The sequence below is a fragment of the Suncus etruscus genome, chromosome 4 (genome assembly GCF_024139225.1).
Source record: "Suncus etruscus isolate mSunEtr1 chromosome 4, mSunEtr1.pri.cur, whole genome shotgun sequence".
Taxonomy (NCBI): domain Eukaryota; kingdom Metazoa; phylum Chordata; class Mammalia; order Eulipotyphla; family Soricidae; genus Suncus; species Suncus etruscus.
The window spans coordinates 104,600,646-104,670,849 of NC_064851.1; the positions used below are offsets into that span (position 1 = coordinate 104,600,646).

The following is a 70,204-nucleotide window of genomic DNA, read 5'->3' on the forward strand; positions in this document are numbered from 1 at the left end:
TGCATATATCTTATTTTGCAATGAAGAAATAAAACAGATACAAATACAATAGGTGGCCTGCGGGCCATAGTTTAAGGACCACTGGTGCATAGAGGCTCGCTGCCCTTTGTGTCGAGATTTCCTGCAAGAACCTGTGACCCTAAAATGTGGCCACAACTGCTGTGCCTCTTGCCTGCAGCAGCGCTGGGAGCACCTGCAGGACAACTTGCCTTGCCCAGTGTGCCTGCAACCCTGCATGCATCGTCATCCCCCAGAGGAACACGCAGCGGGGATACATGATTGAACTGGTCCAGCAGCTAACCAACAAGAATTTGAAAGTCGCAGAGCTGGTGGAAGAGGAGGAAGAAGAGGAGGGAGAAGAAGAGGAGAGCAGAGGGCGCTGTGAGAGGCACCAGCAGGTCCTGAGCCTGTTCTGCAAGGATGACCTGGAGCTCCTATGTACCCAGTGAGGTGACTCCCCTGACCACCAGGCCCATGTCCTGACACCCATTGCAGAAGCTGCTGCTCATCACAGGCAGAGGCTCAAGAGCTGCCTGGGAAGGCTGGGGAAGCAGCTGAAGGAGGCAGAAACGATCTTCGAAAACCGGGTGTGGGAGGTACAAGGATGGAGAGAGAAGGTAGAAGAATGGAGGCGTGATTTAGTCTATGAGTCTGAGCACTTGATGTGTTTCTTGAAAATAGAGGAAAATGTTCTTCAGAACAGGCTATCGAGACAAATGGCAGGATTTTCCAAGAAGATCATTGATGGCCAAACCCAGCTGTCAGATGTTGGCTCCAATCTCAAGTCGCTACTGAGAGACATCCTTGGTCTGCAGCTGCAGACGGACCTGACGCTGCTGAGGGGCGCTGGACATATGCTCAGACAGTGGCGCCAATGGGGAGGCCTGGAGCTCACCCCAACCTTTCCCTACCAATATGTAGAGCCGGCTCTCCTGTTGCCTGTTACTGGCCTGCACAACCTCAAGGACCTGCACCTGGCCTGGAGGCAGCGCCAGAGTCTGGGGTTCCCTGAGGCCCCTTCCTGGGAGCACAAAAGGGAGAGTCCCTCTCTGCCCCCCAGCTACATCGGCTTGGACAACATGAGGGCCAAGTTCCAGGTGCACCTGACGCTGGACTCCGAGACTGCTCACCCGGAACTCTTGATTTCCCACCAGACTACCTCCAACTACTGCCAGGAGGGCGCCCAGCCCAGCCCTGGCATGCGTCCCCGTGCCTTCACCTCCCACGTAGCTGTCCTGGGGGTCCCGGGTTTCGGGGGTGGTCGGCACTTCTGGCAGGTGCAGATCCGCGGCTTGGGGGTGTGGTGTCTGGGCGTGTGCACCGAGGCCTTCTCCAGGGACACTCGGGCCGCGCAGACCCCGCGCAATGGCTGCTGGCAGGTGCCCCTGACCGTGTCCCTGAGCCTGCCCCACCTCCCACAGGGCAAAGCAGCTGTCGCCTGCTTCAGGGTCTTCCTGGACTACGAGTTGGGGGAGATTTCCTTCTACAACATGAGCAAGAAGACCCACGTACACACACTACTGGGACATTCACGGAGAGACTTGTGCCTTATTTTTCGGTCAGAGCTTTTTCCTTCTCTTTGTCCTTGAGTGTCCTGTGGGAATAATGTTGAAGCGCTTGGGAACTTGTGGTTGGGTCTTATGATGTAGCATGTGCTGATAATAAAGAGACTTAATTCCATTTTGATGTCTGATTGTCAGTAATTAGACCAAGGAAATTGTCTTTCTAATTGTTTCCCAATACTTACTGTGCCTATGCAAAAACAAACAAAATAAAACGTGCCACATCAGCCTCCTCTTTTTCTTTTTTCTTTCTTTTTCTTTTTTTCTTTTAAATTTTATATATTTTGTTTTGGGGCCACACCTGGCAGCACTCAGGAATTACTGCTGGTTCTGCAACTGGCTGTAGAAAATCACTCCAGGTAGGTTCGGGGTACCATATGGGATGCCGGGGTTCAAACAGGGTCCGTCCCTACCCTTGTGCTATCACTTCAGCCCTACATTTATAATTATGGCTTCTAGACACGGGGTATCACCCGCTTTTTTTAAACAGAACCATAGAACATGAATCATCTTGCTCTGCCTCAGATTTCTTTATTTCTTCATATAGTTAATTTCTGCGAGTCTGGCATGATGACACGCTTGGAGCCAGCTCGGCCACCTTGTCCTCAGCACGTGCAGCTCTGTTTAGTCTGGGACACAGGCTCTCGGGGAGCAGGACTTCAAATATGGTCAGCCTAGGTTTGATCTCCACCACCCCATATAGTTTTTGAGCCCACCAGGAGTGACTCCAAGGCTGGCATGGAGGGATTCTAGGGACCCTTCTCATGTGACCTCAAAAGACCTGATCTGCCTCATATTTCTTTGTCTTCTATCAAAATTGATTTAAAAAAAATGTGGATGGTACCAGGGTCCAAGTGGTTTCATGAGCATTGAGTGGAAATAAAAAAAAATGATCAGATCTAAATACCCAATCCAAATTCAACAACAATAGAATCAAGAGACCCAAACTACAACAAGCTATACACAAAAGAGGCCTTTACATTAGCAGTCCAGGGGGGCTAAGGGTGGAGGAATGGGATACATGCTGGGAACAGGGGCAGAGGGAGGTCAGCACTAGTGGTGGAAAGGCCCTAATTCACTGTCACTATGAACCTTAAATATAACTGTGAAAGACTGGAATTTACATTGGTCTCCATGAAAAGAAAAGAAAACATGTAATGTGAGGGCAGGCTAGTCTCATAGGTGGATATGTAAGAGTCAGTCCATCCAGTGCCATCAGTGAGAACCACCTGAGTGTCTGGAGAGCACTCAGTCTTTGAGGGTGATTTGAGCCTGTGCCACTCATTTGGGACACATATAGGCTTAGGCAAGTGGCAGCTTTGTGGATGAAGCATGAAAAAAAAAAAGGGTGTGACTGTGGGAATTCTCAAGAATTCCATTAAAAGTGTGCATAGGCTTTTCTGCCCAAGAAGAAGCCACCGAACACAATTTCCCTGGGCCCAAACCCGAAGAGCCATTATAAAAGACTGCTGCCTGGCTCCCTGTTTGCTTTTCTGCCCAAGACAGCCAAGAAGACGCCATTGAACTTAAACTCCAGGACCCAAACCTGGTAAGGGCCCCTCCAATAAGGTGGAGCCACAGGAGCACAAAAGCTCCCCTTAGCTCCGTGCAGCCCGCATCTTCTAACCCACAAACCCATAAACCCAACACAGCACATAGTAAAAACCACTACACACATGTTGCAATGGAGAAACAATGCATGACAACACCACACATAGAGAATGAAGATGACCTGAAAAGCCTCTCAGATAAGGAGTCTAGAGTACTAATATGGAGATTGCTCAAAGAACTCAATGCAAGAATAGATCGATCTGAACAGACCATAGTGAGAGAGCTCACAACTGAAATAAGAGGTCTGAAAAATCAGTGGATGAAATGAACACCTCAATGAAAACCCTCTCCAAAGAAGTAACAGCAGCAGGATCAGTGAGCCAGAGGATAAGATGTAGAACAACTTCATACAGCAGAAGAGATTGGAAAAGAACCTTAAAGCAAATGATCAGACAATGAATTAACTACTCAAAAAATGTGAGCAGTTGAAAATGGAAGTCTGTGATAAACTCAACAGAAGCAACATAGGAATCATTGGAGTCCCAGAGACTCAGGAAGAGAATATTAAGAAGAGTTGGAGAACATGTGAGAAGAGGAAGAGGAAGAAGAATCAAAAGAAGAGGAAAAACAGGGAAGGAAGAATAAAAAGAAAAAAGAAGAGGAAGAAAAGAGGAAGGAAAGAAGAGGAGGGTGGAAGAGGAAGAAGAAAAGGAGGAAGAAGTGGAACAGGAAAAGAAAAGGAGGAAGTGGAAGAGGAAGAAGAGGACAAAGAGAAGGAAAAGAAGAGAAGAAAAGAGGAAGAAGGGGGAAGTAAAAGAGGAAGAAGAAAATAAAAAGGAGAAAGAAAAAGAAGAGAAAGAAATAGAAGAGAAGGAAGAAGAATGGAAGAAGAGGAGAAAGAAGACCAAGAGAAAGAAGAAAAAGAATGGAGGGGAAAAAAGAAAATGAGTTGAAGATATATTAAATGTATTTTATTTTATTTTTAGTTTTTCAGTCACACCCGGCAGAGCTCAGGGGCTATTCCTGTTTCTACACCCCGAAATCGCATCTGGCAGGCTCAGAAGACCATATGTGATACTGGGATTTGAATCAACATCCTTCTGCATGCAAGACAAATGCCCTACCTCCAAGCTATCTCTCCAGCTTCTAAAGATTCATTTTTAATTTCTTTTCTTTTCTTTCTTTCTTTCTTTCTTTCTTTCTTTCTTTCTTTCTTTCTTTCTTTCTTTCTTTCTTTCTTTCTTTCTTTCTTTCTTTCTTTCTTTCTTTCTTTCTTTCTTTCTTTCTTTCTTTCTTTCTTTCTTTCTTTCTTTCTCTCTCTTTCTTTCTTTCTTTCTTTCTTTTTTTTTTTGGTTTTTGGTTTTGGGGTCACACCAGCAGCGCTCAGGGGCTACTCCTGACTCTATGCTCAGAAATCGCTCCCGGCAGGCTCGGGGGACCATATGGGATGCCGTGATTTGAACCACCTTACCTCCATGCTATCTCTCCGGCCCCATAATTTCTTTTCTTATAATAGTGTCTTTATTTAAGCATCATGATTATGAACATGTCTGTAGTTGGGTAAAAATAAAAAAAGAACAAAATTGTGCATAGTCTTCTAAGTACTGTTTAGGCAGCTCACCTATGCTGCATGGAATCTACCTAAACTTCAGTTCTTTAATAAACCAAGAAAGTATTGAGTTCATCAGATGGGGCCGTGTTTGGGTTCTAGAAATGTAGTGAGTAGGGTTACAGAAAATGGTAGTTTCTGATGCTAAAATTTTTTTCATTTTTATTTTGTTTTGTTTTGGGGCCACACCTACTGGTGCTCATAGATTCTTCCCAGCTCTCAACTCAGAAAAATCACTCCTGGCAGGCTCAAAGAGCTCTATAGGATGCTGGGAATCAAACCTGGGTCAGCTACATATAGAAAAACACCCTCCTGATATGCTATCTCTCTATCCCTAAAATGCTTTTTTTTTATTTGAAATGAATAAGGCAAATAAGGTGAACATACATTCACAACTCAGTTATGATGTCACAACACAACAAAAGAGGATGAGGGGGATCACGCCTCACTTTGTGAGGCTGCAGGGCAGAGGAAGATGAGTACATACCCTAAAGAGATAAGAGGCAAGGCCACTGTTGGGTGTTGTAGAGAAGACCAGGATGGGGAGGAGTAAAGAGTGGGAGGGCTTTTTACAGGGACATGCTCATGGGACACTTCCCAAAACTCCATTGGGAGCATCTGTCTTTCCTCACATCTTCCCCAGATGTGTGGTCTATAGTGAAAAGAGGGTGGGAAGAAAAATCCCAAGTAGTCAGACATCTGTCAAGACTCTTATTCTATTCCCAGCACTCAGTATTGTGGTAATAGGTATTCTCTTAATCAAGCACACTGAGACAATCTACGGTGGGCAAACAAAGAGGGTTTTTATTTACACTACTTAGTCAGACTAGGTAAGTTCCCTAGACCAAGATTGGGGTCCAAGATTCTGTTTTAATAGAACAACACTGCAAGGGCATTATTACTTCATGCTCAAGCTGTGTGTGGACCATACCTCATGGGCCGTTATCAATATGGCAAGTAAGGTTCATTCATAGGGCAGGCCAGAGGGACCACCTTTCAACCTTCCCATCCACAAGCAAAAGCATCTCTCTCCTTTTGTTTATTTTGGGGCCACATCTGGTGGCATTCAGGGGTTATTCCTGACTCTATGCTCAGAAATCACTCCTGGCAGGGACAGAGGATCATATGGGATACTGGGGATTGAAGTTGGGTTCGTCCCAGGTCACCATGTGCAAGGGAAATGCATTACTGTTGTGCTATCTTTCCAGCCCTAGCATCTCTTTTAAATAAATTACTTAATATAAACACCTTGGTTAAAAGGTTGTTCATAAAACAATTCGGTGAGTTTTTGTTTGTTTTCACACTTGCAAAGTTGTTTGTGCTGAGTTTCAGTCATCCAATGTTCAACATCCTTCTTCAGTGCATGTTACAAATCTAAAAGAACCTCAACAATAAAGGCACTACATTTCTAACCAAACAGCTACTCGGGAAACAGAACATCAGCAAAGCATCCCACACCCGTCTCTGACAATGCTCATGGAGAGTGACTTGGAGGAGCATCTAGTAGCGAAATAGGGCAGATGGCTCCCCAGTAACAAGGCAGTGATTGTTTGGAAGTGAGATCTGTTTCTCAGCTAGTAAAAGGTGATTTCTTCTAACTCATAATCCAGGAAAATGCTGAATTGGAGATTGAGAGTAGGCAAGAGGGAAAACGTCTTACTCATGAGTGAGCACCATGTTACAGGAAAGTTTCTGGAGAACAAGTCTTGCACATACCTAAGGACCATCTACCCAAGCCATCTATTGCCAGAAGCATCTACTGTCATCAAATCCCTCAGCACCCAGGACAGCGACATGAGCTCTGTGTGTGTTGGCAAGAGCATCAGGGCCCCCAGGCTGGTTCTCCTGGCAGTAGAGAACCATTCTCTGGTCCTAGGAGACAAACACCTGGATGTGCTGACTTGGGATGCTAGTAGGTTTGGAGGAGCTCCTTGCTTTGGTACTGGGCCCAATGCAGCTGCGCATTCTGACTTCCTTTAGGGGGGCTGATCAGCCTGACTGAGAGCAGGGTGAAGGTGCTCAGGCTGGTCTTGAGGAGGGAGCCGAGCCCAGGCAGCTCTTTCATGCTTCAGATCTCCTTGTGGAAAACAGCCCTCAATAGCCAGTTGGCTCGTAACCAAGGCATCCTGCTCTGATCCAGGACATGCTTCAGTCCTTGGAAATAGCTGCACAGTTCCTTCATCTGACTTTCCACCTTCTCTCTCCATCCTTTTCCCTCGCACACCTGCCTTTCAAAAATCATTTCTGCTTCCTCCAGCTGCTTCCCCAGATGCCCCGGGCAGCTCTTGAGCCTCTGCCGGTGATGAACATCAGCTCCTGTGATGGCTTGTGGTCAGAAAGTGGGCCTAGTGGTCAGGGGAGGTATCGCACTGACCACACAGCAGCTCCAGGTAGTCCTTGCAGAACAAGCTCAGGACATGCTGGTGCCTCTCACAGTGGCCTTTGCTCTCTCCATCTTCTTCTTCCTTTTTCTCCTCCTTTCCTATTCACTTCTTTTGAGACATTCAGCCTTTTGCTGGGAAGCTGCTGGACCAGGTCAATCATGTACCCCAGCTGTGTGTTCTTCTGGGATGCCCTTGCTTGCAGGGGTGCAGGCACACAGGGCAGGTAGGACATCATGCACGTGCTCTCAGCGCTGCTGCAGGCATGAGCCACAGCACTTGTGGCCACAACCCAGGATCATGGGTTCCTGCAACAAAATCCTGGCACAGTGGGCAGTGGGCTTCTGCATGAAGCTCAGCTAGGGAGGCCACCAGAGCCATATCTGTGCCTGGTGCCAGGTGTAGGGACAGAGTCATGCCTGGAAATAGACATGTAATTAACTTACACACTTGAAACTACTCTAAAAAAAAGTCCTGCATGCATGGGGCCAGAGACATGGCACAGAATGGTATGGCATCGGCCTTGCTGGTGTTAGCCAAGGAAGGACCACGGTTCGATCCCCCAGCATCCCATATGATTCCCCAAGCAAAGAGCGATTTTTGAGCACATAGCCAGGAGTAACCCCTGAGCATCACCGGGTGTGGTCCCCCCAAAAATGTCCTGCATATCATTTAATACATACAATTTTGTAATTATTAGAACAAACAATTCCACACAACTGGCTGGAATAAACAGATACATATTAAGAAAAGACTCTCAACACTTAAGCTATAGTTGTGGAAATACACCCTTCTGAGAAGCTTAACTTGGGAGTCATTTTGGAAAGCAGCGCATCATTTTTTTTTAATTTTTATTGTGACCAAAGTGCATTACAAATCTTTCACTGCATCATTTATGGTACATAGTGACAATGAATGAGAGGCATTCCCACCACCAGTGCTGTCCTCCTTCTGCCCCTGTTCCCAGTATGCATCCCATATCTCCCTCCTCTACCCCCCAGTATGCTAGTGCAACTGGTCTCCACTTTACAGCTTGTTGTAGATTGAACATCCATTCCACCATCATTGGAGATAAAAAGGATAAGAAAAGGGGGAGAAAAAAATTTGGTGACAACTACCAAAAGAAAGAAAGAAGAGAGAGAGAAAAAAAGAAAGAAAAATGGAAGAAGAAAAATGGACCCGGCAAATAAAAATAAAAATAAATCTCTAAATAATAACTACAAGAGTGAAAAAGAAAAAGTGGAAGAAAAAAGAGAAGGAAAATAAGGTAAAAAAAACTAACAAATCAAAACAAAACAAGAAAAAGTATGGGTGCTGGAGTGGTAGGGTTTGGCATTCCCCCCACTTTTTTTGTTTGTTTGTTTTTTGCATAGGCACAGTAAGCACTGGGGAAGAAAGGGAATTCCCGTGGCCTAAGAGATTCAGGGTTTCTCCATCCTTGAAGCATACCATCATGGGATCAACCCCTGGCTCCATATATACTCATTACCCCATCCCAGATGATCCCACATGCCAGGATTTCTGCTCCTCTCCTACTGGTATGGCTGAGAATTGGGCAGACAGCTGGCCAATGGTCTCCTGGGCTGACCACCTAGTCCAGGAGACTGAGATCCCCTCATGCCAAACTGGTCTTCAGGGCCAGGTTTGGCAACTGGGCTCTGGGGGGAGGGGGGAGGAGGGAAACTCCAATTCCATGCTTTTTCAAACTGGAGAGGAAGGCTGCAGCTGGACCCAGAAAATCTCACATGCCAGGATTACTGCTCCTCTTCCACTGGCATGGCTGGGAATCTGGACAGACAGCTGGCCAAAGGCCCCCAGGACTGACCAGTTAGTCCTGGAGACTGAGAGCCCCCCATACCAAACTGATCTTCAGGGCCAGGTTTGGCAACTGGGCTCTGGGGGTAGGGGGGAGGAAGGAAACTCCTCCCATACTCATACTAGACCCCCTGCAGCCATGTCTTTTTTTTTATTTTATTTTGAATTATGAGAACAAAAGATGCAAAGAAAGAGGACAAGGTAAAGTTACAGTGGAAGGACAATCACCCATAACATAATTCTCAGAAGAAGTCCCCTTGCTGATATCTTAACTTCGAACTTTCAGCCAAAGAACGTTAAGATAAATAAAACAGAATCCATGTGCGATTGTTTTGTCCCTCGAGTCCCCAGATTGTAGCACATTATAATATTTCTTAACAGCACACAAGGCAATCTAAAGCCATCAAACTTACATAACTCCTTTAACATTAGAGGCATAGTATTTTTTACATTTCCATGTACATGCATATTAGCTTAAGTTAACCTCAAATTTTAAGTGGGTTTTTTTAAGGATTAGAGTCAAAGAAGCACAGTAAAAATGGTGTTAGAGTGGCTACTGTTGTTTGCATAGGCCCACCAAAATATGAGAGGCATGGAAAGGAATAACCTTGGCCTAAATACAAAGAGATCCCAGCCCTCCCAACTCCTGCACAAGTTCACAACCAGGCTGGCACTAGTGCCTCAGATTTAAATGTGGTTTAATGAGCATCAGTGGCCTTGCCACTTCATCTCTTTGTGGCTTTATCAGTGATTCATATCACGTGTGTGTGTGTGTGTGTGTGTGTGTGTGTGTGTGTGTGTGTGTGTGTGTGTTCAAACTCAGCTGGCATGGCAGAGGCCATATCTCGAAGGTACTTATCCCATGGTAAGGCTTTACCCACTGACCTCTGGATAGGTTGAATCCTGTGATTTCTCTCATATGTGAAAAAAATGACCCCAGAATTTATGGCATTTGTGGGGACATAATCCACTCTCTCCTCTAAAACCAAGTAAATCCTTTATTTCTTTTCTTTCTGCTTTTGCCCACCCCTCCCCCCAGTTTCACTCCTAGTAATACTGGATAGAGGAAGAGGTGCTGATTGGGCTTTGTTTATGGTGGGTCACTTCTAAAAGATGGATTTGGGGATCCTGTCCTGATGAGTTTCCTCTCTGTTCCTTCTTCTAGGTAGTTTCTGTTTGAAAAAATAGAATTGAACATGGCTGGTCAGGGAAAAGAAAAGGAACTAATTATGACTAATGCTGGAAGCTGGTTGAACTTGTCCACAAACACACCTACAGTGAACTGGGGGCACAGTTCACCCTTACTGAGCCTTCATAAGCAGAGAGGGGCAGTCATATGTCCAGAGGAGAGGTGAAGAGAGGAGACTACTGGGGGTCCTAGTGGTAGGAACCCCAGGAGAGAAATTCCCAGAAAGGGTCTCATTCGCTGGAAGAGGAGCTTTTCCCATATGGTCGGTTGAAACTGAACCAGAGGGAGAAAAACCACATTCAGACTTCATAACTAAACTTGAACTCAACACTTTCATTTTTCAATATAAATTACTTTATTTAGAGGCCAGAGTGGTGGCATGGAGTGGTAAGGCATCTACCTTGCTGGCCCTAGCCTAGGATGGACCACAGTTCAATTCCCCGGTATTCTATATGGTCCTCCGAGCCAGGAGCAATTTCTGAGCATATAGCCAGGAGTAACCCATGAGCATCACTGGATCTGGCCCAACATAACTAATTGCTTTATTTAAACACTGTGGTTACACGTTGTTCATATTTCAGTTAGGTTTTTTTTAGTTACAAAGTTGTTCATGATTGATTTTTAATCATATAATGTCCAACACCCTTTACCAGGGCACATTCCTGCCACCAATGTCCCCAGTTTCCCTCATGCCCTTTCCCCTGCCTGCCTCTGGGGCAGATATTTTTCTTCTCTCTCCTCCTTCTCTCTTTCTCCTCTTTCTTGGCACTGTGGTTTGCAATATTTTGACCAAAGGGTATAGGTACCTTTGTCTCTTTTCCCCGCTCAGAGCAATTGTTTTCTTTTCAGAACTTCCCATTACAAAAGACAACCTAGAAAATGTTTACAAGAGGGTGGCCATTCATTGGCAACAAGACTCGGGTCCAGCATAAGCAAAGAGAAAGAATGAAGACTGAGAAATCGGGGCAAGTTCTGTGAGCTGCACTGTGAGTGTGCCTAGACAGGCTCTGTCCTTCAGACTGTAGAAAGAAACTCACTGCTCCCAACTTCCAGCCCAGGAAAAGCTGCTGTGGCTGCAAGCTCTAAGCCCAGGCTACCTAGGGCTTTGGGGGTTCTTGAAATTTCCAACAGCCATTGCATTCACATCCGGATGGCTTTGTCAGAGCATGTATGGCCACGGGTCTAAAGCTCATGCCGAGAGCCCACTCTCCAGGCCTCTGCTTTCCACCTGCCACAGTGCCCTATGTCCATGAGTCTCTAGCACCCAGACAGTGGTGTGAGTCATGGGTGGAAGACCTGAGATCAGTCCTGGGCTTCTCTGGTCACAGATGACGATTTTCCTGTCCTGTTAGCCTAAGAAACTGGGGTGAGCAATAACCGGATCCAGGGCAACCCTCCTTGAACCTGACTCTTCATGTTCTGCAAACCCGGGTGGAGAGGCTGGAACTGACTTTCTAAGACTGAGCACAAGCCCCCCAGGAAGCATCAGACTCTTTGTCTCTCTCTGTCTCTGCCTCTCTCCATCTCTATCATTCTCTCTCTTTCTCTCTGTCTCTGTCTCTCTTTCTCTCTCTGTCTTTCTCTCTGTCTCTCTCTGTCTCTCTGTCTCTGCCTCTCTCCATCTCTATCATTCTCTCTCTTTCTCTCTGTCTCTGTCTCTCTTTCTCTCTCTGTCTTTCTCTCTGTCTCTCTCTGTCTCTCTGTCTCTGCCTCTCTCCATCTCTATCATTCTCTCTCTTTCTCTCTGTCTCTGTCTGTCTCTCTTTCTCTCTCTGTCTCTGTCTCTCTCTCTCTCTCTCTCTCTCTCTCTCTCTCTCTCTCTCTCTCTCTGTCTCGCTTGCTCTAGCTTCACACAGCTGCAAATTTGGGAGCTCCATTTTCTAGTCTAAGTCTGTCTCACAGAAACCTCTGTTTTCCTCCTCCTCTTCTCCTTTTCTTTCTCCTCTTCTTTCATCTTCTACTTCTCTTCCTCTTCTCCTTCTTTTCTTCTTCTTCTTTTTCTCCTCCTCCTCTTATTACTTCTCCTCTTCTTTTCCTCCATCTCTCTCCTCTTCCTCCTCTTCCTCCTTCTTCTCTGCGACCTTTAACCTCTTGCTGAGAAGCTGCTGAACCAAGTCAATTGTGTCCCCCAGCTGAGTGTTCCTCTGGGGTGCCCCTGTCTATAGAGGTGCAGACACACAGGGTAGGGCAGGATGTCCTGCAGGTGCTCTCAGTGCTGCTGCAGTCAAAAGCAACAGCAGTTGTTGTCACAGCCCAGGGTCATGGGCTTCTGCAGGAAATCCTGGCACACTGGGTAGCAGGCCTCTGCAACTAGCTCAGCCAGGGATGCTGGCAGGGACATGTCTATGCCTGGTGCCAGGGGCAGGGGCAGGGGCAGGCCTAGCACTATGTAATGGCAGGGGGAGCTGCAGCTCTGACTTTTGCTTGCCAGCCATCTGCTGAATCCGAAGGGGAAGCTGCTGCCGTTTGTCTTCTGGGTTGATAGGATGTGCTACTCACAGGAAAGATGGAAATACAGACTTTGCAACTGTGAGAAATTTAAAAGAATCCTTCAAGATAAGGTGTAAGTGGGCCAGGTCATGCTCAGAAGTAATCCCTGAGGGTCACTGGGTATGGTCCAAAAACAAAACAAAACAAAACAGAAAAATAAGTGCATGTGTACCTGCCTCTGGGTTTCAGCCCCCCACTTTAAAATCACCGCACAGGCCTTAGTACTTCTTTCTTTGTTGTTTGTTTGTTTTCTGTTTTCTTTTTGGACCACACCCGACGATACTCAGGGGTTACTCCTGGCTATCTGCTCAGAAATAGCTCCTGGCAGGCACAGGGGACCATATGGGACAGCAGGATTCGAACCAACCACCTTTGGTCCTGGATTGGCTGCTTGCAGGGCAAAAGCCGCTGTGCTGTCTCTCCGGGCCCAGGCCTTAGTACTTCCAACTCAAGGAGAACCAGTCTAAAGCACGGTCGTTCGTGACCCTGGGAGGGCATTTGCCTTGCAGGAAGAAGACCCAAGTGTGATCTCAGCTTACAATATGGTCTCCCAAACCTTCCAGGAATGATTTCTGAGCTTCGAACCAGGAGTAACCTCTTGTGCTACCAGGTGTGGCCCCCCAAAAAAGAAAAATAGGGTGCAAGCATATATAGTTAAGGACAATATAAATTAAAGGATTAAAGAACACAGCCTGCAGTTGTGACTTTTTTGTTGTTGTTGTTGTAATCTTTTTTTTTCAATTGACAGAGTTTAATATCCCAGAAAAATTAAGTCCATCATACACATTAAAAATGTAGGAAATTTCATGCAAACATGAAGCTTCCAAATCAGCCTCTGTGGCAACTGTTGAGAATTACATATAAATACAGTACATTTTACAGACTCCAATTCTCATAATTTTATACTGTGATTTATACAGCTTCTCTTTATATTTTACATTACCTCACTTTCCCCACTTGATTAATAAACCCTTACCTGCACCATTTCTGACTAGTGGGAGAAAAAAAAAGCCAGTATAATGACCTCTTTCCTCCTGCTTTATGAAAATAAATGAAAACATTTGTGTATAAAGCTAATTTAAGAAAAAAATTTAAGGCTTACATATTTTAGTAGCTAGTACTACAAAATTAAACTTCCCGGTGACATCTGTGTTAATGATACCACAATTTTCAAGTTTAGAATATATTAACTGCAAAAGCTGTAAGAGAAAAGTGATGACAAAATGTGTATATACTTAAACAATAGTACCCATGATATGTAGGAAATTAAAAACATCAGATTTTAGGATTAACTAAAGTTTAAGTTATAATTTAGAAATATAAGTAACATTATTAAAGTATAAAACTTTCCATGGTATCAACATGCTTTCCTCTCTGGGAAAAAAAATAAGCACAAGGTCATTTGTTTTGATATGAGCTAGAAAATAATGAATACTAGCCAGTAAATAAAAAGCATTTCTCAATTATTCAAAAACAAGCTCTCCTTTCAATGAATTAAAAAATAAAATATTCAGGCTCCTGTAAGTTTCTTTCTTAAATAAGTTTTTGATCTCTTTTTCTTCTTCCTGCTTCCAGTTGATTTCAAGTTAACTTATATGGTAAATAGTAAATATTTTTACTTAATGAACATCTGCCAAGTATTGAGGGACACAAATGAAGAAAAAAAAATCAACAATTTGTAAGTTTCTATAATTTAACACTTCAAACTAACTTCATGGAAACCTTTACTGCCTCAGTATATATAGGCCACAAGACCTCTCACAACATAAGCAGAAAAGTTCCTATTAGTAAGATCCAACCAAACTTGAAGGAATCCCCTAACCTCACAATAAAGATTTAAAAATTTATATAACTCTTATATTTAACAACGGCATGCTATCAACATATGGGGATTAAGTATTTTATTCAAATTGCCACAAAGGCCATTCAATGCCATCACAATCATGTGAAAATATTCAAAAGAATTTTCTTTTCTTCAAGAAAAGGTTAAACATTAGCCAACTCTACTTTTCCAAGCTACTTGGAAAAGGATAATAAACATTTTTTTAAAAATACAAAGGAAACTCCAATAAAGATCTGCTAGAGGTAGAAATTTAAAGCAGCCTATCTTGTTTTAGCTTCAACCACTGGGGGATAAAGTTGGTGTTAAAATTAAATTAATGATGCTGCTTACAAAAAGGAAGACACAGGCAGTTAATTTATCACTGCATTTCATATTCAAATTTCCCCCCATGTTAATACTATCATAACATTTTTACTAGCATATAATTGTTTTTAACTACAACGAAAGTGCTTGTTTTTGTATCGAGAAATCTGAAAAAAAGGACATTATTGTAAACATCTCACTGACATGCTCAGTATTCATTAGTTCAAAATCATACATTTCTAATGAGCAGTTTTTCTTATTTCTCCAGTTTTCTAGCAGTACCTTTACCAAAGGCTTTGTACCACACTTAAAATACTGAATTACAGGAAATAAAAATAGTTTTTTTCTTAGTAAAAAAAAATTTGAATATCAAACTTTTCAGAGTAATCCATAAGTACACTTTCAAGAATTATCAATTACAGCCCAAAGACTTACTGGCCTATGATCCTATTAAATTTAGCATTTCTGAGAAACAAAATGTATGATGCTTCTCTAAATTCAGCTGAGCTGGGGGAAAAAAAGTAAAGTAACATGAAAAAGAAGAGAATGTATAGATTACTTAGGTCCATAAAAAAAACTAAAGTCCCAATCCCAGATGTTGAATGTGACAGAAGATATTTACACTCTTGTAAAATTAACAAGTGCAATGCATACGGAACAAAAATGAGACTGCTAATGGCGTTCAATACTGTTAGTCAACAACTATGGCAAACTTGCAACTGGTAGTTTCATGAAGACACTGGAGGTAAAGTTTTTCCAAGTGAAAGACAATTCTGGGCTTCAGGAAAAAAGTATACTTGAAGACATTTAATTTCCTCCCTTTTACTTGTTTAGTACAAATGTGCATGGCATAGTATATTTCTGAAGAAAAAAACAATAGACATTAAGAAAATAGACGCTATTTCTAAACTTTGTTAGGAATAAGAAGGCACCATTGAGTTGAGGTTGTGTCTTGTCACTGTGATAGATGACGAGTTATTTCTGCATTTGCTTTTATTAAACTTTTTCCCCCTCATGATATCACTGGAGACCATTATTGTGGTTTACGGACCACAAATAAGACACATTCATAGTAGTATTTCATCATGGAGAGATCATTCACAGTATATGTTGACAAAACAGATTCTTTTTCTACCTTTACCTGGAATCCATACTGTAGAACAACATTTTTAATATCCTCATAGCTCAATTCAATGGAAAGTTCATTTGGCAAATTTTCAAAGTGATAAAGAAGAGGACCTAAATTTATCCAAATTCCACCTGGCTTCAGTATTTTCCATATTGTGTCAATATAATCAATAACATTGTGAGCTGTGTCTATGAAGAAACAGGTAGCAATACAGTCCCAGGCATTGCATTCTGAATATATCTCCTGAAAATCTCCTGCGGTCATAGAAAAGTTAGAACCAGAAGGAAGACTGTGGGGATCAACATCAGGGAAAAAGATGGGTCGAATCTGGTCAGCCGACCTCCGGTTATTGCTAAACTGATGAATCCAAGGATAAAGCTTATATTTATTAATTTCAGAACATCTGTTGAGTACGAAGTTGGAAGAAAAGAGCATAAAAAAGCTCCATTCATTTCCTTGACAGGCATATCCTAGCATAGTTATTTCCCAGGCCAGTCTTCCTAGTCCAGCACCAGGTACCAGAATATTTACTTTAGAAGGATCCCATCTCTCTTTTGGAAAATTTTTTAATATTTCTTTAATGATTGGCTGGTAGCAGGCATCCCTTTCTGCTTTCCCAGTTTCACTCCAGTCTCTCACAATCTGGTTCAATGTGGATTTTAATTTATCCATGTCAAATGTAGAGGCTGGCATAATCTTTCCATTTCCATCTTGTCCATATTCTTTATTTTCAAACATATGTATGCAATCATTCACAATGGTCAGTAGTATTTCTTGATTATGATCAATGCTTTTTCGTATCTTGTCCAAGTGAAGAAGAAACTGAGGAAGTAGTTTCTGTTGATTAGCTGGAAGTGATCGAAATTGTCTTTGGTCCGGTTCACTCGCTCATGCATACTGGTGCCATAGTAGTGGAAGGCGTTCATGATCTTCCAGAAGTGCTCGCGCTCCAGCCTCTCCTCCTCGTCCTCGGGCTGGCGCGGAGCGGCGGGCGCCGACACGGCCGCTGCCGAGCCCAGGTGCCCCGCCGAGAACGGCACTTCCACCTCGGCGCGGGCCGCCCCGCCGCCGCCGCCGCCGCCGCCGCCGCCGCCGCCCTCGGGCAGCGGAGACGCGGGCGGAGGAGGACGCCGCCGGCGCTGCATCGCCTCCACGGACCTCGGCCTGGCTCGCTTGCGTCGGGCCGCGAGGGACAGCGTGGTGGCGGCGGCTGGCTGGCCGGGCCCTAGACGGCGCCCGCCGCGGACTTGCCCCCGGCTCACGCCGCGCTCCGCTTCCGCCGCCGCCGCCCTCGGGCCTCCGTCAGCCTGTTGTTGTAATCTTAATTGACACAATTTAAAAAACAGCGTTAGGAGCCCGGAGAGATAGCACAGCGGCGTTTGCCTTGCAAGCAGCCGATCCAGGACCAAAGGTGGTTGGTTCGAATCCCGGTGTCCCATATGGTCCCCCGTGCCTGCCAGGAGCTATTTCTGAGCAGACGGCCAGGAGTAACCCCTGAGCACCGCCGGGTGTGGCCCAAAAACCAAACCAAACCAAACCAAAACAAAACAAAAAAACAGCGTTAGCCTGATACAAGTGTCTATTATTTTTCAAAATGTTGATGTTATGAATTTTAGGTTTTGATGTTTTGGGCCATACCTGATAGTGTTCAGGAGATAATCCTATCTTTGTACTCAGCAATCACTCCAGGCTGACTCAGCAGACCATATGGGATGCCAGGGATTGAACTCCAGTCAGCCAAGTGCAAGGCACCACCACTCCTCCCAATCATGCTATTGCTCTGGTCCCAATAATATGATTTTATTAATGAGTCACATGACAGCCGATTGTGAATAGCATCATTTGCACTGGTAATTTCTTCCCAATAAGGGAGGCTATAAGCGGACTCACTAGTAAACATGTAAATGAGGTGCCACCGGTTGAGTACTTGTTGTTGATTTATGGCTTAATGTGGTCTTTAATCGAGGGGGACAATATTAATACCAAAGCCTGATCTTGGGCTAGAGAAATAGCACAGCTAGAGAAATGGCACTTCCATGCACACAGCCAACCTGAGTTTGATATTGCTTTTTTTTTTTTTTGGAGGGGGGCCACACCCATTTGATGCTCAGGGGTTATTCCTGGCTAAAATTGCCCCTGGCTTGGGGGGACCATATGAGAAGCCAGGGGATCGAACCACGGTCCTTCATTGGCTAGCGCTTGCAAGGCACACACCTTACCTCTAGTGCCACCTCGCCGGCCCCCAACCTGAGTTTGAACAGCATCCCATATGATCCCCGGAGGCAGCCAAGAGTACTTCCTGAAGGCAGAACCAGGAGTCATCCCCAAGCACCGCTTGTGTAGCCCAATCACAAAGCAAAGAAAAAAAAAAGGCCTGAATCAATTTTTTGTGTATGGTTTTTATTGATGAATAAGCAAATAATTATTTCCCCCCTTGGAACTGGCAAAAGTTAAAGAAATGGGTTTAGTGGAGTTTATGTCATTGTTTGTCGTGCCAGGAGTTAAACCCTAGGACTCAAAAGTGCATGCGGGGAGCCAGAGTAGTGGGGAAGCAATAGGGTATTTTCCTTGCATGTGCTAACCTAGGGCGAACTGCGTTTCTATCCACCGGTGTCTTCTATGGTCCCCCAAGCCAAGAGTGATTTCTGAGCACATAGCCAGGAGGAACACCTAAGTGTCACCGGGTTACACCAGGCCCAAAGTTTGAGTATTCTGGAAGCACCTGATTAAAGGTGAGAAGCTATTAAAACCACTTGGTTGAACGAATCTGAGTCAAGATGAAAAACAGAAAGACAAGCAACGAGATCCCTGCTTCACTTCGAGAGAGGAGATGAAGTGCGAGAAAAAAACAAGTGGGAAAGTCCCCACCCTGCAGTGATGGGACCAGAGAGGATGAGTGAACACATAAGCGGGAGCCAATCATGGCTTGGATCCTGATGAGATTAGCTTTTGACCAATAGGGTGGGAGAAAAGGACACACCCACTGCGCTATTAAGGCCAATCCAGCAGAGGAGCTGGGCAAGCAAGCCCAGGCTGCTTCTGAGTGTTCCATTCCTGTGGGCTCTGAGGGAAGAAGGAGCAAAGAACACCCTGGCTTTGGAGACAGTGCAGACTAGGATTGAGCACATCACTCGATCTAGGTGAGCTGGGACAAAGACTCAGGGTGGAGGTAACAAAGAATGAGCAAAGGTGGGAATGCTTCAGAGAGAACAGCAAGAGCATCCTGGGTGCCTTTGCAAGAGTTTGTGGTGGACAAAGCTGGTGATAAGATGGGTTCTAGGAACACTACTGGGAAGGCAGGACTGAGGCTGTGGGAGTGGGATGGCGATGTGATGAGGTTGAGGGTGCATGTAACACTGGTGCAGCTGGCTGCTTGCATGCAGGGCCCTGTGGATGACAGGGTTCAGCCCAAGATTAGTGCTCATCATTTTGCAAACTGTGGCGCCATTTATATGTGTCAAAATGACTCCCAGGCTTAGGTATGCATAAATATGTGTTTATTTAATTGAAGATTAAGGGACGTTAAGATTGTTTATATTTTATGTGGATGTTTCATGCAGTTTCCCATTTTAATTTGTCAACGATGTGGACTTTGTGCTCATGATCACAATCCTAGGTGTTCCAGGGATGTTATTTATTCTTGCCCATACCTTGCCCCAAAATAGAAAGACCATACAGTAATGCAGTGCCGATTCTGCTAGTGACAAGGATGTACATAATTATTGGGTGATCTGAATTTTCCCTCTGCTAAATTTTGTGAAGAAAGTTGTACAGGTGAAAGGAGTTTACATTTAGGCATAATTTTATGTATCGTGGGACTACAGATTTGCTATCCTGAAGAAACTGTTTTTTTATATGAATCATTTCAAAACATAAGACTCCTGTCCCACATTGCTTTAGATTTCCATCTCTCCCTGGATTGGTGCCTCCTCCCCAGCAGAGGACAAACAACAACTTTCCCTCCAGGTCTCCAGGCTGGCACTAGTGCCTCAGATTTAAATGTGGTTTAATGAGCATCAGTGGCCTTGCCACTTCATCTCTTTGTGTCTTTGTGGCTTTATCAGTGATTCATCTTTCTCTCTCTCTCTGTCACTCACTCACACACACACACACACACACTCACACACACATGTGTGTGAGTGTGTGTGTGTGTGTTCAAACTCAGCTGGCATGGCAGAGGCCATATTTCGAAGGTACTTTTCCCATGGTAAGACTTGACCCACTGACCTCTGGATAGGTTGAATCCTGAGATTTCTCCCATATGTGAAAAAAATGACCCCAGAATTTATGGCATTTGTGGGGACATAATCCACTCTCTCCTCTAAAACCAAGTAAATCCTTTATTTCTTTTCTTTCTGCTTTTGCCCACCACTCCCCCCAGTCTCACTCCTAGTAATACTGGCTAGAGGAAGAGGTGCTGATTGGGCTTTGTTTAAGGAGGGTCACTTCTAAAAGATGGACTTGGGGGTCCTGTTCTGGTGGGGTTCCTCTCTGTTCTTCCTTCTAGGTAGTTTCTCTTTGTAAAAATAGAATTGAACATGGCAGGTCAGGGAAAAGAAAAGGAACTAATTATGACTAATGCTGGAAGCTGGTTGAACTTGTCCACAAACACAGCTACAGTGAACTGGGGGCACAGTTCACCCTTACTGAGCCTTCATAAGCAGAGAGGGGCAGTCATATGTCCAGAGGAGAGGTGAAGAGAGGAGACTACTGGGGGTCCTAGTGTTAGGAACCCCAGGAGAGAAATTCCCAGACAGGGTCTCATTCGCTGGAAGAGGAGCTTTTCTCATATGGTCGGTTGAAACTGAACTAGAGGGAGAAATACCACATTCAGACTTCATAACTGAACTTGAACTCAACACTTTTATTTTTTTAATATAAATTACTTTATTTAGAGGCTGGAGTGGTGGCATGGAGTGGTAAGGCATCTACCTAGCTGGCCCTAGCCTAGGACGGATCACTGTTCAATTCCCCGGTATTCTATATGGTCCTCCGAGCCAGGAGCAATTTCTGAGCATATAGCCAGGAGTAACCCATGAGCATCACTGGATCTGGCCCAACATAACTAATTGCTTTATTTAAACACTGTGGTTACACGTTGTTCATATTTCAGTTAGGTATTTTTAGTTATAGAGTTGTTCATGTTTGATTTTCAATCCTATAATGTCCAACACCCTTTACCAGGGCACATTCCTGCCACCAATGCCCCCAGTTTCCCTCATGCCCTTTCCCCTGCCTGCCTCTGGGGCAGATATTTTTCTTCTCTCTCCTCCTTCTCTCTTTCTCCGCTTTCTTGGCACTGTGGTTTGCAATATTTACACCAAGGGGTATAGGTACCTTTGTCTCTTTTCCCCACTCAGAGCAATTGTTTTCTTTTCAGAACTTCCCATTACAAAAGACAACCTAGAAAATATTTACAAGAGGGTGGCCATTCATTGGCAACAAGACTCGGGTCCAGCATAAGCAAAGAGAAAGGATGAAGACTGAGAAATCGGGGCAAGTTCTGTGAGCTGCACTGTGAGTGTGCCTAGACAGGCTCTGTCCTTCAGACTGTAGAAAGAAACTCACTGCTCGCAACTTCCAGCCCAGGAAGAGCTGCTGTGGCTGCAAGCTCTAAGCCCAGGCTACCCAGGGCTTTGGGGGTTCTTGAAATTTCCAACAGCCATTGCATTCACATCCGGATGGCTTTGTCAGAGCATGTATGCCACGGGTCTAAAGCTCATGCCGAGAGCCCACTCTCCAGGCCTCTGCTTTCCACCTGCCACAGTGTCCTCTGTCCATGAGTCTCTAGCACCCAAACAGTAGTGTGTGTCGTGGGTGGAAGACCTGAGATTGGTCCTGAGCTTCTCTGGTCACAGATGACGATTTTCCTGTCCTGTTAGCCTAAGAAACTGGGGTGAGCAATAACCGGATCCACGGCAAACCCCCCCCCCTAGAACCTGACTCTTCCTGTTCTGCAAACCCGGGTGGAGAGGCTGGCACTGACTTTCTAAGACTGAGCACAAGCACCCCGGGGAGTATCAGACTCTTTGTCTCTCTCTGTCTCTGCCTCTCTCCATCTCTATCATTCTCTCTTTTTCTCTGTCTCTCTCTCTGTCTCAGTCTCTCTGTCTCTCTGCCTCTGCCTCTGTCTCTCTCTGTCTCTGTCTCTGTCTCTGTCTCTGTCTCTGTCTCTCTCTGTCTCTCTCTCTCTCTCTCTCTCTCTCTCTCTGTCCCCCATGCCTGCCAGGAGCTATTTCTGAGCAGACAGCCAGGAGTAACCCCTGAGCACCGCCGGGTGTGGCCCAAAAACCAAAAAAAAAAAAAAAAAAAAAAACCAAAAACAGCGTTACCCTGATAAAAGTGTCTACTATTTTTCAAAATGTTGATGTTATGAATTTTAGGTTTTGATGTTTGGGCCACAGCTGGTAGTGTTCAAGGGTTAATCCTATCTTTGTACTCAGCAACCACTCCAGGCTGACTCAGCAGACCATATGGGATGCCAGGGATTGAACTGCAGTCAGCCAAGTGCAAGGCACCACCACTCCTCCCAATCATGCTATTGCTCTGGTCCCAATAATATGATTTTATTAATGAGTCACATGACAGCCGATTGTGAATAGCATCATTTGCACTGGTAATTTCTTCCCAATAAGGGAGGCTATAAGCGGACTCACTAGTAAACATGTAAATGAGGTGCCACCGGTTGAGTACTTGTTGTTGATTTATGGCTTAATATGGTCTTTAATCGAGGGGGACAATATTAATACCAAAGCCTGATCTTGGGCTAGAGAAATAGCACAGCTAGAGAAATGGCACTTCCATGCACACAGCCAACCTGAGTTTGATATTGCTTTTTTTTTTTTTTTTGGAGGGGGCCACACCCATTTGATGCTCAGGGGTTATTCCTGGCTAAGCACTCAGAAATTGCCCCTGGCTTGGGGGGACCATATGAGAAGCCAGGGGATCGAACCACGGTCCTTCATTGGCTAGCGCTTGCAAGGCACACACCTTACCTCAGTGCCACCTCGCCGGCCCCCAACCTGAGTTTGAACAGCATCCCATATGATCCCCGGAGGCAGCCAAGAGTACTTCCTGAAGGCAGAACCAGGAGTCATCCCCAAGCACCGCTTGTGTAGCCCAATCACAAAGCAAAGAAAAAAAAAAAGGCCTGAATCAATTTTTTGTGTATGGTTTTTATTGATGAATAAGCAAATAATTATTTCCCCCCTTGGAACTGGCAAAGGTTAAAGAAATGGGTTTAGTGGAGTTTATGTCATTGTTTGTCGTGCCAGGAGTTAAACCCTAGGACTCAAAAGTGCATGCGGGGAGCCAGAGTAGTGGGGAAGCAATAGGGTATTTTCCTTGCATGTGCTAACCTAGGGCGAACTGCGTTTCTATCCACCGGTGTCTTCTATGGTCCCCCAAGCCAGGAGTGATTTCTGAGCACATAGCCAGGAGGAACACCTAAGTGTCACCGGGTTACACCAGGCCCAAAGTTTGAGTATTCTGGAAGCACCTGATTAAAGGTGAGAAGCTATTAAAACCACTTGGTTGAACTAATCTGAGTCAAGATGAACAACAGAAAGACAAGCAACGAGATCCCTGCTTCACTTCGAGAGAGGAGATGAAGTGCGAGAAAAAACAAGTGGGATAGTCCCCACCCTGCAGTGATGGGACCAGAGAGGATGAGTGGACACATACGGGGAGCCAATCATGGCTTGGATCCTGATGAGATTAGCTTTTGACAAATAGGGTGGGAGAAAAGGACACACCCACTGCGCTATTAAGGCCGAATCCAGCAGAGGAGCTGGGCAAGCAAGCCCATGCTGCTTCTGAGTGTTCCATTCCTGTGGGCTCTGAGGGAAGAAGGAGCAAAGAACACCCTGGCTTTGGAGACAGTCCAGCCGAGAATTGAGCACATCACTGGATCTAGGTGAGCTGGGACAAAGACTCAGGGTGGAGGTAACAAAGAATGAGCAAAGGTGGGAATGCTTCAAAGAGAACAGGAAGAGCATCCTGGGTGCCTTTGCAAGAGAGTTTGTGGTGGACAAAGCTGGTGATAAGATGGGTTCTAGGATCACTACTGGGAAGGCAGGACTGAGGCTGTGGGGGTGGGATGGCGGTGTGATGGGGTTGAGGGTGCGTGTAACACTGGTGCAGCTGGCTTGGGTTCAGCCCAAGACTAGTGCTCATCATTTTGCAAAATTTGGTGCCATTTATATGTGTCAAAACGACTCCCAGGCTTAGGTATGCATAAATATGTGTTTTTCTAATTGCAGATTAAGTGTTGTCATGATTGCTTTTATTTTATGTGGATGCTTCCTGCTATTTCCCATTTTAACTTGTCAACGATATGGACTTTGTGCTCATGATCACAATTCTAAGGTGTTCCAGGGATGTTATTTATTCTTGCCCATACCTGGCCCCAAAATAGAAGGAACATACAGCAAATGCAGTGACTATTCTACTAGGGACAAGGATGTACATAATTATTGGGTGATCTGAATTTTCCCTCTGCTAAATTTTATGAAGAAAGTTGTACAGGTGAAAGGAGTTTACATTTAGGCATAAAATTTTATGTATCTTGGGACTACAGAGTTTGCTATCCTGAAGAAACTATTTTTTATATGAATCATTTCAAAACATAAGACTCCTGTCCCACGTATTAATTTACTTCAATTGGAAAATGTTTGTTTTAGAATTTAGGACATAATATGTGCAAGTATTATAAATAAGAGTTTATACCTTGATCCTCTGCTTAAGATCTATCATTTTATTGAGAACCTCGTGGGTTTATCGGTTTTCCACAATCTGAATATTGCATTTCTATCCCAACATTGCTTTAGGTTTCCATCTCTCCTGGATTGGCGCCTCCTCCCCAGCAGAACACGAACAACAACTTTCCCTCCAGGTCTCCAGAAAGCTAGGAAGAGCCCAGAACAACAGAGGATAGAGTTGCAGTTCCAACTGCTGCTGAGCAGTCCCAGGCCTGCCCCTGCCCCTGTCACCAGGCGCGGCCATGGCCCTGGCGGCCTTCCTGGCTGAGCTGCGCACAGAGGCTCGCTGCCCCTTGTGCCAGGCTTTCCTGCAGGAGCCTGTGACCCTGGAATGTGGCCACAACTACTGTGGCTCATGCCTGCAGCAACGCTGGGAGCACTTGCAGGACATCCTGCCATGCCCCGTGTGCCTGCACCCCTGCACAGATGGGCACCCCCAGAAGAACAGGCAGCTGGGGCACATGGCTGACCTGGTCCAGGAGATTCTGTGCATGAGGGTGAAGAATAGTGAGGAGGAGCAGGAAGAGGAAGAAGGCAGAGGCCACTGTGAAAGGCACCAGCAAGTTTTGAACCTTTTCTGCGAGGACGACCTGGAGCTGCTGTGTGGCCAGTGTGCTGCCTCCCCTAACCACCAGGCCCATGTCCTGACACCCATCGAAGAAGCCGCTGCACATCACAGGCAGAGGCTCAAGAGCTGCCTGGAGCATCTGAGGAAGCAGCTTCAGGAAGCAGAAAGGGCCTTGGAAAGGCAGGTATCCGAAAGCGAAGAGTTGAGAGAGATGTTGGCGGAGGAGATGAATGACTTTGCTTTGGAATCTAAAGAATTCAAGTGTTTCCTGGAAGATGAGCAGAAAATCATCGAGAACAAGGTCCTAAGGGAATTAGAGGAAGTGTCCCGAAATGTCCTCAAGGGCCAGCGAAAATTGTCTGAGCAGGCCTCCACCCTGAAGACACTGCTGATTGACATCAGGAGGCTGCAACTACAAACTGACCTGGGCCTCTTGCAGGGCATCAGGTTTGTGCATTGGCAGTGGAAAAAGTGTGGCGGCGTGGAGCTCCCGGAATCCTTGACCCATGAGCCCATGGAGAAGATCCGCACGTTCCCTCCACACTACGCTGGCCTGCACAACCTCAAGAGCAAGTTTCAGAGGGACCTGATCCTGGACCCTGAAACCACTCACCCCAATCTCATCGTCTCCGAGGACCAGTCAAAGGTGTATGTTTTTGATAAAAGCGTTGGAGAATCCACGGCTGCCCCGCACCCCAAGGCCTTCACATTTCATCAAGCCGTCCTTGGGGCTGAGCCCATAGAACGGGGTCGGCACTTCTGGGAGATAGCATTCCAAGGCTCAGTGATCTGGTCCATAGGGGTGTGCAAGGAATCGTTTCCCCGAAATTCTCAGGTCCCTCCGTCCCCGGCCAATGGCTGCTGGCAGTTCAAACTGCTCCCGGGCATTCACCTGGATGAATGGTCAGAACAAAACCATGTTGGCCTCTTCCTGGACTATGAGTTGGGAGAAGTTTCTTTTTACAATATGGATTATCAATGCCACTTGTGCACACTCTATGGCAGCTTTACAGGAAAACTCCTGTTTTATTTATGTATTGAGCCCTCCTCCTTACCATTGCCATGACTTTTGTCTACTGATGGCAAGTCCCTTTTCTATATTCTCTGTCTTGTTGGCTTCTTGTGTACTCAAGTTCTGATAATAAAGTCAAAGCCCTCTCTGCAGTCTGGGTGCTGGTGATTCTCCCCTTCCTCCCCCAAACTCTCTGCTACTCTTTATCTTTATACAGTTCCCCATCTCTGGCCAAGTTATCAGCGAAGTTCACTGTACCCTGACCTAAGGGGTTAGCGGACACTGTCACCCTCCAGTCTTTGCCTGGGAACTTGTACCCCAGGACTCCACCCTAGAGCCATCACATGCCTCCTGCTTTTAGATGGGCTTCCCTACCTACCAATAGAACCTTACCCACCAATCCCTCTTGGTGTGTTTGTGGATGCAACTGTCCTGACTCGGAATGGGAATTGTGTCTGTGTGTGTTCAGATTCCACTAAACTCATTTCTAGTTTCTAAAAGACATTATTCATTTTACAGTTAGCACCTAGAAGAAGCAAGTTACTTAGAACATCTTTCACTTTTTGTTGTTTTGTTTATTCTCTTGTCCTGGTACTGAACCCAAGTTTGTTTTTTTCCCCACCTATTCTGATTTGCAATAAAACACGAATGAGGGGCTGGAGCGGTGGCACAAGTGGTAAGGCGTTTGCTTTGCTCAAACTAGCCTGGGATGGACAGTGGTTCGATCCCCAAGTGTCCCATATGTTCTCCCAAGACAGGAGAATTTTCTGAGTGCATTGCCAGTAGTAACTCCTGAGTGTCACTGGGTGTGGCCCCAAAACTAAATAAATAAATAAATAAAACATGAATGATAAAGGTGATTAAAAATGGTGACCACACAATCCCTCTTGTGACCTCCCCTTTCCCTCTGCCACCCACACTTCACACACATCAAATAAATGTAAGAGCAGAGATGTGAAGGTGTGTATGACCTTAACAGAAATAGATGATTCTTGCAATATCTCTACAATATTCTCTTCTATAATTATAGAAAAGATGCATTTTACAGCTACGATGAGACCCACACTTCACCCTGTTTTCAAAAAGAAATGTTATATTTGGGACTCCTCATTTCCTTGGGAATCCTGAGGATCTATTTCACTTTGCATTCAATTTGAATATTTACCCAAAGAGCATTGTGTCACTGGTTGTTCCAATGATAGTTTATGCCTCTTTACATTGAGGAAGTAGTGACTATTTAAAATGATGGAATGCCATGTGTAAGAGTCTGGCTGGTTTGAGATGAGGTGGAGTAAAAGAATTTGCCCCAAGTTAGTATTAAGACAACTAAGAAAAAAATGTATGGAGTATATTGCAAGAAGGCTGCTTGAAGGAAGCAGACTGCTTTGGTGGGGACAGTAGCGAACAGCCTTAGCACAGGGCCAAGTGGCATGTGCCTCGCCTGTGTTTTATACTGGTGTTGCCGCACGTTGTACCAATTTTGCAGACTGTTTTCCATGAGTGATGATTCCTACTGAGGTCCTGTTCCCTCATGGCCAAACAGCAAAATATTCTGAGAACAGGATATACTGTGGTCAGCCAGTCTGCACAACTGTCCTTATGTTAAAATTTTAGACCCTGTCGAAGGATCAATTGATCTATACTGGCAAAACCAAATACTTCTCAGTAAACTAAGGCAAAAAAATTTCAGATCTGTAAGTGCTAGAATACACTTTCTATCTTTATAACTCTTCAAAACAATACTATGTTCATGGGTTGACACATAAAATTATCTCAGCAGGGAATTGCTGAAAACTAGCCTAGAAACCTGATAACTTAAGATGAAATGTAACGGCTTTTTATGATATCCAAAATGACTGAATTTGAGCAGATGCTGATAAGACATTTTTGAATAAGCAATAATTAGAAATAAACAATTTAATCTTATAGCTCAAGGAACTAGAAGAACAATCACAAAGCAAACAAAACCAAGGAGATTTTCCCTGTACGTTTTATAGGCAATGTGTAGGCATTAATTTAGACAGATCTGAAGCTGTATCCAAACCTGTCCTTAGTGGGCACTTACTCTTAGACTTTTGAGCATCTTTGGCTCTTTAAGCCAAACACACATGAGGTACAACCCACCTCATTGGTAGTCACTTCCTCAAGTCTCTCTGATGTTCAGAGCAACACAGGGTATGGAGAAGGTCCATTAAAATTGCCCCCCATCTCCTGCCACCCCAATCTTGGGGTTGGAAGGGACAGAACATTCTGGAATGCTCTCAGAGTTGTCATAGTGTCCGCCATGATTCCATATGGCTAGCTCTTCCACCTTCTCATTGATCCTCAGAAGAATCAATTTTCTCTTTTTTTGATTTTTGGGCCACACCCAGTGATTTCTGAGCATAGAGCCAGATCCTCTGCCTGAGCTGTCAGGTATAAACACCAAAAACAACTTATCTTGCTTACAAAAAATGAAATAGGGGGCCTGAGTGATAGTAGCATAGCTGTACGGAGTTTGCCTTGCATAAGGTCTACCAGGGACAAACCCAGTTCTATCAAGGCATCACTTATGATCCCCTGAGCCTGCCAGATGCAATTTCTGAGTGCAAAGCCAGGAGTAACCCCTTAGTACCTCAGAGGTTGAACAAAAAAAAAGGAACCCCCCCTCCAAAAATTATGGTCGAAGAGATAGCACAGATAGCACATTTGCTTGCACACATCAGACTAGGCATCTCGTAGGCTCCCCCAGGAGTTATTTCAGGGTGCAGAGCCAGGAGTAACCCCTGAGTGCTGTTGAGCATGACCCAAACACACAACCCCATAAAAGGCCTGGACCAAAAGCACAGCAGGGAAGGCATTTGTCTTGCAAGTGGATGGTCCCCCAAGTACCAGCTAGAGGGCAAGAATGATCCTTAAGTGCTGAGCTAAAAGTAAGCCCTGAGCACCACTGTTGCAGCTTTGCTCAAGAATATTCTTAACACTATGTTCACTAAAGTCGGAAATTCTGAGAATCACCTTGAGTCATGTCATTGGTCCCTGGACAAGTTCATCCTTATACATACATATCAACACTTTAGCAAATCATTACCTACACATATGTGAAAAGGAATAAAACAGACAGATAAGGGGACTGGAGAGATAGCACAGAGGTAGGATATTTGCCTTGCATGTGGCCAACCTGGGAGAGACCCAGTTCAATTCCTGACATCCCATATGGGCCTCCAGCCTTCCAGGGGCAATTTCTGAGTGCAGGGCCAGGGGGAGCCCCTGAGCACCACTGAGTATGGCCCAAAAACCAGTCAATCAATCAATCAATCAATAAAGTTAAAAAAAATAACAAAACAGACAAATAACACAGAGGGCAGGTTTTGACTGTGGACACCACACTTGGACCCTGAACACAAGCCAGGCATTGTTCCTCAGCACCAAATATTTTGGCCCCAAAACCCAACAAACAGACAAATACAGAAACCAAGTGCAGAACTCATTCTGAGAAACGAAGGTGACTTCATCATGAGCCTTGCGTCTGACCTGAACCAGGGCATAGGTTGGATCCTGTCTCGTTCCTCAATGCCTCCCTTGTGTCCAGTCCACAAGAACCTTACAGGTGGGTCTCCCAGCCACCACCTTATTACCCCTCCCCTTCTCCTCACAGCCTCCCTTCAGCCATCCTGTCATCCACTCCATCAGCTAGAAGCTCTTTTAAAAATGGACCCAGCATGGGAGCCAGATCCCAGCTCACCTGTGTGGGTCTGTGTCCTCCCTCCAGAAGACAGGCCTTGACTACTCAGGAAACCAATGACTCCAGCTCTCTGGGAAAAGCCCAGTGAGACCTGCACCTTGGCTTTATACCCCAAGGGTGGTTCCTTGCCTCTGTGTCCTGGCTAAAAGGCAAATACCAACATTCCCCAAGATAGGTTGTTCCTGACAAGACTTCCAGTCTCCTGCACTGCATCCCCTAAGCCCTTTTCTAGGCCCCTCTGGTATTGGCTCAGGCCCTACTAAATCCAGCCAACCTTGATCAAGTTGACTTTGTTGGTGATTTTTTGCATATTCCATTTTTTTTCAGGACTTGCATTAGGATCCCTATGAACAGAGAGATGGGAAAGGTATTTTTCTTCCATGCAACCAGCCCAAATTCAATCTATGACACCCTATAGGGTCTCCCAAGGCCACCAGTTATTATTGAGTGCAGAGACAGGAGTTATCCCTGAGCATCATTGGGTGTCGTGCCCAAAGAAACAAACAAGCCCAAATGCTTCTGCTGTGGAAAGCAGGGATTTCTGGAGATCATCCTTTTCTTGTTTTGTAGAGCAAACCCCATCTGTGGCTCCAACTTCTAGGGAGCTATAATTCTTTCCCTCCTCCTGGAGACTCAGCAGGAGCAGGACAAGTAGAGATGGGCACCTCCAAGAGTGTCAGGGTTTGTCTTGGAGCTGAGAGAAATGTGCCAAAAATTACCTGTGAGACCTGGAGAGGGAGAAGGACATCATTTGAGTTCCAGGCAACTTGGGGTCTTCCTATTGATTGGAAATGGATTTGGCTAAGGGTTGGTGTTCAGTGACATGTCAGGATGGGGATAATTGGAGGTTCATGATCTCAAATAACAGTAGCGGCTGTGTCTCTGTGTACTTGTGGACTTGGAGGAATGTCTGATATTCATGGTTATGAGTGATCCACTCGTACCTCCCTAGTGCTTGGTCCCTGTAGTTTGTCAGATAAACTGCTTTCGGGTCATGACTGGGAGCTCCAAGCACCAGTTCAGCACCAAGCGGCTGGCACATCTGCTGGGCATTCACCTTTGCAAACCCCTGGCAGTCACAGAGTGTCCGTGAGAAACAGACAAGTGAAGTGTCCTATGCGGTGAGGGTTGGAGTGTTTGACAGGTCATGGCACCAAGCTTGAGCCAGCCTGTGACTGCAACCAAAAATGCTCCAAACTGCAAGAACCCAGCAGTGACAGTGCACAAAGTGGAGCAGACCTAGGAGTGACCATGGGGTTGAGCTGCAGGGTGCTGTAGGCACCCATATGTCAAATTTAATAAGCAAAGGGAAAGGTCTACCAAGGATTTAAGATAGTCATTGCCTGGAGGCTCTTCTCCACCAGGGCTGATGAAATAGGAGAGCAGAGACCCCAGCAACCCAACAACTGTATCAAGTCTGACTAGATCAGGGCTGTGCCTTGGTCCCAAAATGCAAGGAGGTATCCAAACACCAAGATGAAGAGGGCTCGAGGGGTACTCCGAGGATTAGGAAACAGAGACCTGGGTTGCATGGGAAAATAGTTAAGATGCTCAAGGGTCTTTAGTATTTCATGAGTAGATAAGATAGAACAGTGGGTAATAGTCTTGCCTTGGGGCCAGTGCAATAGCATAGCGACTAGGGCATTTGCCCTGCAGTTGGCCAATCCAGGACCAATCTTGTTCTATCCCTGCCATATTATATGGTTCCCTGAGTCTACCAGGAGTAACTTCTGATCACAGAGCTAGGAGTAACCTCAAGAGCTGCTGGATGTGGCCCATAACCCCCTCCAAAAAAGAACCAAAAATATGTTTGCCTTAAATGACCACAATTTGTCCCACGTGGTTTCACAGAATGACTCCTTAGTACAGAAACAGGAGTAAGCCCTGAGCACTGCTGGGTGGTGCTCAAAAGTAAAAAAAGGAAGGGGATGGAGCAGTGGTGTAAGCAGTAGGGTGTTTACCTTGCATGTGCTAACCTAGGATGAACCACAGTTCGATCCCCCAATATCCCCTATGGTCCCCCAAGCCAGAATCAATTTCTTAGTGCATAGCCAGGAGTAAACCCTGAGTGTCACTGGTGTGACCCAAAAGGCAAAAGAAAAAAAAAATTAGGTATTTGACCTCTTGGGATGCTCAACTTTCTCTGCAGTTCATCTGAGTCTTCTTTCTCTGCCCTATTTGTCAAGGGTTTCAGAAACATTTCTGTTAATGATCTTTTTTGTTTTTGTATTTTTACAAAATACCCTCGCCAGAAATGATCAGGCGATACTCCTTCTCTGCATTTAGGAATCACTCCAGGCAGGCTCCAGGAACCATATTGGATTCTGGGGATTGAAACTAGGTTAGCTACATTCATGGCAAATTCACTCTGTGCTATTGATCAGGCCCATCTCCTCATCTTTTTTTTAATGTAGATTTTTCAGTGATCAAAGGAATCTGAAAAGATAAGATTCCTCACTTGACTTTTTTTTGGGCGGAGGGGCTTTTGGTTTTTGGGTCACACCTTGTGATACTAAGGGTTACTCTTAGCTCTGCACTCAGAAATCATTCCTGGCAGGCTCTTGGATTATATGGGAGACTGGGGATTGACCCTGGGCCAGCTAGGGGTGGCCGTGTTCAAGCCAAATGCTCTACTCTGTGTTGTCACTCCAGCCACTTTTTATTTGTTTATTTATTTATTTATTTATTTATTTTTGGTTTTTGGGTCACACCCGGGAGTGCTCAGGGGTTACTTCTGGCTTTGCACTCAGAAATCGCTCCTGGCAGGCTCCAGGGACCTTATGGGATGCCAGGATTTGAACCACCATTCGTCCTGGGTCTACTGTGTGCCAGGTAAATGCCCTATTGCTGTGCTATCTCTTCAGTCCCTCCAGTCACTTATTTGATAATCTTGAACTCACCATCTGAACTTATAACTATTTAAAAAAATAAAGGAAACAAGTAAATTGGAACAAAAGCTGCAAAAATTAAAAAGCATTTGAAATATATCAACTATGATTTAGGGCAAAGTGGTAGCACAGTGGGGAGGGCGTTTTCATTGCACAACGCAGAGTGGGGATTAATTCCGGGCATCCCACATAGTTCCACGAACATACCAGAAGTAATTCCTGAGCACAGAGCCAGGAATCACCCCTGAGCACCTCAGGTGTGGCCCCCAAACAATACCAAAGTAAAACAATGTTTGAGACCACACCTGGCTGTCTTCAGGGCTCAATTAATTAATCCCTGACTAGTCTGGGATCACTCATGACTGGGTTCAGGTGCCAAGAACTCAGCCAGGTTGGCCTGTACAAGGCAAGTTGGATAGTTTCCACAGAGATTGGGGCACATCACAAAGAATGAGAACAAGCAGTATTGGTGGGGATGTGGAAGAAAGGAAGAAACTCTTATCCACTGCTGGTGGGAATGCATCTAGTCCAACCTTTATGGAAAATGATATGGAAATTCCTCCAAAACCTGGACATTGAGCTCCCAAATGTTCCAGCTATACCACACCTAGGTATATACCCTAGGAACACAAAAATACAACACAAATATCACTTCCTCACACCTAAATTCATTGCAGCACTATTTATAATAGTCAGACTCTGAAAAAAACCAAGATGCCCTTCAACAGATGAATGGCTAAAGAAAATATGGTACATATATATACAATAGAGTATTATGCAGCCATCAGGAGAGATGAAGTCATGAAATTTTCCTATCATAGATGCACATGGAATCTATTATGCTGAGTAAAATAAGTCAGAGGGAGAGAGATAGAGGCAGAATAGTCTCTCTCATCTCTGGGTATTAAGAAAAATAAAAGACATTTTTGCAATAACTCTCAGAGACAAAGGAGATGAGGGCTGGAAGGTCCAGCTCATGACATGAAGCTCACTACAAAGAGTGATGAGTGCAGTTAGAGAAATAACTAAATTGAGAACTATCCTAACAATGTGAATGAATGAGGGAAGTAGAAAGCCTGTCTAGAGTACAGGTGGTGATGAGAGGGGGAGGAGGGAGATTTGGGACATTTGGTGAAGGGAATGTTGCACTGGTGAGGGGGGGGGTGTTGTTCTTTACATGACTGAAACCCAGCTACAATCATATTAGTAATCAAGGTGTTTAAATAAAGATATGAATAAAAAATTGATGTTTTTTTTGGGGTGGAGGGTTTTGGTTTTTGGTTCACACCCGGCCCCACTCAGGATTACTCCTGGCTCTCCACTCTTAAATCACTCCTGACAGGCACAGGGGATTATATGGGATGCTGGGATTCAAACCACCATCTATCGGGGTGTAGAGGTAGCATGAAGGTAGAGCATTTTCCTCCAATGCAGAAGGACGGTGGTTCGAATCCCGGCATTCCATATGGTTCCCCGAGCCTGCCAGTAGCCATTTCTGACTGTAGAGCCAGAAGTAACCCCTGAGCACTGCTGGGTGTGACCAGAAAAAACAAACAAACAACAACACCATCTGTGCTGGATCAGCTGCTTGCAAGCCAAACACCCTACCAATGTGCTATATCTCTGGCCTTTGATGGTTTCTTCTTTATTTTTTTGGGGGGGGTTTTTTTTTTTTTTTTTTTTTTTTTGGTTTTTGGGCCACACCCTGTGACGCTCAGGGGTTACTCCTGGCTATGCGCTCAGAAGTTGCTCCTGGCTTCTTGGGGGACCATATGGGACGCCGGGGGATCGAACCGAGGTCCGTCCTAGGCTAGCGCAGGCAAGGCAGGCACCTTACCTCCAGCGCCACCGCCCGGCCCATGATGGTTTCTTCTTATGAGAACATACACAGGAGTTTAGACATCTTGTGCTGTTGAAGAGATCATCACTTTTGTTTCAGCCAGTTCTCAAAGGAGTGACACCTCAGACCAAGAGCCTCGTGATATTCCATTTTCTTGGTTTACAGGTCTCTTTTTAGGTTTCTTCATCTACTTAGACAGTAATCACAGTTACATCTGCTTCTCTCAGTCCCATAGTTAAACGTTGATTGCGTGCGTGAAATCTGCCTCATAAATCTCAGTGATTACTCACTCTCACTCACATTGTCTCACCTGGCAGAATCTGGCACAATCCAAGGATTCTCTGATGGCAGCACTGCTCTATTGCTGGACCATGTTGTGTCCCTGTTTCAAACTCTCTGGCCTTTCCTGCCTTCCACAGGGGTGCAAGTCCCTCCAGTCTCTGAGATTGTTAGGCTCTACCTAGTCATGACTTTTTGTTTGTTTGGGGGCCACACCCAACAGCATTTAGGGCTTAATCCTGGCTCTGGGCTCAGAAATCATTCCTGACAGGCTCAGGGCACAATAGGGGATCCTGGGGATTGAACTCAGATCAGTGGCATGCAAGGCAAACTCTACCCACTGCGCCTTCACTTCAAATCCCCAGTCATGATTTTCAAAACACCAAGTATTGGTGGAATTTGAAATTCTTGTCACTTTTGATAAAGGGTAATTAACTTCTTTTTTCAGAATAATTTAGAAAATACTCTCGGGCCAAACCTCTTTCATATCAAAACTGGGAGACAGAGTGAGAGTACCATGGGGAAATAATTTGCCCTGCACACAACCAACCCAATTTCAATCCCAGGCATCCCATAAGATCCCTGAGAACCTCTAGGAGTAATTTCTGAGTACTAATCAAGAAGTAAGCTCTTAGCACCACTGAATGTAGCCAAAACAAAACAAACAAAAAAGTAGAAAAGCAAAAGTGAAAATTCTAAAAATGGTTTAGCATTTTTTTATTAATTAGAAATTATATGAAGGGGCTCGGAGAGATAGCACAGCAGTGGTGTGCAAGCAGCCGATCCAGGACTAAAGGTGGTTGGTTCGAATTCCGGTGTCCCATATGGTCCCCCGTATCTGCCAGGAACTATTTCTGAGCAGACAGCCAGGAGTAACCCCTGAGCACCGCGGGGTGTGGCCCAAAAACCAAAAAATAAAAAAATAAAAAGAAATCTATATAAGGAAATTCTTTTTTGTTGTTTTGTTTTTGTTTGTTTGTTGGTTGGTTGGTTTTTGGTTTTTGTGTCACACCTGGCGGCTCTCAAGGGTTACTGCTGGCTATGTCTCTGTGCTCAGAAATCTTTCCTGGCAGGCACCGTGACCATATGGGATGCCGGCTTTCAAACCATTGTTGGTCCTGGGTAAGCTGCTTGGAGGGCAAATGCCCTACCCTTACACTATCTCTCCAGTCATTATATAAGCAAAATCTTAAAGAAATTCCAAAGATAATACCTAAAATGCACCCTTCCTCCTTATGAAGAAAATTTAAATGAATTATGGTCAATTAAAATTTAAAATTCTTGGTGGGGCAAGAGTGAGGCCAGGAGTAATCCCTGAGAGCCATCAGGTATGACACCAAAAAGAAACAAAACAAAAATTATTGGGAAGTATTATAATATAAAGAAAATAATGTTTTGTTTGTTTGCTTGGTTTGGTTTTGGGGCCACATCCTGTCGCATGCAAGACAAACACCCTATTGCTTTGCTATAACTCTGGCCCTAAATGTGTGACTTGATTCAGTTTTTGCAAACTGTCCATATAGTTTAAATCAGTTTTCTTAATTTACTTTTTTTTGGTGGCCGGGGGGACGACACCCAGCAGTGCTCAGGGTTTTCTCCTGGCCGTGCACTTAATAATAGCTCTTGGCAGGCTTGGGGGATCCTAAGGCAGGCTGGGGATCAAACCCCATGTGCAAAGCAAAAGCCCGCTGTTGTGCTATTGATCCAGCCTTTAATGTATAACTTGTGTAAGTTTTTGCAAAGTGTTGGTATAGTATGAATCAGTTTTCTTCTATAGGTTGGACTCCTTGAGGAAAGGAGCAGTTCCTAAGTATATTTATTCCCTCACAACCACTCTGCCTCCAGTATTAGCTATGAACCACATAGTAATAATAATGATCAAAATAATTTATATTTGGGTTCCCTGTGTGACTGGCACTAGAGCAGTGTTTATTTATTTGTTGTCTTTCATTGTTTGGGCTTATTTCTGACTCTGTGCTCAAGGATCACAATTGGTTCGCCTTGGGAGAACAACATGTGCTGATAGAGTTCGAACCTGGGTTGACTGCATTCAAGAAAAGTATCCTATCATTGCTCCAGTCCCGCAGTCTTTATTTATTTAATCTTTTGTCAAATTTTTGATTGGGATCAAACCAGGTTCGTCCAGGGTCAGCAGCATGCCAGGCAAATGTCTTACCGCTGTGCTATCACTCCAGCCACAAGAAAATAATGTTGAATCTAAATGTACGTATGGATATGGGTATTTTTAATAAGTATACACTTTTCTAAATTGTACACAATTTTAAGATCTGATCTGTTGCTATCAGTTTTGATGGAATTAATGGTGAGACTTGATGGTGAGACGCTCCCCAATCATAGCAATGGTACAGCGGCTCTGCTCAAAACTTGAGTGGGTACAAGGTAATGGCAGAGAGTAGGGTGGGGTGATAAGGACAAACACACCAGCACCCAGACTGCAGAAAGTACCGGCTTTATTACCCCAACTGGGTTACACAGGAGACATAGAAGACAGAGAATGTGGACGAGGGACTTGTCATCAGCTCAGACAAGAGTCACGGAAAACGCTATGGACGAGGAGCAAAGGCCGAAGTAGGGCAGGAGCTTTCCCGAAAAGCTGCCATTGAGTGTGCAGAAGTGGGAGCAGTTAACCAAATTGTAGAAGGCAACTTTTTCCAAATCATAGTCCAGAAACACGCCCACCCGGGTTTGTGCCTGCTGCGAGTCCAAGATGACCCCAGTGAACTGCTGGAGTTGCCAGCAGCCATCACCCGGGGTCGTAGTGCCCACAGCATTTCGGGGGAACGACTCCATGCACACCCCTAAGGACCACATGCCCGAGCCTTGGATTTCTACCTGCCAGAAGTGCCGGCCCCCTTCAAAGCTCTGCATGCCCAAGATGGCTTCCAGGGAGGTGAAGGCCTTGGGGCGAGAGCCAGACGTGGGTCCACCTGCTCTGTCGAGGCGATGAAAACTAACTGTTTTCTGGTCCTGGGAGACGCTGAGACTGGAGTGGGCAGTGTCAGGATCCAGGGTCAAATGCACCAGAAAATGGTCCTTGAGGTTGTGCAGGCCAGCAAAATGTGGAGGCAACAAGAGAGCCGGCTCCATAAATTGGTAGGAAAAGGTTGCTGGGAGCTCCAGGCCACCCCATTGGCGCCACTGCCTGTGCATGTGCCCAGCGCCCCTCAGCAGCGCCAGGTCCGTCTCCAGCCTCAGACCAAGGATGTCTTTCAGCAGCGACTTGAGAGTGGAGCCAATGTCTGACAGCTGGGTTTGTCTATCAATGATCTTCTTGGAAAATCCTGTCATTTGTCTCGATAGCTCGTTCTCAAGAACATCTTCCTCAATTTTCAGGAAATACTTCAAGTGCTCAGACTCGCAGACTAAATCACGCTTCCTTTCTTCCACCTTCTCTCTCCATCCTTGTTCCTCCCACACCTGCCTTAGCAAGATCGTTTCTGCCTCCTCCAGCTGCTTCCCCAGCCGCCCCAGGCAGCTCTTGAGCCTCTGCCTGTGATGAGCAGCAGCATCTTCAATGAGCATCAGGTCATGGGCCTGGTGTTCAGGGGATTCACCACACTGGGTACACAGCAGCTCCAGGTCGTCCTCGCAGAACAGGCTCAGGACCTGCTGGTGCCTCTCACAGAGGCCTCTGCCCTCCTCTTCTTCTCCCTCCTCTTCTTCCTCCTCTTCCACCAGCTCTGCGACCTTCAACCTCTTGCTGCGAAGCTGCTGGACCAGGTCAACCATGTTTCCCAGCTGCGTGTTCCTCTGGGGGTGACCGTGTGTGCAGGGATGCAGGCACACTGGGCAGGGCAGGACGTCCTGAAGGTGCTCCCAGCGCTGCTGCAGACAGGAGGCACAGCAATTGTGGCCACATTCCAGGGTTATGGGCTCCTGTAGGAAATCCCGGCAAACGGGGCAGCGTGCCTCTGCATGCAACTCAGCCAGGGAGGCCGCCAGTGCCATGGCTGCGCCTGTTTCCAGGGGCGAGGGTAAAGGCAGGGGCATGCCCGGAACTTGCAGCGGCGGAAGAAGAAGGGAAACTGCAGCTCTGACCACTACTGTTCTGGGCCCTTCTCAGCTTCTGAAGGGCCTGAAGGGGAAGCTGCAGTTTGTCCTCTTTGTTGGTAGGAAGCACCACTTCTTGGAGAGATGGAAACCTAAAACAATGTTGGGATAGAAGTACAAAATTTAGATAGTGGAAAACTGATATATCCATGAGTTCCCAAGAAAATGACAGATTTTAAGCAAAGGATCAATGTAGAAACTCTTACATATAATAGTTGCTCATGTTTCTGTCCTAAATTCTAATACATAAATTTTTCAATTGAAAGAACTTGGATAAGTGGAAATCTGGGTGTTTTACATTTTAAGTGTATGTGGTGTGGGTTGGAGCCCTCCTCTGGCAGGGGGAGAAATAAAAATTAAACAATAAAGAAGCCTGATGTTTTGAAATCATTCATATAAAAATGGTTTTTACATGTTAGCAAATTCTTTCATCCAGGGTACATAAGATGTACATGCTTGCCACTAGCAGAAATGTCTCTGACAACCCATTTATTAGATAGTCTTTCCATTTGAGGGGCAGACTGTGGGTGAGAATAATAACATTCCTGGAATACCTAGAATTTTGATTATGAGCACAAAATCTGCATTGTTGAACAGGTAAAATGGGAAATGCATGAAACATGCACATAAAAAACATTCCTGTCAACCCTTGATCTACAATTATATAAACACATATTAATGCCTTCCCCTATACTTTCTCCTGAGAACCCACAATATCTCTAGCTCTGTTCACCACAAACTCTCTTGCAAAGGTGCCCTGGGTGTTCTTCCTTGTTCTCTCTGAAGCATCCCACTTTGCTCACTCCCTGTTACCTCCACCCTGCGATTTTTATCCCAGCTCACCTAGATCCAGTGATGCGCTCAATCCTAGGCTGGACTGTCTCCAAAGCCAGGTTGCTCTTTGCTCCTTCTTTCCTCAGAGCCCACAGGAGTGGAGCATTCAGAAGCAGCAAGGGCTTGCCCAGCTCCTACACTGGACTAGACCTTTATAGCAAGGTGGGTGGGTCCTTTTCTCCCACCCTATTGGTCAAAAGCTAATCTCATTAGGCTCCAAGCAATGACTGGCTCCTGTGGATGTCTCCACTCATCCAGTGTTGTTCCCATCACTGCAGGGTGGGGACTTTTCCACTTGTCTCGCCTAGCACTTCATCTCCTCTCTAGAAGTGGTCCAGGAATCTCTTTGTTTGTCTTTCTGTTTTCCATCTTGACTCAGAATTGTTCAGCAAAGTATTTTTAATAACTTCTGACCCTTTAATCAGGTGCTTCCAGAATCTCTCTCTCCCCTGCCCCCCCCTCTCTCTCTCTCACACACACACACACACACACACACACACACAACAGGTATCTGTGTCTCTTTTTTTTGTATTCATAAACTAATATGTGCTTTTCAAACTCTATAGGTTCCTCTAACTCAGACTGACTCAGGAGCTTCAGTCTCTCAACTCTGCCCCTGGGGGATTATCAGGGGCTAAGAAAGGTAGGGTAGGGGGCCCGGAGAGATAGCACAGCGGTGTTTGCCTTGCAAGCAGCCGATCCAGGACCAAAGGTGGTTGGTTCGAATCCCTGTGTCCCATATGGTCCCCCGTGCCTGCCAGGAGATTTTTCCGAGCAGACAGCCAGGAGTAACCCCTGAGCACTGCCGGGTACGACCCAAAAACCCAAAAAAAAAAAAAAAAAGAAAAAAAAAAAAGAGAAAAAAAAAAAAAAAGAAAGGTAGGGTAGGGCTGTTACCTGCCAATCAAAGGGCAGATATAGGAACAATTCACCTGAGTACAGCCCACTTGCCCAGGAAACATCAAAATGGAGCTGATACAATTCTCCAGGGAGATTCTGAAACTTTGTGAGTTCCTGGATCATATTTGAACTGTATTTTTATTCTATGAGCCTTTAGATTCATCACTTCAATATATGTCCCTGCTTAAGAAAACAACATGACTGAAACCCAACTACAATCATGTTTGTAATCAAGGTGTTTAAATAAAGATATTAATAAAAAAAAAAGAAAGAAAACTACAGTGACAGAAATATTATTTTTTAGATGTGTCATTTTAAGAATATCCACTCCTGGGGCCGGAGAGATAGCACAGAGGTAAGGCATTTGCCTTAGATGCAGAAGGATGGTGGTTCAAATTCCGTCATTCCATATGGTTCCCCGAGCCTGCCAGGAATGATTTCTGAGTGTAGAGCCAGGAGTCAGCCCTGAGCACTGCCGGGTGTGACCCTAAATCCAATATATATATATATATATATATATATATATATATATATATATATATATACACACACACACACTCCTCTTGCAACTCCTGTTTCTTCCCTGAGTATAGTTGAACAAAAAGTAAATACAGGCTAGAGAGATAGTATAGCAGGTAAGATACTTGCCTGCACATGGCCAACAGATTTTAACCCTGGCACTGAATTTGATCTAACATAAAATATTAAATATAACATTTGTATAAATATAATTTGGGGCTGGAGCAGTGGCGTAAGCAGTAAGGCATCTGTCTTGCTCACGCTAGCCTGTGTTGGACCCTGGTTCAATCCCCTGGTGTCCCATATGGTTCCCCCAAGCCCAGAGCGATTTCTGAGTGCATAACTAGGAGAAATCCCTGAGCATCATCAGGTGTGACCCAACCCCCCCAATTCATACATTTATACATAAATATATACATAAATTATATAAACCATATGTATTATATGTACTATAAGTGCATATCTTTAGAGAAATAAAATTATATATTAATTATATAACTATATGTATGATATATAAATAAAATAATTATATAAAGCATATAATATACGAATATTAAGAATATATAAGTATATATTAAATTTATTGATATATACATTTAAATTAAGTAAATATTATATATATATGAATTATATAAATATTTATAGAATATATAAATATAAATCAGGGGCCGGGTGGTGGCGCTAAAGGTAAGGTGCCTGCCTTGCCTGCGCTAGCCTTGGACGGACCGCGGTTCGATCCCCGGTGTCCCATATGGTCCCCCAAGCCAGGAGCAACTTCTGAGCACATAGCCAGGAGTAACCCCTGAGCATTACCGGGTGTGGCCCAAAAATCAAAAAAATAAATAAATAAATAAATATAAATCCAATATAAAAGGTTAAATGTAGGGGCTGGACTGATAGCACAGTGGTAGGCCATTTGCCTTTCATGCAGCTGTCCCAGGATAGTCTTAGATTCAATTCCCATCATCTCATATTGTCCCCCAAGCCAGGAGCAATTTCTGAGGACATCCCCTGAGCGCCCCAAAAACCAAAAACCAAAACAAAAAAGGTTAAATGTAGGAGGTATAGCTCAATAGATAGGGCATTTGCTTTGTACATGACTGACTAGGGTTTGGTCCCTGCTATTCCTCAAAACCTGCTAGGTATGACCCAAAATAAAATTAAACAATAATATATAGTTATATATAAATGAAGTAAAAATCTTATCAGTAAAATTATGTCCCCAGGGCTTTTATTTGCAGTTCAATGAAAGCCTTATTCCCAGTACTGAGGAATGTGGCTTATACTATTTGTTGTGAGTGCACTTTTACATCCCACAGAGGTCTTCTTACTCTCAATAGTAGTTTTATTTTTCTTCATTATTCCTTTCACATTCTTTATCAAATTCATCTTTACTACTTTACAATTTTGCTAATATATAAGTCACAGTAAATATTTCATTTGCCTTTGCTGCTCTCCAAAGCAGCACAAAAATTTTAAACACAGCACATCTTGTCTAAATTGGATAAATTTTCAGTATATTTTGTAGACTCAGTATTTTTTAAGGGGAGCCACACCTGGCAGTACTCAGGTGTTCCTCCTGGCTCAATGCTCAAAGATCATCCCTGGAGTGCTCAGAGGACCATATGGAATGCTGGAGATCGAAACTGAGTCAACACCCAGCAAGCAAATGCCACCTTCTACGCTATCACTTATCCTTAGGTCATAGCTATTGAAAATTATGCCAGTGGTTCCTCAATTCCATAACAAATAAAACCTTTTCTTGTAGGGAATAGTGTGTAGATTGTTTGCCTTGAAATCTGCTTATCCAGGTTTGATCCTAGCAACCCTATTTTCCCCAGGGCCTGCCAGGAGTAATTTTTGAGCTCAGAGTTAGGAGTAATCCCTGAGTATTGCTGAGTCTGGCCCAAATAACAAAACAGACAGATAAGAAATAAAGAGGAGGGCCCAGAGAGATAGCACAGCAGTGTTTGCCCAGCAAGCAGCCAATCCAGGACCAAAGGTGGTTGGTTCAAATCCCGGTGTCCCATATGGTCCCCCATGCCTGCCAGGAGCTATTTCTGAGCAGACAGCCAGGAGTAACCCCTGAGCAACGTCGGGTGTGGCCCCCAAAAAAACAAACAAACAAAAGAAATAAAGAGGAAAGAAAGAAAAGATAGGAAAAAAGAAAAAAAGAAAAAGAAAAAGAAGAGAATGAAAGAAAAAAAAAGAAAGAAGAACGAAAATTAAGATAAAAATCAAAAAAGAGAAATCAAGAAAGGAAGGAAGGAAGGAAGAAGGAAGAAAGAAAGCAAGGAAGGAAAGTAGGAAGGAAAATAAACAATAATAAATTGACAACTGGACTAAAAGTACTCTAAACAAAAGGATGAAATTTCTTTGGCTCTAAATTTGAACACCATATTGAGCAAGACAATCAGCCATCTAAGTAACACCCAAATATTCCCATGTCAAAATTAATCCATTTTTCAAATTCCATGCAAATTTTAACCATGTTTGTTCTACATCCGTCAAGAATGCCAATGGAGTTTTGATAAAGATTATGATCACACTTTGAATAGGATAGTTATTTTAACACTAAATTTTCAATTCATGAGCAAGGAACATTTTTCCATTTTCTCAATTGAGTCTTTCTCTTACCAGTGACATAGTTTTGATGTGTAAATCTATCCCTTTATCATAAAAAAAAAATTTTTTTTTGTTTTTGTGTCACACCCAGCAGCACTCAGAAATCACTCCTGGAAGGCACGTGGGACCATATGGGATGCCGGGATTCAAACCACTGTCCTTCTGCATGAAAGGTCTTACCTCTATGCTATTTCTCCAGCCCCGACTTTATTATAACATTTGATTCCTAGTTACTTGATTCATTTATATTATTAGTGAGTTAGTGGGCCACACATGTTTGTGCTCAGGAAAGCAGGAGCTATCGGCTTTGACTCTGTCCATACAGCCCCACCTGAGGGTGGTATCTGTACATGTGACTCCAAAGTCTAAGTAAGTAAATAAATAAGTAAATAAATAAATAAAAACAGTTCTGGCAGGCATCTGTGTAGAGACACTTGGTAGGAAACTGCCAGACAGCATGTGTTTCATCCTCAGCCTGGTTTGGATTATTTCTTGAGCGACCCTAATTAAGACTTATTTACCTGGGTTTGGAGATTCAGCACATGGAAGGATTTTACAATTCTTCACCTCTAATTGATTTTTGTTTTGTTTTGGGTGGGATTTGGGCCGCATCAGCAGTACCCAGACATGACTCCTGGCTCTGCACTCAGAAATCATACCTGGTAGGTTCAGAGCTCCTACAGTTTGCCAGGAATCAAACTCAGGTTGGCTACATGCAAGGCAAATGCACTCCCTGCTTTGCTAATGTGCTGGAACCTTCTTGATACTTTTTTGTTTTAACTATACCTGAGATTTTTTTTGATTTATTTTTGTTTTAGATATTTCTTTCATATAAATTTGATAAATAGTTTTATCTATCCATTTTGTGGCCTGTATTAGTTTATTGCTCTTGATAAGTCTTAGGGTAGCTCTTGGCATTTTGTACAAGTATGGGTACCAAGGGTACCATGTGTAAAGTATGAGAGTTCTGGATTCTTCCCCATGAACTGTCCTTATTCATCAGTGCACATCATTTCTTCATTTCTCATTGTATTGGTGCTGTGCTAGGGCCAGAGGTGAGGTCTGAGCTCAGTCAGATAAGAGGAGTTAACTGAACATTGAAAACCCAGGTGATATTCATGATGAAGTGTATGAATGCTCTTGGTCACTGCCAAAATAGTTGGCACTGAGTATCCTCCAGCACGTAAATATAGAAAGGATGCATCCTGTTGGAAACTCAAGGTATATGGTCCCTAGTGCCTCTTCCTTAAGATATGTCAAGGTCAACTGCAACGGGGTCATGACTAGGATACCAAGCTGGCTGGCTCATCTACTGGACATTCACCTTTACAACCCCCTGGAAGACATCAGAGTGCCCTGAGAAGCTGGCACATGAAATGCTTTGTACGATAAGGGTTGGAGTGTTTGCAAGGTCGTGGTGCCAAGTTCGAACAAACCCAAATAAGGTCAAGATACACTCACAACTCAGTTCTGTTGCCACAACATAGCAAAAGAGGATGTGAGGTTACAGGGCAAAGAGATAAGAGGCAAGGCCACTCTTGGGTATTTTAGAGAAGAGGACCAGGATGGGCAGGGGTAAAGATTGGGAGAACTTCTTGCAGGGACATGCTCGTGGGACGCCCCCCCAAACCCCATGAGAGCATCTGACTTTCCTCACATCTTCCCCAGATGTGAGGTCTAAGTGAAACCAGAGGGTGCAAAGAAAAATCCCCAGCAGTCAGACATCAGACAAGACTCTTACTCTAATCCCAGAACTCAGTTTTGTGATAATAGGCATACTCTTAATCAAGCACACAGAGACCATTTAAGGCAGGAACAAAAAAGGTCTTTATTTCTACCATTTAATCAGATGTTTGCTCCGAGCTAAGCAAACCCCCCAGACCAATATTAGGGTTCCAACAGTGTTTTTATAGAACATTACTACAAGCTGATTATTAATTGACATCATGATCAAATCTATCCTGCAGGCTTAAGGGGGACTATATGGGTTGCTGTCGATCAAATCCAGGTCTGACCCAGGTCACTATTTGAAAGGTAAATGCACAACCATTGTGCTATTTCTTCAGCCACAGCATCTCTCTTTTTTAATCAATCAATTTATATAAACATGATCCTTAAAAAGTCTTTTATAGGGGCCAGAGTGATAGCACAGCAGTTGGGCATATGTCTTGCAGGTGGCTGATCTAGGACAGATCTGGGTTCAATCCTCAGCATTCATAAGTTTCCATGAGCTAGGAGTGATTTCTGAGCGCAAATAAACCCAGAGATCCAATTTGGTGTTTGTTTGTTTTTATTTATTTTTTTTCACAATTGCGAAGTTGTTCATGATTGAGTTTCAGTCATTCAATGTCCAACACCCTTCTCCGGTGCATGTTACAAATCCAGGAGAACCTCAACAATACAGACATTACATTTCCAACTAAACAGCTACTCCGGAAACAGCACATCAGCAAAGCATCCAGCACCCATCCCTAACAATGCTCATGGAGAGTTACTTGGAGGAGCATTTTATGGAGAAATAGGACAGAAGGGTCCCCGTAAACAGATTGGAGATTGTTTGGAAGTGGCATCTGTTTTTTACTGTTGTAAAAGGTGACTTTTCCCAATTTATAATCCAGGAAAATGCCAACGTGGAGATTTCCAATGGACAAGTGAAAGAGAGTCTTACTAATATCTGGGCAGGAAGGTTACTGCAGAACTGGAGCCTGGAATACATCTAAGGACCCTCCACCAAGCTATTGCTCTCAACTTTCCAGAAGCATCGCCACCACCAAATCTCTCAGCACCCAGGACAGCTACATTAGATCTGTGTGTTGGAGGGAATCAGAGCCCCAGACTGCTTCTCTTTTTATTTTATTATTATTATTTTTTGTTTTTTTTTTTTTGTTTTGGGGCCACACCCGGCGGTGCTCAGGGGTTACTCCTGGCTATCTGCTCAGAAATAGGTCCTGGCAGGCACGGGGGACCATATGGGACACCGGGATTCGAACCAACCACCTTTGGTCCTGGATCGGCCGCTTGCAAGGCAAACACCGCTGTGCTATCTCTCCGGGCCCTTTATTTTATTTTATTTTTTATATTTTATTTAAACACCTTGAATACATACATGATTGTGTTTGGGTTTCAGTCATGAAAAGAACACCACCCATCACCAGTGCAACATTCCCACCACCAGTGTCCCAAATCTCCCTCCTCCCCACCCCACCCCTGCCTGTACTCTAGACAGGCTTTCTATTTCCCTCATACATTCTCATTTTTAAGATAGTTCACAATGTGGTCATTTCTCTAACTAAACTCATCCCTCTTTGTGGTGAGCTTCATGAGGTGAGCTGTAACTTCCAGTCCTCCTCTCTTATGTCTCTGAAAATTATTATTGCAAAAATGTCTTTCATTTTTTTTAAAACCCATAGATGAGTGAGACCATTCTGTATTTTTCTCTCTCTCTCTGACTTATTTCACTCAGCATAATAGATTCCATGTACATCCATGTATAGGAAATTTTCATTACTTCATCCCTCTTGACAGCTGCATAATATTCCATTGTGTATATGTACCACAGTTTCTTTAGCCATTCATCTGTTGAAGGGTATTTGATTGTTTCCAGAGTCTTGCTATGGTAAATAGTGCTGCAATGAATACAGGTGTAAGGAAGGGATTTTTGTGTTCCTAGGGTATGTTCCTAGGAGAGGTATAGCTGGATCGTATGGATTTCCAGTTTTTGAAGGAATCTCCATATCACTTTTCATAAAGGTTGGACTAAATGGCATTCCCACCAGCAGTAGATAAGAGTTCCTTTCTCTCCACATCCCCGCCAACACTGCTTGTTTTCATTCTTTGTGATGTGTGCCAATCTCTGTGGTGTGAGATGGTACCTCATAGTTGTTTTGATTTGCATCTCCCTGATGATTAGTGATGTGGAGAATTTTTATGTGCCTTTTGGCCATTTGTATTTCTTCTTTGTCAAAATGTCTGCCCATTTGTTCTTCCTATTTTTTTATGGGATTAGATGTTTTTTTCTTGTAAATTTCTGTCAGTGCCTTGTATATTTTGGATATTAGCCCCTTATCTGATGGGTATTGGGTGAATAGTTTCTCCCACTCAGTGGGTGGCTCTTGTATTCTGGGCACTATTTTCTTTGAGGTGCAGAAGCTTCTCAGCTTAATATATTCCCATCTGTTAATCTCTGCTTTTATTTGTTTGGAGAGTGCAGTTTCTTCCTTGAAGATGCTTTTAGTCCTGAAGTGTTTTGCCTACATGTTGTTCTATATATTTTATGGCATCGAGTCTGATATCAGGGTCTTTAATCCATTTGGATTTTACTTTCATACATGATGTTAGCTGGGGGTCTAAGTTCAATTTTTTGCAAGTGTCTAGCTAGTTATGCCAACACCACTTTTTGAAGAGGCTTTCTTTGCTCCATTTAGGATTTCTTGCTCCTTTATCAAAAATTAGGTGATTGTATGTCTGGGGAACATTCTCTGAGTATTAAAGCCTATTCTACTGATCTGAGAGCCTGTTTTTATTCCAATACCATGCTGTTTTATAGCTATCACTTTGTAGTAAAGTTTAAAGTTGGGGAAAGTAATTCCTCGCATATTCTTTTTCCCATATTCTTATCTATATTTATTTTTTCCATATTCTTATCTTTTTCCATATTCCTTTTTTAGATATTCTAGGGTGTTTATTGTTCAAAATGAATTTCAAAAGTGCCTGATCACTTATTTGAAGAATGTCATGGGTATCTTTAAAGAGATTGCATTAAATCTGTACAATGCTTTGGGGAATATTGCCATTTTAATGAGGTTAATCCTGCCAATCCATGAGCAGGGTATGTGTTTCCATTTCTGTGTGTCCTCTCTTATTTCTTGGAGCAGAGTTTTATAGTTTTCTTTGTGTAGGTCCTTCACATCTTTAGTCAAGTTGATTCCAAGATATTTGAGTTTGTGTGGCACTATTGTAAATGGGGTTGTTTTCTTAATGTCCATTTCTTCCCTATTATTATTGGTGTATAGAAAGGCCAATGATTTTTGTGTGTTAATTTTGTAAACTGCCACATTGCTATATGAGTTTATTGTTTCTAGAAGCCTTTTGGTAGTCTTTAGGGTTCTCTAAGTAGAGTATCATGTCATCTGCAAATAGTGAGAGCTTGACTTCTTCCTTTCCTATCTGAATTCCCTTGATATCTTTTTCTTTCCTAATCACTATAGCAAGTACTTCCAGTGCTATGTTGAATAGGAGTGGTGAGAGAGGAGAGCCTTGTCTTGTGCCAGAATTAGAGGAAAGGCTTTTAGTTTTTCTCCATTGAGGACAATATTTGTCAGTGAAGGTAGCCTGCAAAATTTCTATCCTCTTGATATTATGGATGTATGTTTTATGTGCTAGCATGTAGTCTAACCTGGAGAATGTCCCATGTACATTAGAAAAGAATGTGTATCTAGGTTTCTGGGGGTGGAGTGTCTTATATATATTTACTAGACCTCTTTCTTCCATTTCTCTTTTCAGGTCTAGTATATTCTTGTTGGGCTTCAGTCTGGTTGACCTATCAAGTGTTGACAATGCAGTGTTGAGGTCTCTAACAATTATTATGTTGTTATTGATATTCTTTTTCAGATGTGTCAACAATTTTGTTAAATATTTTGCTGGCCCCTTATTCGGTGCATATATGTTTAGGAGAGTGATTTCTTCCTGCTGTACATATCCCTTGATTAATACTTCTTTTTTTTTTTTTTTTTGGTTTTTGGGCCACACCTGGCGGTGCTCAGGGGCTACTCATGGCTGTCTGCTCAGAAATAGTTCCTGGCAGGCATGGGGGACCATATGGGACACCGGGATTCGAACCAACCACCTTTGATCCTGGATTGGCTGCTTGCAAGGCAAACACCGCAGTGCTATATCTCCGGGCCCTGATTAATACATCTTTGTCCCTTACAACTTTTCTGAGTATAAAGTTTGCATCATCTGATATAAGTATGGCCACTCCGGTTTTTTATGGGTGTTGTTTGCTTGTATAATTTTCCTCCAGCCTTTTATTTTGAGTCTATGTTTGTTCTGACTATGCAGGTGTGTGTCTTGTAGGACGCAGAAGGTTGGATTGAAGTTTTTTTTTTTTTTTTTTTGTGGTTTTTGGGTCACACCCGGCAGTGCTCAGGGGTTATTCCTGGCTTCACGCTCAGAAATTGCTCCTGGCAGGCACGGGGGACCATATGGGACGCCGGGATTCGAACTGATGACCTCCTGCATGAAAGGCAAACACCTAACCTCCATGCTATCTCTCCGGCCCCTTGGATTGAAGTTTTTGATCCATTTAGCTACTCTGTGTCTCTTTTTTTTTTTTTTTTTTTTGGTTTTTGGGCCACACCTGGTAACGCTCAGGGCTTACTCCTGGCTATGTGCTCAGAAGTTGCTCCTGGCTTGGGGGACCATATGGTACACCGGGGGATCGAACCGCGGTCCATCCAAGGCTAGCGCAGGCAAGGCAGGCACCTTACCTTTAGCGCCACCGCCCGGCCCCTACTCTGTGTCTCTTAACTAGTGCATTTAGTCCATTGACATTGAGAGAAAGAATAGTCATGGGATTTAGTGCCATCTTTGTGTCAAAGTTTGGTTTGTCCATTGGTCAGTCTTTTTTAAAAGTAGATCTTTCAGTTTTTTCTTTTAAGACTGGTTTTGAGTCTGTAAAGTTTCTGAGCTGTTGTTTATCTGTGAAACCATGTATTTTTCCTTCAAACCTGAAAGTGAGTTTTGCTGGGTGCAGTATTCTAGGTGAAGCATTTATTTCATTGAGTTTTGTCACTATGTGTCACCACTTGGTTCTCCTTTTAATAGAGAACCATTTTCTGGTTCAAGGAGACAAACAGACCTGGGTGGGCCATCTCAGGATCCAGCGTCACAACCATCTGAAATTGGCTGATTATGTTCTGCAGACCAAAGTCATATGGGAGGAAAGTTTGAATGGACTCAGGATGCTGGTAGGAGGACGTTTGTGGGGAGCTCTGGGTCCACGGCAGCTGTGCATTCCTGACCCCTTTAGAAGGGGTCTGTCAGTCTTCAAGAGAGAGCAGGGTGATGGTGCTCAGGCTGGTCTTGAGGAAAGAGCCCAGCCCAGACAGCTCTCTCATTCTTCGAATCCCTTTGTGGAAAACAGCCCTCAAAAAGACCAGTTGGCTCTTAACCAAGGCGTCCTGCTCTGATCCCAGGACATGCTTGAGTCCTTGGAAATTGTGGCACAGCTCCTGCCTCTGACTTTCCACAGTGTCACTTTATCCTTGTGCCTCAAATACCTGTCTTTAGAACATTCTTTCAATCTCTTTCGGGTGTTTCCCTAACGACCCCAGGCAGCATTTGAGTTTCAATCTGTGATGAGCAGCAGCTTCTGCAACGGGATTCAGCTCTTGGGCCTTGAGGTCAGGGGGGAACTGCACTGGCCACACAGCAACTCCAGGTCATCCATACAGAACATGCTCAGGACATGCTTGTGCCTCTCACAGTGGCCTCTGCCATCCTCTTATTCTTCCTTTTCCTACTCCTTCTCTTCTTCCACTTTCTCTGCAACCTTCAACCTTTTGCTGGGAAGAGACTGGAGCAGGTCAATCAGTTGCGGGTTCTTCTGGGAGTGCCCGTGCTAGCAGGGGTGCAGGCACATGGGGCAGGGTAAGACATCCTTAAGGTGCTCCCAGTGCTGCTCCAGGCATGAGCCACAGCAGTTCTGGCCACATTCCAGGGTCATGGCCTCCTGCAGGAAATCCCAGCACTCGGGGCAGAGGGCCTCAGCATGCAGCTCAGCCATGAGGCAGGCTGGGCCATGGCCGTGTCTGGTGCCAGGGGTAGGGGCAGGGAAAGGGTCATGCCCAGGGCTCTGCAGAGGTAGAGTTCTAACATTGCTGCTCTGAGCCCTTCCCAGCTTTCTGCCTGGGTAGAGTGGAAGCTGCAGTTTATCATCTGGTCGATAGGGAACCCTAATCCAGGGAAAGATGGAAAATTCAACAGATTAGAGAGACACTGCGGGCCCAGAGAGATAGTACAGCGGTGTTTGCCTTGCAAGCAGCCGATCCAGAACCTAAGGTGGTTGGTTCGAATCCCGGTGTCTCATATGGTCCCCCGTGCCTGCCAGGAGCTATTTCTGAGCAGACAGCCAGGAGTAACCCCTGAGCACCTCCAGGTGTGACCCAAAAACAAAAAACAAAACATACAAACAAACAAAAAAAACACTGCAAAATCCAGACTGTGGTTAATCTTATGATAAAATACACCTGTTTCCTAAGAAATATATGTATACTTATATATATGAAGAACATTCTTATAAATCAAGTGTTTTATTGTAGCAAGTCACCCTACCCTAGGGTAGGGTGGGGGCAGAATGCCAGGTCACATCCTAGGGTAGGGCACAATCACCAATCAGTTTAGGGTGAGTAACATAGTAATCCCCCAAAATATTTACATACACAACATATTATATGACTTATTTTACTATTATTCTGTGCTTATGTTTCCATACAAAATACCACTGCACTTATTCTGTAGAGTATGATCAATGTGCTCATGTCAAGAGACACAGTGAATTATTTTTTGTCTTGTTTTAATTTTAACACCCAGAGGTGCTCAGGGTTTACTTCTATTTCTAATATCAGAGATCATCCTGGAAGTATCAGGGGAATATATGGAATGCAGGGAATGGAACTAAAGTCGGCCACATGCCAGGCAAACACCCTACCTGCTGTTATATCACTCTGGCCCCATACATGCTGTTTTAGTTACATGTAGAAAGTACATGACTTCTTTCACATGAATGACAGGAGTGGGGATAGACTGGTCAGTGGATCTGTATGAGGGAAGTTACTTTCAGAAAATTCTGATAAATAATATCACAGAAACTACAAACAACAGAAAAGAGAATAAACAGGGAGGGCATTTGCCTGACATGCGGCCAAACCAAGTTCAATCCCTGGCATTCCCATATAGTTCCCTTAACACTGCTATAAGTAATTTCTGAGTGCAGAGCCAGGAGTAAGCCCCAAACATAGTTGGGTATGTGCTTCAAATAATAATAATAATAATAATAATAATAATAATAATACATAATTGGGAGTGTTTGCATCTTTCCTTGAATGGTCTTTGTAGACTTGTTAATTATTTGAACACTCAAAACAACTTAAAAAGGGGGCTGGAGAGATAGCATGGATATAAGGTGTTTGCCTTTCATGCAGGACAGTGGTTCGAATCCCGGCATCCCATATGGTCCCCTGTGCCTGCCAGGGGCGATTTTCTGAGCACAGAGCCTGAAAAAAAAACCCTGAGCACTGCCAGGTGTGATCCAATAAATAAATAAATAAACTTTAAAAGAACGGAAAATTCCTAAAATTCCTACAAACTTGTAATTGTAGGACAATCTATAGCACTGGGGAGAATCCCTGGAGCACCCATGACAGTGAACCATGGTCAGCAATCAGAAATAATATCTGAGCACCACAAAGAATGGTCAACATTCCCTCCCATCTGTTCCACAAAACCCTAACTCCTGCGCACAGCATTTATGAAATATCATGAATCAGCATTGCAACTGGACAGTGAAAAACCTCCCAAACCCCCACTGTCACCTGTCACCCCATATTTTCTTAAAGAAAGTGAGAATATGCAAAAGTCCTGAAGGGAAGATATTGAGTGATAGGAGAAGGTACAAGGGAGGGGTGTGAGTGCTATGATACTTCCTATTTGGTTTTGTTTTTTTTTTCTTTTTTGGTCTCACCTAGCGGTGCTGAGGGGTTATTCCTAGCTTTGCCCTCAGAGGTTGCTCCTGGCAGGCTCAGGGAACCATATGGGATGCCAGTATTTGAACTAGGGTCCCTTCTGTGTTGGTTACATGCAAGGCAAACAAATACTTTACCCCTGTGCTATCACTTCAGCCCCTCCTATTTGTTATATTCATTTTTATACAATATATAGAAAAGAGTTGGGGATAAAGCAGTAAGCTTCGATTCTGACACTAGGATAATAAAATCTAACCAGCTGAATCTTCCTATCCTCACAAGGGAGGTGAGCCCTGAGTGTGGTGAGTAGCCCTGAGGACATAACCTTCCCAGCAAGGCTCAGGACAAGAGTAGATACTTGACTTACAACGTACCCAGAAGTGGGGTGAAGAGGAGAGGGTGGGGGTGCAGAGAAAAAAAATCAGACATCAAAGTGGAATTAAGTCTCTTTATTACTACACACCGTACATCATAAGAGCCAATCACAAGTCACCAAGAGCGTCAACATTATTCCCACAGGACACTCAAGGACGAAGAGAAGGAAAATTCTCTGACCGAAAAATAAGGCACAAGTCTCTCGGTGAATGTGCCAGTGAGTGTGTGCAAGTGGGTCTTCTTGCTCATGTTGTAGAAGGAAATCTCCCCCAACTCGTAGTCCAGGAAGACCCCGAAGCAGGCGACAGCTGCTTTGCCCCGTGGGAGGCGGGGCAGGCTCAGGGACACGGTCACGGGCACCTGCCAGCAGCCATTGCGCGGGGTCTGCGCGGCCCGAGTGTCCCTGGAGAAGGCCTCGGTGCACACGCCCAGACACCAGACCCCCAAGCCGCGGATCTCCACCTGCCAGAAGTGCCGGCCGCCCCTGAAGCCCAGGGCCCCCAGGACAGCCACGCGGGAGGTGAAGGCACGGGGGCGCATGCCGGGGCTGGTCTGGGCGCCCTCCTGGCAGTAGCTGGCGGTTGTCTGGTGGGAGATCAAGAGATCCGGGTGAGCGGTCTCGGGGTCCAGAATCAGGTGCACCTGGAATTTGGCCCTCATGTTGTCCAAGCCGATGTAGTTGGGGGGCAGAGAGAGACTCTCCTCTTTGTGCTTCCAGGAAGGGACCTCAGGGAACCCCAGCCTCTGGCGCTGCCTCCAGGCCAGTTGCAGGGCTGCAGCGTCCTGGAGCAGGTGGGCGTCGGCCTGCAGACAAGCCTTCTGCAGCACCGTGAGCAGCTCCTTCCAGGTGCAGGCCACCCTGGACAGCTGCTGTTTGGTTAGCAGCATGTGTCGGTAAATACCGGACTTTTGGTGAACCAGCTTCTTCCCGATGGAACGGTCCTGTTTTCTCAAGTATTGCATCAAATGGCTGCCTTCTTGGGTCACATTTTGCTTTTGCAATTTCAACTGGCCTTTCAGCTCGGTGAATTCGGCGTCCTTCCTTTCCAAGGCCCTCACTGCCTCCTCCAGCCGCTCCCCGAGATGCCATAGGCAATTCTTAAGGTTCGTCCTGTGATGAGCAGCGGCTTCTGCAATGGGTGTCAGGTCGTGGGCCTGGTGGTCAGGGGAGGCTGCGCACTGGCCACACAGTAGCTCCAGGTCGTCCTCGCAGAACAGGCTCAGGGCCTGCTGGTGCCTCTCACAGCGGCCTCTGCCCTCTTCTTCCTCTTCTACTTCCTCTTCATTTTCTTCCTTCTCACTGTTCTTCTTCCTCATGCACAGAATCTGCTGGACCAGGTCAATCAAGTCCCCCAGCTGCGTGTTCTTCTGGGGGTGCCCATCTGTGCAGGGGTGCAGGCACACGGGGCAGGGCAGGATGTCCTGCAGGTGCTCCCAGCGCTGCTGCAGGCACGAGCCACAGCAGTTGTGGCCACATTCCAGGGTCACAGGCTCCTGCAGGAAATCGTGGCACACGGGGCAGCAGGCCTCAGCGCGCAGCTCAGCCAGAGAGGCCGCCAGGGCCATGGTCAAACCCCCTGCCACGGGCAAAGGCAAGCCCGGGACTATGCAGCAGGAGGGGATCTCTCAGTTCTGCTGCTCTGGGTTCTTGCCAACCTTCCGCAGGGCCTGGAGGGGAAGCTGCAGTTGGTCCTCTAGTCGGTAGACGGCACCACTCCAAGGAGAGTTGGAAACCTAAGGCAATGTTGAGATAAAAATGAAAATACAGATTGTGGAAAACTGATAAATAGACGAGGTTCCCAAGAAGACCTAGCAGACCCTAAGCAGAGGATCAATGTCTAAACTCTTAATTATAATAGTTATAATAATTATAATAGTTGCCCATGACCTGACTTGCTGCTTCCCCCAACACCCCTTTAGTGCACTTAACTGGAAGGTCGTCCCCACCCCTGCTGGCAGCTTTCAACTCACCTGGATCCTGAGGTTGCACTCGCTGTCAGGTGTGCGCTCAGAGTTGGGTCCAAGGCAGGGAGGATGTCTGCACCCCTCCTGCAGACTCTAGGTTCAGAGCTCAGGGCTCAAGGCTCAGGCCAAGTCACCAGCTCCTGAGATACAATGAAGTGAGGAAAACTCAGGGGATTTTATAGACCTTAGGGTGGGTCCTTCTCTCTCTCCCATTGGTCAGACTCCAGCATGCATTCTTTCCAGGGAATTGATTGGCTCCCTAAGGCACACCCTGATCCTATCATTTGCATAGGATAGGGACTTCCTTGGCCCCGCCTCTCCCCTCCCTAATCCTTTAAACTTCCACAGGAATTGGGAATCCTACCTGTTTCTTTCAGTCTAGGCTGCATTCTTGACAGTCAGCTATTAAATGGATCTCTCCCCTGTTGTGTATGTAAATATTTTAGGGGATTACTATGTTACTCACCCTAAACTGATTGGTGATTGTGCCCTACCCTAGGGTGTGACCTGGCATTCTGCCCCCACCCTAGGGTAGTACCTGATTCTGCTTCCACCATTGGTTGGTATCTGATCCCACCATTGGGTGGTACCTGATTCTGGTGGATAAAAACACGAGTCTGTGGAAGGCCAGGGTTTTTTGGCTAGAACTGAAGCTGAGTCTTTGGACTTCAGTCTTGTCCTCCGAATAAAGCAAATATTTCCACGAGCCTGACTGTCTGGGAGCTGTTTACCCGCCGTTTCACCTCAGAACCGTGGGCTAGACAGGGTGGCAGACTCGTTCTCCGAGCTGGAAGAGAAAGGCCTCATCCTCCATCCCACCATCAGTCAACCTCTTCAGGGGCTGACTTGCTACACTCCCCAATTTGTAATCCATAAATTTCAAATGGGAAATGATGTGTAGGGTTCTGTGGAATGTATTATAGGTTTCTGTGGAAATCCTACTGTACCACTTGGCAGTTTCTATTTTGTTTGTTTTTGTTTTTGGGCCACACCAGGTTGCACTCAGGGTTTACTCTTGGCTCTGCACTCAAGAACCACTCCTAGAAGGTACCAGGAACCACAAGAGATGCTAGGAATCCAATCCAGATTCAACCTGGGTCTATTGATGCAAAGCAAATGACCTACTGCTGTGTCATCACTCAGACCCCACCACTTGCATTTTCTAGGCTAAAAAACAACTAAGTTGCTATCCAAATTATGCTTTAGGAAAATAAAAGTTCTAATAACATTTAATGTGTGAAATGCATGAGGCAAACTATTAAGATCTCAGGATTGGAGAGATAGCACAGAAGTAAGGACCGTTCCTGGCATGCAACTGACATGGATACAATGGTTGGCATCCCATGTGGTCCTCTGAGACTTCCAGGAATGACTCCTAAGTTCAGGGCCAGGACTGACCCCTGAGCACCACTGGGTGGGGTCCCAAAACAAAATAAATAGGCAAACACAGTCAACATTTGGAGTGTTGTCATTTCCAGTGTTAGTTTCCATATTCTTGGACTGATAAACTCTTGTACACACTCTCTGCTTCTGTGGTTAACATCTATAGATTTCTTTTATCCATTTCTGTTGTTGTTGTTGTTTTTGTTTTTGGGTCACACTGGGCAGTGCTCAGGGGTTACTCCTGGCTCTGCACTCAGAAACTGATCCTGGCAGACACTAGGGATGTCGGATTCAAACCACCATCCTTCTGTATGCAAAGCAAACACCCTACTTCCATACTATATTTTTTATATATTTTTTATTTTTGCCTTTTTATTCATCAATTTTATATCCTCATCTGTGCATTTGGATGGAATGATCTCAAATTTGTTTTGTGTTGGTTTGTTTTGGCTGGTGTTTAGAGCCACACCTAGCAGCGCTCAAAGATCACTCCTGGCTCTGAGCACAGAAATCGCTCCTGGCAAACTTGGGGGGACTATATGGAATACCAGTGATAAAAACTGGTTTGGGGGCCTGAGAGATGTGCTGGAGGTAAGGTGTCTTCCTTGCATGCAGAAGGATGGTGGTTTGAATCCTGGCATCCCATATGGTCCCCCGTGCCTGCCAGGAGTGATTTCTGAGCATAGAGCCAGGAGTAACCCCTGAGCACTGCAGGGTATGACACCCCCCAAAAAAAACTGGTTTGGTCCCTGTGTTGACAGCATGCAAGTCAAATAAATGGGCTTCCTTTTCCTATCACTCTAGCCTCTCATATTTGTTTCTATATGAAATTTAATATATTTTTAATTTTTATCTTTGAATATAAATTTGCAACACAATTTTAAAACATTGCAAGTTTCTTTTTCTTTTTTTTTTTTTTTTTTTTTTTTGGTTTTTGGGCCACACTCGGCGGCGCTCAGGGGTTATTCCTAGCTATCTGCTCAGAAGTAGCTCCTGGCAGGCACGGGAGACCATATGGGACACCGGGATTTGAACCAACCACCTTTGGTCCTGGATCGGCTGCTTGCAAGGCAAACGCCGCTGTGCTATCTCTCCGGGCCCACATTGCAAGTTTCTATACTACTTGGAATTGTTTTCTTTCTTCAGGGTTGCCTCATTTTATTGTACTTGGTTGACTGAACTTCATTGACACTTTATTTTTTTTTTTTTCAAAAATTGAAACAACTCCACATCTTGTAAAACCAAGATTTCCCATCCCCACCCCCAAAAAGTCCATATTAAGGAACTCTAGATTAAGACAAGCCTAACCCTAGTAAAGTGTACTTTTCTACTCCTAACTAAAGGCAGAATTAACTCTGAAATTGAGCTATATTGCTGGCAAAAGCAGTAGAGCATTTGCCTTGCATGCACTAACATAGGACAGACTACAGTTCTATTGCCTAGTGTTTCATACGGTACCCCAAGTAAGCAGCAATTTCTGAACACATAGCCAGGAGTAACCATGCACATCACTGGGTGTGCCCCTCCAAATATAGAAATAAAACCAAAGTGATTTATCTCAAGGAATAAGTAACTAGGGGTTGAGTGAGCTTAGAAAAAAGCTTCCTAAAAAAACAGAAGTTTGAATCAGAGTTACCCTTGACAGCCAGGGTCTGTTTCAGAGTATCTCCTGACAACCAGAGTCTGTTATCAGAGTATTCTTCAACAATCAGGTCTGTATTAGAATATTTCTTGATGATTAAAGTTCTAATCAAAGACCCTGACCCTGACAATCAGGGTTCAAATTATAATATCCCTAAACAACCAAATTGAGCCAGAAAAATTAGTGATTAAGACAACTATATCATGAAATGATTGCTCTGTTAATATTCTGTTACTACTTGTAATTTCTATATAAACTGCTTGAAGATTTGACTCAGGGTCCTGCCAAGACTCCCCTAGTGGGATGAAGCTCAGACCTTGGTTAACCAAATAAACTCCCTTTTGCTCTTTGCATTATCATAGGTTGTCTTTGAATCTCAGTGCTGGGTGTCCATTTGAATCCTAACAATCCAACTATTCTAGAGATTCCGTTGACTATAATTTGTTTTCACCTCTTTTTTTTTGTTTTGTTTTTTCTTTTTGTTTTTGTTTTTAGCCTTCCAGCAATTACAAATTTGTAATTAAGGAATGAAAGGGGTTTTGGTTTTGGATTTTGGAAAGGGGTTGTTTAGGGGTAATATCTAGTGGTGCTCAGGGGTTATTCCTGGCTCAGGAATCAATCCTGGCCAGTTCTGTAGACTTTATGGGATGCCAGGGATCGAATCCAGGTTGGCTGCATGTAAGGGAAATACATTACTGTGTTATTTTTTTTTTTTTTTTGGTTTTTGGGCCACACCCAGTAACGCTAAGGGGTTACTCCTGGCTATGTGCTCAGAAGTTGCTCCTGGCTTGGGGGACCATATGGGACACCGGGGGATCGAACCGCGGTCCGTCCAAGGCTAGCGCAGGCAAGGCAGCCACCTTACCTTTAGCGCCACCACCTGGCCCCACATTACTGTGTTATTGCTCAGCCCACTGAAAAGAAAAATTTTAGATTAGAATATTAGTGCACATTTTAGATGACAATATGATGTAACCATTCACTGAGAAACAAAATGCTCTTTGAGGGGGTGGAACTGTAGCACAGCTGTAGGATGTTTGCCTTGCATAGGTCAACCTGGAAAGGACTTGGTTTGGATCCTCTGCATCCCATATGGTCCCTAGAGCCTATCAGGAACAATTTCTGAGTGCAGAGTCAGAAGTAACCCCTAGCACCACCAGGTTTGACACAAAACCAAAACCAAAATCTCTTTGATTGTCTTTATTGCCACATTCACTATATTGGTTTAGAACTGAACTAGAAAAACCTTTACTGGTGTCATCTGTACTTTATGAAAAGAAAATCCTTAGGGGGTCAGAGAAACAGTACAGAAAACTTGCATGCAGTTGACCCATTGCTATTCTAGTTGTATTCACATATGGTTCCCCCAGAACAGCCAGGAGTGTTGTCTGAGCAAATAACTCAGAGTAAGGGGCCAGAGAGATATCACAGTGGTAGGGTGTTTGCCTTGACAGGACCGGCCCAGGAAAAAGTCAGGTTTGATTTCTGGCATCAGATATGGACCGCCGAGCCTTCCAGGAGAGATTTCTGAGCACAGATCTAGGAATAACCCCATGAGAGCCACTAAATGTGACCCCAAAACTAAATAAATAAATAAATAAATAAATAAATAAATAAATAAAAACAACAACAACAAAACCCAACAAATACAGTTCTAATTGTTGGTCTTTGGGGGCACTTGCTTATTTTTATTTAGAGCTGAGTCCTGGCCCTGCACTAATTCTTCAGGGAGAATGTATAGTGAGACACATAAATGTATCTATGTCCTATATCCACCTGCCTATGGCTTATTAATGCTCACTTCAGACCTCCTCATTCTTAGCTCTCTTCCTGGCTTCCTCTCTGTATTCACCTACAATTATGGCCCAGCAGCTTCTATAACCACAGCCAATAGAGGTGCCAAAAATAATGAAAGAAATGAAAGAAAGAAAGAAAGAAAGAAAGAAAGAAAAGAAAGAAAGAAAGAAAGAAAGAAAGAAAAGAAAGAGAAAGAAAGAAAGAAAAAGAAAGAAAGAAAGAAAGAAAAGAAAGAAGAAAGAAAGAAAGAAAGAAAGAAGAAGAAAGAAGTAGAAAAGAAAGAAAGAAAGAGGGGCCGGGCGGTGGCGCTCGAGGTAAGGTGCCTGCCTTACCTGCGCTAGCCTAGGAGACGGACCGCGGTTCGATCCCCCGGCGTCCCATATGGTCCCCCAAGCCAGGAGCGACTTCTGAGCGCATAGCCAGGAGGAACCCCTGAGCGTCACCGGGTGTGGCCCAAAAAACCAAAAAAAAAAAAAAAAAAAAAAAAAAAAAAAGAAAGAAAGAAAGAAAGAAAGAAAGAAGGAAGGAAGGAAGGAAAGAAGGAAGGAAGGAAAGAAAGAGAAATAGAGAAAGAGAGAAGGAAGGAAGGAAGGAAAGAAAGAAGAGAGAAGGAAGGAAAGAAGGAAGGAAGGAAAGAAAGAAAGAAAGAAAGAAAGAAAGAAAGAAAGAAAGAAAGAAAGAAAGAAAGAAAGAAAGAAAGAAAGAAAGAAAAGAAAGAAAGAAAGAAAGAAAGAAAGAAAGAAAGAAAGAAAGAAAGAAAGAAAGAAAGAAAGAAAGAAAGAAAGAAAGAAAGAAGAAAGGAAGGAAGAAAGGAAGGAAGAAAGGAAGGAAGGAAGGAAGGAAGGAAGGAAGGAAGGAAGGAAGGAAGGAAGGAAGGAAGGAAGGAAGGAAGGAAGGAAGGAAGGAAGGAAGGAAGGAAGGAAAGGAGGGAGGGAGGAAGGAGGTAGAAAGGAGGGAGGGAAGGAAGGAGGGAGGAAGGAGGGAGGGAAGGAAGGAAGCAGGAAATGAAGAAAGAAGTTAAGAGAGAAATCAAGAAAGAGAAAGAGAAAGAAAGAGAAATCAAGGAAGAAAGGAAGATAAGAAAGAGAAGTTGAGAAAGAAATTAAGAAAAATGAGAGAAAGAGAAGTCAATAAAGAAATCAAGAAAGAAGGAAGATCAAGGAAAGAAGGAAGGAAAGAAGAAAGAAATCAAGAGAGAAAGGAAGAAGAAAGAAATCAAGAAAGAAAAGAAGGAAGGAATCAAGAAAGGAAGGAAAGAAGATAGGAATAAAGAAAGGAAAATAAACAGTAATAAATTGACAACTGGACTAAAAGAATTTTAAACACATGGATGAAATTTCTTTGGCTCTATATTTGAACACCATGTTGAGCAAGATGATCAGCCATCTAAGTAAAACCCAAATTTTCCCACGTCAAAATTAATCCATTTTTCAAATTCCAAGCAAATTTTATCAGTGTTCTACATCTTTTAAGAATGCCATTGGACTGTTGAACCTCCGGCTTCCAGCAATTAGGAAGCAAATGCCTCTCAGGGAGCCGGAGGCTTCAGCAGACAACACGGGATGACATGGCTCCATGCGGTAGGCTTTTGGTCCAAGATTAGGGGAAGAGGCAGCCCGGATATCCCCCACAGCCTTCTCTCTTCTTCCTCCTGGGCCCCAGGGTCACCCCGGGCCGCCTGCTTTGGGTCCCAGCAAGTGGGCTCCAGTGAGGAGTAGGTTAAGGAGACCCCAGGTTTCCCCATCCCTACAGTGGGTGGGCAGGTGTCTGTTGAACCTCCAGCTTCCAGCAATTAGGAAGCAAATGCCTCTAGGGGAGCCGGAGGCTTCAGCAGACAACACAGGGATGACATAGCTCCATTCAGTAGGCTTTTGGTCCAAGATTAGGGGAAGAGGCAGCCTAGGATGTCCCCACCCCCAAAGTCTTCTCTATTCCCATTTTGAAACTGCGTGGGGACTTCTTTTTTCTTTATAAATTTGTAGGATATCATATCAGTTAATCCACTTTCATTATACAGTACAGATAGTTTAATAGGATATCATAGGGGTTCATCTATGTTTAAAATATACAGAATGTCTATGTTGTATTATTTTCTCCCTCCATTGTCTCTCCACCTTACAGGCTCATTTCTAGTCCTTTACTCTCACCCTCACTGTCTACCACTCCACATGAAACCATTTTTACCCTCAACTCTTTTTTTTTTTTTTTTTTTGTGGTTTTTGGGTCACACCCGGCAGTGCTCAGGGGTTATTTCTGGCTCCAGGCTCAGAAATTGCTCCTGGCAGGCACGGGGGACCATATGGGATGCCGGGATTTGAACCGATGACCTCCTGCATGAAAGGCAAACGCCTTACCTCCATGCTATCTCTCCGGCCCCTTACCCTCAACTCTTTGCTCTTTATGAAGGAGATTAATATCCAATCTCAAGCTAACTGCCAGCCAGCTCCCAAAATGAAAAAATAGACTCTCTGCCTGAGAAGAAACCAAAACACTGTTCCTGTTAATCTATTATCAATGGACTCCTATCTTCCAACTCCCTTCACTGGATACCTGTGCTTGCTACCATAACCAGTTTCCAAAACACCCCCAAGGACATTTCCTGATATGAGGTGCTACAAGTTGCTTACAGACTCTAGATGGCCAAATCACAGACCAAAGTGGTGTCAGGAAACAACACTCTCCCCCTTGACTATCTCTAAAACACAAAAGGGACATGTGTATCTCCTTTGTATATCCCAAATGTATTCCCTTAACATCTATAACTCTTTTCTGAATATCCTCTTATATAGTGACAATTTTGCCCAGCGATTTTTTATTTGATTGTTTGTTTGCTTTTTCCCCATTGAGATCTATTTTATAAGCAATTCTGTTAGAAGAGTACCTCTGTAAAAATTCATGTTTGAACCAAGTTATGGGGAGTGTCGGACCTGATGCACCAACCATATCCTGTGGCACTGTTTCTCTTTTGCATAGGCACATTAAAATGGGAAAATAATACATATGAAGGCCCGGAGAGATAGCACAGCGGTGTTTGCCTTGCAAGCAGCCAATCTAGGACCTAAGGTGGTTGGTTCGAATCCCGGTGTCTCATATGGTCCCCTGTGCCTGCCAGGAGCTATTTCTGAGCAGACAGCCAGGAATAACCCCTGAGCACCGCCGGGTGTGGCCCAAAAACCAAAACCAAAAACAAACAAACAAAAAAGAAAAGAAAAAGAAAATAATACATATGCAAACAAGTTCTTATCTAATAGAGATGGGAACACAAATTTAGTAATGCAGTTAGGCCTTATACCCTGAACATTGGCATAATGATTTGGCTTAGGCCTCAAAAGAATGGGCAGTGCCCATACACCCCTGAACAATGGACACTGTCTGTGGCATTTCCCCCATGGGCCTAAAGGAAAGAACAGCCACATAGTTCATGGAAACAACCACAATTGTCTATAACAAGATGCAAACCTCTACCAGTGAAGATCTACCACTGTTCTGGCTTTGAATTATTCCAAAGAGTGCTCTCAACACCCAAATGATTCAGCGACAACCTACTTGTAGGGCAGATTGCTCCACATCTAATGGTGTGCTGGAACTAAAGGATGCTCCACATCAGCCTGACTTCGATGAAAGAAATGTCTAGAATCCACAATCTTCAAATATAGGAACCTGATACCAACAGCAGCTAAAGTGTGAAAAAGTTTCACCAGTAACACAGAAAATGACTCGGAGTAGACAGACTAGCATGCCTGGAGCTCAGATTCAGTCTTATGCCAATAAACTTCTGGGGTGAGGCCCTCTTGTAATCAGGCCAAGGATTTTTTTCCCTTTTCCCCATATTTTTCTGGGCCTATGCAAACAACAGAGATTGTCACTGTCATACCTTTACTGTTGTATTTTTTAATACTTATATAAGAAAAAAATAGTTTACTGAATTTAAAAGCAAATAACTGTAGTAGAGGTCCTGGTGATGGGGACCCTAGGAGAGAAGTTCCCAGACAGAATCTCACTCCTGGAAGAGGAGCTTTTCCCAGATGGTGGGTTGAAACTGAATTAGTGAGAGAAAAACCACATCGAAGGACAGTGAGAATATGCAGATGTCCTGAAGGGTGGGCAGGAGAATGTGCAAGGGAGGGGATGAGTGCTATTGAACTTTCTTTTCTTTTTTATTTTTATTATACCCAGCAGTGGTGCTCAGGGGTTACTCCTGGCTTTGCGCTCAGTGGTCACTCCTGGCAGGCTCAGGGGACTTTATGGGATGGTGGGATTTGAACTTTGGTTCGTCCTTTATTGGTTCCATGCAAGACAAACACCTTATTGCTGTGATATCACTACAGCCCCCCCCCCTATTTTTTAATTTATTTTTATATCATATAAAGAGAAGAGTTGGGGATGAAGCAATAAGCTTCCATTCTGGTTAGGACAATAAAATCCACAAACAGGAGGGAGAATGCTTCACTCCACCAGCTGAATCTTCCTGTCTCCACAAAGGACGTGGGCCCTGAATGTGGATGAGTAGCCCTGAAGACATAACCTCCCCAGCACTGCTCAGAACAAGAGTAGCTACTTGACTTACAGTGCCCAGATGTGAGGTGAAGAGGAGAGGGTGAGGTGAGGGGAAAAAAATCACTGACAACTAGACATCAAAATGGAATTAAGTCTCTTTATTACCAGCAACACCCTACATCATAAGACCCAACCACGCCGGAGAGATAGCACAGCAGCGTTTGCCTTGCAAGTAGTCGATCCAGCAACTAAGGTGGTTGGTTTGAATCCAGGTGTCCCATATGGTCCCCAGTGCCTGCCAGGAATAACCCCTGAGCACCACGGGGTGTGGCTCAAAAACCAAAAAAAAAAAGGGGGGGGGGATGGCAAGGTGGCACTAGAGGTAAGGTGTCTGCCTTGAAAGCACTAGCCAAGGAAGGACTGTGGTTCAATCCCCCGGCGTCCCATATGGTCCCCCCAAGCCAGGGGCAATTTCTGAGCGCTTAGCCAGGAGTAATCCCTGAGCATCAAACTGGTGTGACCCAAAAAACAAAAACAAAAACAAATAAACAAACAAAAAAACACAAGTCACCAAGAGCTTCAACATTATTCCCACAGTGACCCAAAAACCAAAAAACAAAAACAAAAACAAAAACAAAAACAAAAAACACCATTATTCCCACAGGATAGTCAAAGACGAAGAGAAGGAATAATCTCTGACTGAAAAATAGGGCACAAGTCTCTCAGTGAATGTGCCAGTGAGTGTCTGTACGTGGGTCTTCTTGCTCATGTTGTAGAAGGAAATTTCCCCCAACTCATAGTCCAGAAAAACTCCTATGCAGGCAACTTCTGCTTTCTGCCTAGGGAAACCTGGTAGGGTCAGGGACACGGTCACGGGCATCTGCCAGCAGCCATTGGGCGGTGTCTGCCCTGCCCGAGTGTCCCTGAAGAAGGCCTCGGTGCACAGGCCCAAACACCAGACTCCTAAGCCTCGGATCTTCACCTGCCAGAAGTGCCGGCCACTAGCGAAGCCCTGGGCACTCTGGACCGCCACATGAGAGGTGAATGTACTGGGGCGCACGCCAGGGCTAAGCTGAGTGCCCTCCTGGAAATAGATGGCGGTTGTCTGGCGGGCAATGAAGAGATCCGGGTGAGCAGTCTCAGGATCCAGCGTCAGGTGCACCTGGAACTTGGCCCTCATGTTGTCCAAGCCGATGTAGCTGGGGGGCAGAGAGGGACTCTCCTCTTTGTGCTCCCAGGAAGGGGCTTCAGGGAATCCCAGACTCTGGCACTGGCTCCAGGCCTGGTACAGGGCTCCGGCGTCCTGGAGGAGCTGGGCATCCGCCTGCAGACAAGCCTTCTGCAGTGCCATGAGCAGCTCCTTCCCAGTGCAGGCTTCCCTGGACAGCTGCTCTTTGGTTTTTAGCATGTGTCTGTAAATGCTGGCCCTTTGGTGAAAAAGCTTCCTCTCGATGGAACGGTCCTGTTTTCTCAAGAACTGGGTCAATTGGCTGACTTCATGGGTGACATTTTGCTTCTGCAATTTCAACTGGTCTTTCAGCTTGGTGAACTCGGCGTCCTTCCTTTCCAAGGCCCTCACTGCCTCCTCCGGCGGCTCTCCCAGATGCCATAGGCAATTCTTAAGGTTCATCCTGTGATGAGCAGCGGCTTCTGCATTGGGTGTTAGGTCATGGGCCTGGTGGTCAGGAGAGGCCAAGCACTGGCCACACAGCAGCTCCAAGTCGTCCTCGCAGAACAGGCTCAGGGCCTGCTGGTGCCTCTCACAGCGGCCTCTGCCCTCTTCTTCCTCTTCTACTTCCTCTTCATTTTCTTCCTTCTCACTGTTCTTCTTCCTCATGCACAGAATCTGCTGGACCAGATCAATCATGTCCCCCAGCTGCGTGTTCTTCTGGGGGTGCCCATCTGTGCAGGGGTGCAGGCACACGGGGCAGGGCAGGACGTCGTGCAGGTGTTCCCAGCGCTGCTGCAGGCACGAGCCACAGCAGTTGTGGCCACATTCCAGGGTCACAGGCTCCTGCAGGAAATCGTGGCACAAGGGGCAGCAGGCCTCTGCGCATAGCTCAGCCAGGGAGGCCGCCAGGGCCATGGTCACACCCGCTGCCACGGGCAAAGGCAAGCCCGGGACTATGCAGCAGGAGGGGATCTCTCAGCTCTGCTGCTCTGGGTTCTTGCCAGCCTTCTGCAGGGCCTGGAGGGAAGCTGCAGTTCGTCCTCTAGTCGGTAGACGGCACCACTCCAAGGAGAGTTGGAAACCTAAAGTAATACTGGGGTAGAAATGAAAATACAGAGCAGGTTGTTGCAGCGCTGACCTCTGCTGCTCTGGGTTCTTGCCAGCCTTCTGCAGGGCCTGTCGTCCTCTGGTCAGTAGAAAGCACCACTCCAAGAGTCGGAAACCTAAGGCAATGTTGGGATAGAAATGAAAATACAGGGACTGAGAGATAGCTCGGTGGTAAGGCGTTTGCCATGCATGCAGAAGGACTGGTGTGACCAAAAAAAAAAAAAAAAAAGAAAAGAAAATACAGATTATGGAAAACTGATAAGTCCACGAGGTTCCCAAGAAGATGACAGACCCTAAGCAGATGATCAATGTATAAACTCTTACTTATGATAGGTGCCCATTATCCTGTACTCTATCATAGCACCGACTACAAAGATGCCCTGACTTGCTGCTTCCCCCAGCTTTCAGCTCACCTGGACCCTGTGGTTGCTCTCCACTGTCACCTTTGGGCTCAGAGCTGAAGGCTCAGGCCAAGCCACCAGCTCCTGAGATGCAATGGACTGAGGATGGAACTCAGGGGATTTTATAATCCTTAGGGTGGGTCCTTCCTTCTCCCATTGGTCAGATTCTAACATGCATTCTTTCCAGGCAATTGATTGGCTCCTGGAAGCACTCTCTGATCCTATCATTTGCATATGATGGGGACTTTCTTGGCCCCACCTTTCCTCTCCCTAATCTCAACTTCCCAAGAAACTAGAAATCCCTTCGATTTTTTGTTTGTTTGTTTGTTTTTCAGTCAAGGCTGCTCTCTTGACTGTCAACTATTAAATGGATCTCTCCATTAGTTTCAAATGAGAAATGATGTGTAGGGTTCTGTGAAATGTATCTAGATTTCTGTGGAAATCCTACGGTACCACTTGGCATTTTTTATTTTGTTTGTTTGTTTTTGTTTTGGGGTCACACTAGGCAGCACTCGGGGAGTTACTCCTGGCTCTGGGCTGAGGAATCATTCCTGGCAGGTACTGGTCACCATATCGCATGCCAGGAATACAATCCAGGTCCATTGTGGGATCGGTTTCATGCAAGGCAAATGCCCTACAACTGTGACATCACTCTAGTCCCACTACTTGGCATTTTCTAGGCTAAAAAACAACCAAAATACTATCTGAATGACAGTTTAGAGAAAAAACTCAAATAAAATATAATGTGTGGGGGCTGGAGAAATGGCATGGAGGTAAGGTGTTTGCCTTGCATGCAGAAGGACTGTGGTTCGAATCCCAGCATCCCATATGGTCCCCTGAGCCTCCAGGAGCAATATCTGAGCATAGATTCAGGAGTAGTTCCTGAATCTGCCGGATGTGACCCAAAAAAACAAACAAAAAAATAATGTGTGAAATACATGAGGAAAACTATTAAGATCAAGGATCTCAGGACTGGAGAGATAACACAGAGATATGGAGCCTTTCTGGCATGCAACTGATGTGGTTTCAACTGTGGACATCCAATATGGTCCTCTGAAACTTCCAGGAATTACTACTAAGTGCAGGGCCAGGACTGACCCCTGAGCACCACTGGGTGTGGACCCAAAACAAAATAAATAGACAAACACAGTCAACATTTGGAGTGTTGTCAGTTCCAGTGTTAGTTTCCATATTCTTGGACTGATACCACTCTGGTTCTTCCTGGGTCTGTCATTGACATCAATAGATTTCTTTCCTTTATATTTGCTTTTCTATTCATCAATTTTATATCTTCATGCTGTTCGTGCGGATGGAATGATCTCATATTTGTTTTGTTTTGATTTGGTTTGGTTTGGTTGGTGTTAAGAGCAACATCTGGCAGCACTCAAGGATCACTCCTCTCTCTGGGCACAGAAATCGCTCCTGGCAGGCTCTGAACACCATATGGGATGCCAGCGATTGAACCCGGTTTGGTTCCTGGGTCAGCAGCATGCAAGGCAAATGGGCTACTTCTGTCCTATCACTCCAGCCCCTCATGTTTATTTTTTATATAAAATTTTATCTTTTAATATAAATCTGCAACAAAATTTTCATAACATTCCAAGTCTCCATACTGCTTGGAAATGTTTGCTTTCTTCAGGTTGGCTCATTTTATTGTACTGGGTTGATTGAACTTCATAGACACTGAATGATGTTTTCACAAATTGAAGGATTGGGACAACTTCATATCCTGTAAAAATTAAGATTCCGGGCCCAGAGAGATAGCACCGCGGCGTTTGCCTTGCAAGCAGCCGATCCAGGACCAAAGATGGTTGGTTCGAATCCCGGTGTCCCATATGGTCCCCCGAGCCTGCCAGGAGCTATTTTTGAGCAGACAACCAGGAGTAACCCCTGAGCACCGCCGGGTGTGGCCAAAAAACCAAACAAAAACAAACAAAAAAATAAAAAACAAAGATTCCCCACCCTAAATCCATCATAAGGAACTCTAAAGAAAGACAAGCTTTAACCCTATTAAAGTGTACTTTCTCATTCCTAGGTAACTCAAAAATGGGACCAGAACAGTAGCACAAGCGGTAAGGCATCTATGTCTTGCACATGCTAACCTAGGACAGACTGCAGTTCGATCCTCCAGTTTCTCATATGATCCCCCAAGCCAGGAGCAAATTCTGAGCCCATAGCCAGGAGTAATCCCTGAGCAACACCAGGTGTGGCAAAATGAAAAACTTAAAAAAA

The 70,204-nt window shown here is 44.7% G+C and overlaps 6 protein-coding genes across 6 annotated transcripts; 2 read left to right on the forward strand and 4 right to left on the reverse strand.

The window, feature by feature from the left end:
- Window positions 1–275: 275 nt before the first annotated feature.
- On the forward strand, window positions 276–7,466 carry LOC126007167 (tripartite motif-containing protein 75-like). Its single transcript, XM_049772646.1, has 5 exons — window positions 276–445; window positions 496–596; window positions 682–1,508; window positions 6,980–7,053; window positions 7,400–7,466. The coding sequence occupies exons 1-5, from the start codon at window positions 276–278 to the stop codon at window positions 7,464–7,466; spliced, it is 1,239 nt and encodes a 412-aa protein (XP_049628603.1).
- An 8,269-nt stretch (window positions 7,467–15,735) lies between these two features.
- On the reverse strand, window positions 15,736–17,017 carry LOC126006097 (carnosine N-methyltransferase-like). The gene is given in 2 exon segments (XM_049771431.1): window positions 15,736–16,744; window positions 16,747–17,017. Coding segments are annotated over 2 exon segments (1,239 nt in total). The 3' UTR covers window positions 15,736–15,776.
- A 7,856-nt stretch (window positions 17,018–24,873) lies between these two features.
- On the forward strand, window positions 24,874–26,474 carry LOC126007168 (tripartite motif-containing protein 75-like). Its single transcript, XM_049772647.1, has 2 exons — window positions 24,874–26,102; window positions 26,429–26,474. Exons 1-2 carry the CDS (start codon window positions 24,874–24,876, stop codon window positions 26,472–26,474), a joined length of 1,275 nt encoding a protein of 424 aa, XP_049628604.1.
- Window positions 26,475–37,483: 11,009 nt separating this feature from the next.
- LOC126007169 (tripartite motif-containing protein 75-like) lies at window positions 37,484–38,953 on the reverse strand. Its single transcript, XM_049772648.1, has one exon. The coding sequence runs from the start codon at window positions 38,951–38,953 to the stop codon at window positions 37,484–37,486; it is 1,470 nt and encodes a 489-aa protein (XP_049628605.1).
- A 12,457-nt stretch (window positions 38,954–51,410) lies between these two features.
- Window positions 51,411–55,575, reverse strand: LOC126007170 (tripartite motif-containing protein 75-like). Its single transcript, XM_049772649.1, has 2 exons — window positions 54,190–55,575; window positions 51,411–51,512 (listed from the first exon to the last, which is right to left on the reverse strand). Exons 1-2 carry the CDS (start codon window positions 55,573–55,575, stop codon window positions 51,411–51,413), a joined length of 1,488 nt encoding a protein of 495 aa, XP_049628606.1.
- Window positions 55,576–55,635: 60 nt separating this feature from the next.
- Window positions 55,636–67,379, reverse strand: LOC126007171 (tripartite motif-containing protein 75-like). The gene is made up of 2 exons (XM_049772650.1): window positions 66,045–67,379; window positions 55,636–55,743 (listed from the first exon to the last, which is right to left on the reverse strand). Exons 1-2 carry the CDS (start codon window positions 67,377–67,379, stop codon window positions 55,636–55,638), a joined length of 1,443 nt encoding a protein of 480 aa, XP_049628607.1.
- Window positions 67,380–70,204: the final 2,825 nt, after the last annotated feature.

What these genes read in the sequence shown, in the direction of transcription:
- LOC126007167 (XM_049772646.1), top strand. Translation starts at nt 276, where the DNA reads ATGATTGAACTGGTCCAGCAGCTAACCAACAAGAATTTGAAAGTCGCA. An exon ending in TCGAAAACCGGGTGTGGGAG is followed by an intron (nt 597 to 681) that starts GTACAAGGATGG and finishes TCTTGAAAATAG; the next exon opens with AGGAAAATGTTCTTCAGAAC. An exon ending in ACATGAGCAAGAAGACCCAC is followed by an intron (nt 1,509 to 6,979) that starts GTACACACACTA and finishes TGCTTCCTCCAG; the next exon opens with CTGCTTCCCCAGATGCCCCG.
- LOC126007168 (XM_049772647.1), top strand. Translation starts at nt 24,874, where the DNA reads ATGGCCCTGGCGGCCTTCCTGGCTGAGCTGCGCACAGAGGCTCGCTGC. An exon ending in GGCATTCACCTGGATGAATG is followed by an intron (nt 26,103 to 26,428) that starts GTCAGAACAAAA and finishes ATCTTTATACAG; the next exon opens with TTCCCCATCTCTGGCCAAGT.
- LOC126007169 (XM_049772648.1), bottom strand. Translation starts at nt 38,953, where the DNA reads ATGCCCCTGCCTTTACCCTCGCCCCTGGAAACAGGCGCAGCCATGGCA.
- LOC126007170 (XM_049772649.1), bottom strand. Translation starts at nt 55,575, where the DNA reads ATGGCCCTGGCGGCCTCTCTGGCTGAGCTGCGCGCTGAGGCCTGCTGC. An exon ending in GACTTGTGCCTTATTTTTCG is followed by an intron (nt 51,513 to 54,189) that starts GTCAGAGAATTT and finishes CACCCCTGCTAG; the next exon opens with CACGGGCACTCCCAGAAGAA.
- LOC126007171 (XM_049772650.1), bottom strand. Translation starts at nt 67,379, where the DNA reads ATGGCCCTGGCGGCCTCCCTGGCTGAGCTATGCGCAGAGGCCTGCTGC. An exon ending in ACATGAGCAAGAAGACCCAC is followed by an intron (nt 55,744 to 66,044) that starts GTACAGACACTC and finishes ACATTGCCTTAG; the next exon opens with GTTTCCAACTCTCCTTGGAG.